The sequence below is a fragment of the Rhinolophus ferrumequinum genome, chromosome 6, assembly GCF_004115265.2.
Source record: "Rhinolophus ferrumequinum isolate MPI-CBG mRhiFer1 chromosome 6, mRhiFer1_v1.p, whole genome shotgun sequence".
Classification (NCBI taxonomy): Eukaryota; Metazoa; Chordata; class Mammalia; order Chiroptera; family Rhinolophidae; genus Rhinolophus; species Rhinolophus ferrumequinum.
Window position 1 is genome coordinate 72,419,879 of NC_046289.1, and position 72,089 is coordinate 72,491,967.

The 72,089-nt window shown below is 38.5% G+C and overlaps 2 pseudogenes and 5 gene segments (V, D, J or C); all 7 read left to right on the plus strand.

The window, feature by feature from the left end:
• Positions 1 to 17,744: 17,744 nt before the first annotated feature.
• LOC117023163 (pentatricopeptide repeat domain-containing protein 3, mitochondrial-like) lies at positions 17,745 to 20,141 on the plus strand (annotated as a pseudogene).
• A 1,509-nt stretch (positions 20,142 to 21,650) lies between these two features.
• On the plus strand, positions 21,651 to 22,190 carry LOC117023164 (T cell receptor alpha variable 2-like). The segment is given in 2 exon segments: positions 21,651 to 21,732; positions 21,895 to 22,190. Coding segments are annotated over 2 exon segments (360 nt in total).
• A 4,222-nt stretch (positions 22,191 to 26,412) lies between these two features.
• On the plus strand, positions 26,413 to 27,004 carry LOC117023165 (T cell receptor alpha variable 3-like). The segment is given in 2 exon segments: positions 26,413 to 26,591; positions 26,682 to 27,004. Coding segments are annotated over 2 exon segments (369 nt in total).
• A 2,161-nt stretch (positions 27,005 to 29,165) lies between these two features.
• LOC117024374 (uncharacterized) lies at positions 29,166 to 29,246 on the plus strand (annotated as a pseudogene).
• A 3,879-nt stretch (positions 29,247 to 33,125) lies between these two features.
• LOC117023166 (T cell receptor alpha variable 2-like) lies at positions 33,126 to 33,653 on the plus strand. The segment is given in 2 exon segments: positions 33,126 to 33,195; positions 33,358 to 33,653. Coding segments are annotated over 2 exon segments (366 nt in total).
• Positions 33,654 to 45,601: 11,948 nt separating this feature from the next.
• On the plus strand, positions 45,602 to 46,136 carry LOC117023167 (T cell receptor alpha variable 2-like). The segment is given in 2 exon segments: positions 45,602 to 45,683; positions 45,841 to 46,136. Coding segments are annotated over 2 exon segments (360 nt in total).
• A 4,595-nt stretch (positions 46,137 to 50,731) lies between these two features.
• Positions 50,732 to 51,344, plus strand: LOC117023168 (T cell receptor alpha variable 3-like). The segment is given in 2 exon segments: positions 50,732 to 50,910; positions 50,998 to 51,344. Coding segments are annotated over 2 exon segments (393 nt in total).
• The last annotated feature ends 20,745 nt before the right edge of the window (positions 51,345 to 72,089 follow it).

A 72,089-nucleotide genomic window follows, 5' to 3' on the forward strand; every position in this document is an offset into this window, starting at 1 on the left:
CTGAAGTTACAGATTTTGCAATTGCCATTAAGGGAATGTAATGAGAAAGTAGGACTTCAACATCTAAATCTTTAGATGCTTATGTATGATTAAATGGATTACTATTTAGTGATTGCTTACTATGTGCTAAGTATTAGGTGCTAAGTACTGTGTTTCCCCAAAAATAAGATCTAGCTGGACATCAGCTCTAATGCGTCTTTTGAAGCAAAAATTAATATAAGACCCCATATTATATTATATTATACCCGGTTATATTATATTATATTATATTATATTATATTATATTATATTATATTATATTATATAAGAACCGGTCTTATTTTACTATAAATATTTTATTTTACTATTTATATCTTATTTTACTATTTAATATTTTACTATATTAATTTTTGCTACAAAAGACGCAATAGAGCTGATGGTCTGGCTAGGTCTTATTTTCGGGGAAACACGGTATTGTGTTTTCTTATTTAATCCATATAAAAACTCAGAGATGAGGGAAGAGCAATGGAGTTAAGATTTTAATCAGTTCCCTGCCAGAGAGGTCAAATGTTTGGACCCTAGAGTCAGATTTCCTAAGGGTAAATTCCAATGTCTTAGATATGTAAATTTGGGCAAATTATTTAACCTCTCTGGGCCTCAGTTTTCTCATCCATAAAACATGAATAACAATGGTACAAATTTTTTAGAACTCTTTGCAAACCATGTGATACTTAGTAAATGTATTAACTATATTAATATAAATATGTAATATGCAATTTAAACAAACAAACAAAAAGCTACCACCAACTTCCAGCCAACTTTTTGGCATCACTTATTCATTATTTTGGATAACAATGAAAATTTAGAACTTCTTGCTTGAATTCCCATTATGTTTTCTCTGTTTAGATATATGAGCTTGGTGGTTTAGTTTGGTGAAAGGATTCAAAGGAGAGAGATAAAGATTATACTTTTTAGTTTGAATTTCAAGATTGGATAGATTTGTGGGGTGGTTAGAATATCCTAAACAGATGGTTTGGAACTAGAAGGAAGCATACAGCAGTAGGTCGAAGAGAAGATGGTAATAGAGGGAAAGTGTCAGAAGTTACTAAACATTTTTACTCCCAAGGACTGGCTTAGGCTCCTTTCCCCCAGTGTTCTTGTTGGATTCATTATCACTGATCAGAGGCCAGACTTGACTGTTGAAAAACCTGGAGCTTCCAGAACTTAAGGATATTGTACTTGGCCTATGTGGGGCTTGTGTATTATTGTCATTTTGACAATCAGGGAACACATTAGGAAGAAGAATATGCTGGCCATACTAATTTTATGTACACCTGCAATTGAGAGACTTTATTATAGGTATAAGATACCAAGGGCAATATAGAAAATGATGTTCAACTGATTACAGGGCAATACTATCACCATTGTCATTGGCAAAATGCAAGGTTGAGAAATTAATCTTGACCGCCTTATATTACACTTCCTCTTGGTAAACTCTCGCCCTGCCCCACTACTTTCCTCTGACTGTTCACAGACTGCACTTAGGTGTCCCATTCAAGCTTTTCTTCCCTGGAAGTCCCTCATGCTCCAAAATTGTGTATTCTTACTCCCTCCACAGGATAAATGAGAACAATTGTTTATACTTGCAGAGACTTTAGAGTTTGTAAAGCTCTTTCACACTCACTATTTTATTTGATCTTCATAATACCTTGTGAGGTAAAGAGCATTATAGAAAAATTGGACTTCATGTTTAGTGATTTTCACAGAGTTTACATGTCATGTAAGCACCTGAAGCAGGGCTGGAATTCCGGTCGTCAGCTGCTAAATCCAATACTTATTGTATTATTTCACATGCATGTTGCATTTCATAGAGGAGCAATAATAACGTCAAGGTATGAATGATTGGTTGATCTCACCATCTGTGGAATATGCATGCTTGAAAGAGTTGCTTAATCACTTGTATGCGGAATCTAAAAAAAGAGACAAAATGAGCCCATAGATATAGAGAACAGAGGGGTAGTTGCTGAAGATGGAGAGTAGGTGGTGGGCAGAAGAGCGAAGGTGGACAAAAGGTATAAACTTCTAGTTATCAAATAAATACGTCATGGGGATGTAATGTACAACATGGAAACTAGTTAAAAATACTGTATTGTATATTAGAAAGTTGCTAAAAGAGTAGGTCTTAAAAGTTCTTATCACAAGAAAAAAATTTTAAACTATGTATGGTGATGGACATTAACTAGACTTACAGTGGCTTGCATTTCAAATATATATTAATATTGGATCATTTTTTAATTTCTATTTCATTAATTTATTCTTCTTTTTAATTAAATTTGTTGGGGTGACAATGATTAGTAAAATTACATAGGTTTCCGGGGTACAATTTTATAATACATCATCTACTGGGGGTACCAAAAAAATGTATATAAGTGGACACTTTGGTCAACGTTACTCAAGCAGTAGTTCACCGTAATCAGAAGTGTCTAGATGCTGATGGAACCACTTTGAGCACCTTTTGTAATTGTAGAAGTCAAATGAGACTTGTATTCATCTCTTGTTATTGGCATATATTGGGTATTACAATTTTAATACAGTTTTCCTTTCTTAAAATGTGTATACATTTTTTTTGGTACCCCCCTGTATATATCACATTGTGTGCTCACCACCCAGAATTAGTTCTTAAATCACCATATATTTGGGCCCCTTTACCCTCTTCTACCATCTCCCCTTACCCTCTGGTAACCACTAAACTGTTGTCTGTGTCTATGAGTTTTTGCTTCTTTGTTTGACTTGTTAGTTTGTTGCTTTTGGTTTTAGATCTACATGTGAGTGAAATGTGATTCTTGACTTTTTCTGTCAGATTTATTTCGCTTAGCATAATAATTTCAAGATCCATCCATGTTGTCATAAATGGCAATATTTCATCTTTTCGTATGGCAGGGTAATATTCCATTGTGTATATATACCACATCTTTTTTATCCAATCATCTACTGAAGGAAACTTTGGTGGTTTCCATGTCTTGACCACTGTAAATAAAGCTGCAATGAACATCAGAGAACATACATCTTTATGGATAAATGTTTTCAGATTTTTTGGCTAGATACCCACGAGAGGGATTGCTGGGTCACATGGTAATTCTATACTTAATTTTTTGAGGAACCTCCACACTGCCTTCCATAGAGGCTGCACCAATCTACATTTCCACAAACACTGTATGAGGGTTCCTTTTTCTCCACAGCCTCTCCAACACTTGTTGTTATTTATCTTGTTGATGATAGCCATTCTAACAGTTGTGAGGTGATATCTCATTGTGGTTTGGATTTGCATTTCTCTAGTAGCTAGTGAAGCTAGTGAAAAATATATGAACATTTTTCATATATCTGTTGGCTGTTTATATGTCTTCTTGGGAGAAGTTTCTGTTCATATCCTCTGTCCATTTTTTAAATTGGACTGTTTGTCTTTTTGTTGTTGAGTTGTATGAGTTCCTTATATATTTTGGATATTAGCCCCTAATCGGAGCATTTGCGAATATCTTCTCCCATTTGGTTGGTTGCCTCTTTGTTTTGTTGATGGTTTCTTTCGCTGTGCAGAAGCTTTTTAGTTTGATATAGTCCCATTCGTTTATTTTAGCTTTTACTTCCTTTGCCTTTGAAGTCAAATTGATAAAATCCTCTTTGAACCCAAGGTCCATAAGTTTAATACCTATGCTTTCTTCTGTGCAGTTTATTGTTTCAGGTCTTATGTTTAGGTCTTTGATCCATTTTGAATTAATTTTGGTACATGATGACAGATAGCAGTCTAGTTTCATTCTTTTGCACGTGGCTTTCCAATTCTCCCAGTACAATTTATTGAAGAGGCTGTCTTTTCTCCACTGTATGTTTTTGGCTCCTTTGTTGAAGATTGTCTGCCCATATACATGTGGGTTTATTCCTGGGTTTTCAGTTCTGTTCCATTGGTCTGTGTGTCTGTTTTTCTGCCAATACCATGTTGTTTTGATTATTGTTGCTCTGTAATACAAGCTGAAGTCAAGAAGGGTGATACCTCCAGCGTTATTCTTTTTTCTTAGGATTGCTTTGGCTATTTGGTGTCTTTTGTAATTCTATACAAATCTGATGATTTTATGGGTTCTGTTTCTTTTTAAAAATGCCATTGGTATTTTGATGGGGATTGCATTAAATTGGTATATTGCTTTGGGAAATATGGCCATTTTAACTATGTTCATGTTCCAATCCATGAACATGGAATGTCTTTCCATTTCTTTGTGTCTTCTTCAATTTCTTTAAAAAATGTCTTATAGTACTCAGTGTATAGGTCCTTTATATCCTTTGTTAAGTTTATTCCTAGGTATTTTATTCTTTTTGTTGCAGTTGCAAAAGGAATTGTTTTTTTTTTAAATTATTTTTCCTGAAATTTCATTGTTAGTATATAGGAATGCAATGGATTTTTGTACATTGATTTTGTAGCTAGCTACTTTACTGTATTCATTTATTGTTTCTATAATGGTAGCTTTTTTGTGGAGTCTTTAGGGTTTTTTATATGTAGCATCATGTCATCTGCAAAAAATGACAATTTAAGTTCTTCATTTTCAATTTGGATGCCTTTTATTTGTTTCTCCTGCCTGATTGCTCTGGCGAGTACTTCCACTACTACGTTGAATAACAGTGGTGATGGGGGACAGCCCTGTCTTTTTCCTGAATGTAGAGCAGAAGGCTTCAGTTTTTCACCATTAATTATGATATTAACTTAGGGTTTGTCATATATGGCCTTTATCATGTTAGTGTATTTTCCTTCTATACCCATTTTATTAAATTTTTTAATCATAAATGGATGTTTTATCTTGTCAAATGCTTTTTCTGCATTTATTGATATAATCATAAGAATTTTATCTTTTATTTTGTTTATGTGGTGTATCACATTGATTGATTTGTGTATGTTGAACCATCCTTGTGCCCCTGGAATGAACTCCACTTTGTCGTGTTGTATAATCTTTTTAATGCATTGTTATATTCAATTTGCTAGAATTTTGCGTCTGTATTCTTCAGAGATATTGGTCTGTAATTTTCTTTTTGTGTGTGTGTTATCCTTACCAGGTTTTGGTATAAGGGTAATATTGGCCTTATAAAATTAATTAGGAAGTATTACCTCTTTTTCAAGTTTTTGGAAGAGTTTGAGGAAGACAGGCGTTTAGATCCTTTTTGAATATTTGGTAGAATTCAAACTAGTGAAGCCATCTGGTCCAGGACTTTTGCTTTTGGGAAGGTTTTGGATGACTGATTCAATTTCCTTACTGTTGATTTTCCAGTTCTTCATGATTCAGTCTAAGAAGGCTATATGTTTCTAAGCACTTGTCCGTTTCTTCTAGGTTATTGAATTTGGTAACGTATAGTCCTTCATAGTACTCTTGTATGATACTTTGTATTTCTGTGGTATCCATGGTAACTTCTCCTCTTTCATTTCTAATTTTGTTCATTTGTGTCTTTTCTCTTTTTATCAAATATTGAGTCATATTGTGTACATGAAACTAATACAATATTACATGTCAATTATATGTCAATTAAAAAGTTGCTTTCAGAGATACACAAAGAATTATAAGAAAATACTATAAACAATTATGTGTCAACAAATTGGACATTCAGGAATAAATGGATAAATTCCTAGATTCATAAAACCATCCATGAATGGTTTTCATTGGAACCATTAATGGTTCTTGTTTCTTCTGAGTCAAGAAGAAACAGAATACCTGAACAGATTGATAACTACTAATGAAATTGAATCAGTAATAAAAAAAATTCCCAATAAACAAAAGTCTTAGATTAGATGGTTTCATAGGTAAATTTTACAAAACATTAAAAGAAGAATTAATACCTATCCTTCTCTAAATACCTAATATTTTTTTGAAAATATTCCAAAAAAATTGAAGAAGAGGGAAGCCTCCCAACTTCATTTTATGAAGTCACCATTACCATGATTCCAAACCAGACAAACATTACAAAAAAAGAAAATTATAGGCCAATATCCCTGATGAACATAGATGCAGAAATTCTCAACAATATTTTAGCAAACCAAGTTCAACAATACATTAAAAAATCATACTCCATAATCAAGTGGTATTAATTCCTGGGATGCAAGTCTGGTTCAATATCCACAAATCAATTAATGTGATATACCGTATAAACAAAATTAAGAATAAAAGTCATACAATCATATCAACAGATGCAGGAAAAGCATCTGACAAAACCAAGCATTGATGTATGATAAAAACTCTCAGCAAAGTAGGAATAGAGGGAACATAACATAATAAAAGCCATATATGACCTTTACCCACAGCTAACATACTCAACAGGGAAAAGCTAAAAGGGTTTTCCTTAAGATCAGGAAAAAGACAAGGATGCCAACTTTCACCACTGTTTTTTTAAACATAGTATTGGAAGTCCTAGCCATAGCAATCAGACAAGAAAAAGAGATAAAAGCCATCCAAATAGGAAAAGAAAAAAGTAAATCTGTCATTATTTGCAGATGACACAATACTATATATAGAGAACCCTCAAGGTCTACCAAAAAAATTATTAAAACTGATAAATGAATTCAGTAAAGTAGCAGGATACAAAATTAATATTTAGAAGTCAGTTGCATTTTACACACAAATAACAAACTATCAGAAAGTGAAATTAAGAAAACAATCCCATTTACAATTGGCACCAAAAAAAAAAAATACCTAGGAATAAATTTAATCAGGAAGGTAAAAGACCTGAACTCAGAACATTTTGACATTGAAGAAAGAAATTGAAGAAGACACAAATTAATGAAAGCATATACCAATCTCATGGATAGGAAGAATTAACATCACTAAAGTGTCCATATTACCCAAAGTAATCTATAGATTTAGTGCAATCTCTATCAAAATACCAATGGCATTTTTCACAGAACTAGAACAAATAATCCTAAAATTTATATGGAGCCGCAAAAGGCCCGAATAGCCACAGCACAAAGTTGGTGGTATCACATTACCTGATATAAAACTATACTACAAGGCTATAGTGATCAAAACCATTAGATGTTAGAGGCATAAAAACTGACACATGGATTAATGGAACAAAAGAGAGAGTCCAGAAATATACCCACATCTATATAATCTATTAACCTATGACAAAGGAGGCATGAATATACGATGGGGTAAAGACAGTCTCTTTGATAAATGGTGTTGAGAAACTGGACACATATATGCAAAAAAAAAAAAAAAAAAAGAAAGAAACTAGACCACTTTCTTACATCATGTAGAAGAATAAACTCCAAATGAATTACAGACTTAAATGTAAGACCCCAAACCATAAAACTCCTAGAAGAAAACAGACAGTAAACTATTGACATTGCTCTTAGTAATGTTTTTTCTGATCTATCTCCTCAGGCAAGTTAAACAAAAGAAAGAATAAACAAATGGGACTACATCAACCTAAAAAGTTTTGCACAGCAAAGGGAACCACCAACAAAATGAAAAGAGTGCCTATTGAATGGGAGAAGATATTCACCAATGATACATCTGATAAGGTGTTAATATCCAAAATTTATGAAGAACTCATACAACTCAACACCAAAACCCCCCCCCAAACAATCCAATTTAAAAATGGGCAGAGGACCTGAATAGACATTTCTCCAAAAATGACATACAAATGGCAGATAGACATATGAAAAGATGCTCACTGTCACTAATCATCAGAGAAATACAAATTAAAGCCTCAATGAGATAACACCTCATACCTGTCATAATGTCTATCATCAAAAAATCAACAAACAACAAGTGTTGGTGAGGATGTGCAGAAAAGGGAACCCTTGTGCACTCTTGATGGAATTGCAAATTGGTGCAGCCACTATGGAAAACATTGTGTAGGTTCTTCAAAAAAAATAAAAATAGAACTACCTTATGATCCAGCAATTCCACGTCTGGGTATTTATCCCAAGAAATCCAAACCACTAATTTGAAAATATATATACACTCCTATGTTAATTGCAGCGTTATTTACAATAGCCAAGATTGGTAGCAACCTAAATGCCCATCAGTAGACAACTGGATAAAGAAGAGGTGGTACATATATACAATGGACTATTACTTGGCCATAAAAAGAGTGAAATCTTACCATTTGCGACAACATGTATTATGCTAAGTGAAATAAGTGAGACAGAGAAAGACAAATACCATATGATTTCCCTTATATGTGGAATCTAAACAAACAAAACAGAAACAGACTCATAGATATAGAGAACAAACTGATGGTTGTCAGATGGAAGGGGGCTGGATGAAAAAGGTGAAGGGATTAAAAAGTACAAATTGACAGAAAATAGTCATGGGGTTTTAGAGTACAGCATAGGAAATATAGTCAATAATATTGTAATAACTATGTATAATGCCAGGTCGGTACTATTATTGGGATCATTTCGTAAATTATATAAATGTCTAACCACTATGCTGTACACCTGAAACTAATATAATATTGACTGTCAACTGTAAATTACTATTTCCTTTTTCCTCATTCTATTTTCTCCATTCCAAAAGATCAGAAAGATATGGTCCTCACTTCTAAAAGGTCACTGACTCCCTGTTAAAAGCAATTAATCAGCAGTCAATAACCTAGGGTTTGTACAGTATTATACTTAGTGTAGTAGAGATAAAAAGGTCCATAACAGTAATAATTCTTTCCTATGAAGAATTTACAATATAGTGAGTTAAGATGACTTTTATTTTAGGAAGTTAAGGAAAACGCTTGAAAAAAGCTTTGGAATCATATTGCCAGTAAAAGCAATAAAAATTAACACTGTTATGTGAACTGTCCCAGCCGTCACATTCCTCACAGCAGAAAGGAAGGGAACCAACAGAGTTTGCATGCTTCTAGTAAGACCATCATTCTGCCCCTTAGAACAAACTGCAGAAATCAGACCCCAAGAGAAAGCTACAATTAGATCTTATCACTTACCCATGCCCTTTCAAAAGAAACCAGCCAGTCTAATCTAATCAAGACCTGTCTGCCTGTGCATCTCCGTCTTCACATTTTTTAACCTTTCGTTCATTCCTATGTTCTCTTATCTCCTAAAGGCTTGGTACTTTCTCTAATCAAGCTCTTATTTTTCTTTGACCACGCAAACTCTTTATTATGCCCTCTGGCTAGCATTTTGCAAGTAGAATCCTCAGCTTCATTTCTGCAGATTTCTTTTACATTCCTGCTCTCTGTGACTGTCTCTTGCAGCCCTTTTAAATAGTGCAGGATTTGTCTCCTAAGCCAGAACTCAAGTTTTGCTAGTGTATTTTTTTTTTAACAATTGCTGATTCAGATCATTTTTCTTTTCTGTTTCTTAAAAATATCCTTGTCCTTTGAAGAAAATTCTATCCTACTATTTCACCTGTAACCCTGTCTTGTTGTGTCTTAAACTATCCTCTTGGCCACTCCCCCATGCCTTCGCATATATTTTGACAGTTGTTATCATCGACACTGATAGTTCACACAATACGCGTGTCTCACTTCTTTGACCTCTCCTCCAGTGACCTCTTCCTCCACCTCGCCTCAGCCACTCCCATGGTCACACCCGAGACCTCGTCATTACCAGTGACCACAACCCCTTCATACTCTCAGTTTCAAGTATTCCATTTCTGATTACTAACTTGACTTTCCTGTTCATTTCTTCTAGCACACCCACTCTAACAATTCTTCAAACCCATCAGAAACCCCAATCCATTGATCCTCTCATCTTCTTGCTATCCATTATTCCTCTAATATCTTTACTTTCTTCTTTATTCAACCTAGATTCCAAGGCCAAGTTTTATAGTCATTTTTTTGCATACATCTACTCATGTGTTCCTCTGTCCTTCCAATGGAGGTTTTTTACAGACAAACTCCAATTCTGGTTAAATCCAACTCTATGCTTATTTTGCAGATGAAAGAAAACACAATTGTATAGATGATCTCACCTTAAATTTTTGACCCAAACCTCAAATAGGCAATTCTAGTACATTTTTTATAGTTAATTTACTTTTTACTATCTGTGATGATTATTTCACACTGTCTTTATTCAAATCCTTAGTGACTCCTTCTACTTTGTTAGTCTCAACTAAAGACTTGCTTATTATTTCAGTGAGAAATACAGGTAATCAGAACTTTCACTCCATCCCATTGTTAAATCCACCCACCAATTTGCATCTGAACCTGTAAACACTGCTCACTCTTATAATGGACATGCCGCTCTATTTAAGGCCAACCCCTCCATTTTTATCTTGGATGACATCCTTTCTTGTCTCTCAAGGACTTTGCTTCTCCAATTCTTTGCCTCCTGCATCATCAAATTTCTGTCACTGTTGAATCATTCCCACCAGCACAGAAACATGCAGTAATAATTCCAGTATTGAAAAACCCTTCCTTGACTCCACATTTCTCTCCGACCACCACCTCATTTCTCTGTTCTTTTTCATAGCAAAATTCCTTGAAAGAATAACTTACACTCCATGCCCTTTCCACATATCTTTTCCTATACATCGCTCTCATCTGGCTGTTCCTGCGTTATTTCCTTTTATGATAAACCTGTAATTTAGTAAGTAAAATCTTTCCTGAGTTCTGTGAGATACTCTAACAAATTAATCAAACCCAAGTTAGGAGGGGGTTGTGGGAACCTCTGATTTATAGTCAGTTTGTCAGAAGTACAGGTAACAACCTAGACTTGTGACTAGTACCCAAAGCTCAAGGAAGGGGTTTGTTGGAACTCCCAATCTATAGCCAGTGGGGCAGAAGCACAGGTGATAACTTGTGCTTGGGCTTGTGCTTGTGAATAGTGTCTGAAGTGGCAGAGGTCGGGGGGCAGTCTTGTAGGACAGAACCTTTGACCTATGGAATCTAGCATTATCTTCAAGTAGACAGTGTCCGAATTGAGTTGAATCATAGGACACCCAGTTGGTGTCCTGAGCATTGCTTGTTGGTATGGGGCAACTATCTTATACCCACTGGAATTGGCGATCCGAACACCTGTTTAAGTCCTTTATATACTTTTAAGGAGGATGGAAATTGGTTACCTGAAAGGCAAGAATGGGAGGAAACATCTATATTCATTTATACTTTTAGGGTTTTGAATCACATGAAGATTACCTACATTTTTAAACTATGGATTTTATTTTATCTCTTTTTCAATTCCAAGCTTTTGCATGTAGGTGAGGATGGAGTTGGTGTTAAATGAATGGGTACTTTAAAGGAAGCAGAAAAACAGAAATCTCAGATGGTGCATAAACAAATGAAGGCCAATAATGAGGAGTTGATTTTTTTAATAAAATGACATAGAATTTTATATTTCTCTCACATAAAATAAGTCTACGGAGTAGCCATTCCAGGAATGGAACAATGATTATGAAATGAGGGACCTACCCAAACTCCCTCTAGACCTCTGATTCACCATTTCTAACTGTGGACCTTGTCCATGTTGCCCAAGATGGCTGTTAGAGCTCCAGCCATCACATGCACACTGATGCTGATTTTAAAAACTTGATGTTTAATGTACAATATGGATAATTGAAGAAGTTATATTTTTGTATTACTTTTCTTTCCAATTTAGTTTGTATATGTTCAAATCTTAATGAATATTATTATTGAAAGCTTCATATGTAATTGGAATTTGCCTGACATTGTGTAGAATAATGAGAAGATAAACTATAAATATCATCAGGTGTTATAAAAAAGCAGAACTTCATATCATTTTTGGGTCATGGGATGTTATTGCCTTATTTATAGGTAAGAGGCTAAATCATTCATCTTATCCATTTATGATGAAAATGAGAATTCATTATTTAGAGGCTTCACAAGTTTTAGGTTAATTATACACAGGCTATCCTTCCCATTAATAGGTGTAGTTTTTCTAGCTCTCTTTCCTTATTCTCTTTCTTATTATTTCTCTTACACACACACGTACATGCACACCCCACACACCATACAGCCAATATTACTATAAAAATCTACCAGATTAAATCTGGCTTTTGTTTTCTGTAAAATGCTGTAGGAGAAGAATGAGGAAGAAAAGGAATAGATTGTTGTTGCAACTTTTAACAATATCCTTTGATTTATCCTTTGTGACTAGTTGTAGGGATTCTGTTTTGGTCTAAGCTTTCAAAAAATGGGCTTCAAAAGCAATGCAAACATGCTAAGATATATTCCTGTTTTCTTTCCTTTTTTTTCCTTCACAGCAGTGAAATTATAGAGGGAATAGCTAGCCTCTCTGAGACAAATCGTGACCAATTTCAAAACCACAGGTTCACTACATACTTTAAGAGACCTTTGTGCTAACTATGAAGGAACTGGTTCAATTTGGAATTCTTCTCACCCATTGACAGAGTGAAACAATGAAACTGAAGGAGGGATCATTTCTCTCGTTTTCTAGTATAAATAAAAAAGGCTTGTGTCTCTGTGGAATTATTGTCCCTAGCTGGTTTCCAGTGAGGAAGGAGTCTACCTCACTTCAGAATGAAAGAGATGAGAGCCAGGTTTGGGAAGAGACACTGTGATGGCGCTGCTTTCTGTGGGGGTGTTGGTGCTAAATGAATTCAGTTGTTAGACATTCAGAATTAAACATGCTAAAATTTTCACACATAATTTGGCAATTTTTCAACTCATGAGCATTCTTTTGTATGAACATCACATGCTCATCTTTCCATTCTATAAAATTGTACTTTTCTCCTCCTTTAGTGGTGTGCAGATTTATTATCTTTCAAGTTCCACAGCTCTCCCTGATGATACTTCAGGAAAGGGAAAAAGTTCAGATTTCCTGCAGTCACAGTTCTATCATCTATGACACCATGTTTTAATACCAGCAGTCCAAGGGAAGTTGGGGAACAGGGCTCCATTTTCGGAGGAATTTAATAGATGGACTTGTAGCAGCTGGAATTTTTCTCATCAAAACCAGAATGTCCCCTAAGACATCTAATCTCTCCTAGGAGGGGCAGAATAGAGTCAGAGTGGCACATATTTTTGTGCTGTAACAAATACTAGTATGAGAAATGCTAGTATGAGACCAATGTACATCAAAATCCTTTGCTTCAGCATGTATGGCAAGGTGGAGTGAAGTTAGCAAAGCAGGACTTATATTCAAGAACAATTTGACCAGGTTTTAAATTGAATTTATGATCCAAATGCAGTCTATATCAAAGACTTTAGTAAGATGTTGCTTTAAAGTGAACTTTGTGAAAAGTGGAGATACTTTTGGAAAACATCCCAGAAGCAGAACTGATGTTAAAGACAAATGAGCAAATGCATGTAGATTTCAAAGTTACTAAGAAGACTTTCAGAGACATACCTACTTGTATATCTTGTATACCTTGGGGCCGTGTCCCAAATTCTTTGTTTGGAGGAAGGTTCTGAATTTCTGTGGTAAATACCTTCCATTCTCTCTGGGGATATTACTCCATCATTTACTGCCTCACTCATTGATATCTTCAATTTTATTCTACTGAATCAATTCCCTCAGCCTATAAACATGCTTAGAACTTCCCTATAATTAAAAAATTTCGAATATTGGTCCTTTGTTTTTATTACGCCAACAATTTATTTGCTTCTAATACCTCTCTATCTACTCACTCTTTACTTCTTGTAATTGTCTTTCTATATCAGTATAGTTTGTTTGGGCTGGTATAACAAAAATACCATAGACTGGATGATTTAAACAAGAAACATTTATTTCTTGTAATTCTAAAGGATGGGAAGTCCCAGATAAGGTGCTGGCAGATTTGGTGTCTAATGAGAACTCTCTTCGTAGTTTGCAAACGGTCATCTCCTCATAGTATCTTCACATGGCAGAGAGCAGAGAGCGAGATCCTGTGTCTCTTCCACTTTTTATCAGGGCACTAATCTTATCATGAGGGCCCTACCCTCGTGATCTAATCTAATCCTGATTACCTCCCAAAGGCCTCTCCTCCAAATGCCATCACATGGGGGTTTAAGATTTCATCAGATGAATTTGGGGAAGGGAGCACAAACACTCAGTCCATAACACCTACTATCTATGGAACCTGTTCCCTTGAAGGCCACCAGTGACCTCATAATTGTTAGTTCAGAAAGCCTTTTCTTTTTTTCATAACAGCCTTATTGATTTATAACTACCATATAATAAATCGAACATATTTAAAGTTTACAGTTTGATGAATACTGACATATATATATATATAATATATAGGCAAAAATAACATATACACATTTTAAGAGATGTTATCTACACTCAAGCAGTAGTTTGCCATAATCAGAAGTGTCTGGATGCTGATGGTAACCACTTTGAGCACCTCTTGTAATTGCAAAAGTCAAATGTGACTTGTATTTATCTTTTGTTATCAGTTTATATTGAGTATTACAATTTTAACACAGTTTTCCTTTCTTAAAATGTGTATACATTTTTTTGACACCGTGTGTGTGTGTATACAATTTTAATACAGTTTTCATTTCTATATACACATAGAGGGCACCAAAAAAGTATACACATTTTAAGAAAGGAAAAAACTATATTAAAATTGTAATACTTAATATATACCAATAACAAAAGATGAATACAAGTCTCATTTGACTTCTGCAATTACAAGTGGTGCTCAAAGTGGTTACCATCAGCGTCCAGACACTTCTGATTACGGTGAACTACTGCTTGAGCAACGTTGACCAAAGTATCCACTTGTATACACTTTTTTTGGCACTGTGGTATATATATACATCCATGAAACCGTCACTACAATCAAATGAATGATCATAACCATCATTCCCCCAGTTCTCTAGTGTTTCTTTGTAATTCCCCTTTTTGCTTCTTCCTGCTCCCCATCTTCCTTTCCCAAGCAACCACTGATGTGCTTACTGTCACTGTTGATTAGTGCTCTTTCCAGAATTGCTAGAATTTTATGTAAATGGACAGTATGCACTCTTTTTTCCTCTGACTTCTTTCACTTAGCATAATTATTTTGAGATCTGGATACGTCATTTTTTGTGTGTCAATGGTTTACTCCTTTTTAGTCCTGAGTAATATTTGATTACATACATACACCACAGTTAGTTTTTTCAATTTATATAGATGTGGTTGTCAAAAAGAGATGGAGCATATATAATTAACTGAAAGATGTATGGAAATTTTACAACAAAAAGCCCAGAATTAAATGGTACTATATCTAAGAATCTAACATGTGATTAAAATGGAAAGTGTAAGTCAATGGATCTGATAAATTTAAACAAATTATTTGGAGTCATTGAATAGAAATTTGGAGCAAAAATATAATTAGATCCCCCTTCACTTGATACAGCATGGGTAGTTAAGCAGAACAGACATAAAGGTTATACAGTTTATGTTATTAAATAGATTGGGACATGATCTTCTTTTAGGAAGATTATTTGGCAGCGATAGGCAGGATAGATTAGAAATAGGGCTGACTGGAATATGGAAGCCAAACCAAGAAGCCTATGGCAGCATTAGGAGCATGAGTTAATAAGAGCAATGGCAGTGAGAATGGAAAGGAAATGGAAATTATCTGAGAGATTTAAAAATTCAAAGGAAGAAATAATAGGGCATTATATTATGTTTTCCTAGACAAAATTCAACTAAAGCAATCTCTTAATTTTTTTCCAGACTTGTCTTCAGGTGGCAGAAACTTACAATTTTTGTTAGGAGAACACAGAATAGGAGAATAGGGTTCTAGATTTGGTTCAATCACAAACTTTCTGTCTCATCTTAGACAAGTCATGTAACCTTCTGGAGTTTCTGCTTTCTCTCCTATAAAATGAATGGCTACAACACGTAGACTCTAAGACTTTTTCCAGCTCCGGATTTCTTAGATGATAAGCATTTATTATCTTGAACTTCATCCCTAGTTGGGCCTACAATGACAGACCAATTCAGCTGGAAATAAAAAGAATAAATGACTTGTCTGGACTAACTACCCACACAGGGCCCTAGTGAAGTAGTTAACTATAATCTAGATTTAAAATCCTCTCTTCACACTTTGCTTTCTCTTAATGATGAAGGAAGATTTGCACAAAGGAATTGGGTTATTGGGTAGTAATTTGCTTCTTCTCTGCTGAATCAAATGGCACTCAAGAGGTTAGATGTTTGTAAGTGGAATACACATAAAGTTCAGGGAAGGAAGAAGCCTAGAGTTTCTACCCTAGGCTACTTTTGACAAATTACAGGTCAATAGGGACTGTCTGTTAAGATGACCCAGAGGAAAATTCAATTTTTAAATTAATCTCCTGTGTTACTCTGGCCCATGCCAACATCACAGATAAGACCAGAGGATGCCTCTAGTGATTCATTATAACTCTTGTTCTCACTGATTACTCTCTGGTCTCTAAATATTTCTCTGTGGTAAGAACAGCAGTTAACAAAGGGAGTTGGGTTCCCCAGTGGATCTTATTAAAACTGTTGTGGTTATGAGGTGATTAACTTATGTAAATTAATTAATGTTGGCCAATGAACCACGCTATGCACACAGAACATATCCAGGAGGCAGAGAATCACAAAGTCTAGTCACACTCTGGAGAGCTGTTTAAAGGTGAATTCTGAGATAAAAATGAAAAAAGAATCCTGCGAATTATTGCTTTGATTTCAGAAATACTAAACATGAAATAACAGATGATTAGACGATCATTGTAGAATTTGTAATGTTGCTGTAGAACAGAATTCTGAAGCAAAAGTAAAAATGTCTTGCCATTAAGGGAGGCTGGTCAGCTCAGGAGGCTGTACTCAAGCTACTACTGTATACATCCTATTAGCAGGTGGCAAACATCATTTCTTATATCTCAGGGGCAGATTAATCTTACTCTGCTGCGTAGAACAGATTAGAGGACTGAGTGAGCTAGCCTAAGATTTCTAATCTAGGTGATGGGAACAATCACAGAAATTGAAATTCAGGAAGAGAGGGAGGTTTGGGGTGAAAACGATAAATTAGATTTTGGCTTGTTTAATAATGTATCTTGAGTAGAGAATTGAATTTTTCTGTTAAGAAGTCATGTTTCCTTTGTGGTCCTAATTCACTAGAAATGTGAGTTAGGGTCAATTATGGCAATTTTATGTGAATTACAGTTAGTAGTAACATGGGTGCAATTTACTGAATTTTATATGATAAAGTTGCTGTACTACCATTTGCTGGAAAATTGTGGTGGAGACACAGATCTCCGGGTCTGTGATGTGAGTAGTTCTCTTGGGGTTTGACAGTGCACACTTGGCAAACTATGTGCAGCGCCCTGTCAGGTTAGATAGTTATTTAAAAATAAATACTTCATCTGCTTCCCCAAAGTTTTGTCTTTGAAATGACTATCAGAGATATAGGTACTGCTAAGAGATAAAGAGTGTGGGGACAGAGCGCCAGAAAGCAGTTTCCAGGCTCTCGGTCTCACATAGAAAAGTGCTGGTTCAGGTAGTAAATGGCCATCAACTGTGATTGGATGGCCATCAGCTGTGGCTAGTTGGCCGTCAGCTGTAACCAGTGAGCCATTGGCCACTAATATAACTGCCGTGGCTACGCTAGCAGAAAATGGGGGCTAGCAAGAAGATGGTGGCTGAGCCAGCAAGCGTGGACTGCAGTTAGCACGGCGGAGTGCGGGTTGCGGATTGCAGAGAAGTGGATGGCAGGTTGCTGATAGTGTGGCTTCTGCTTCCTGTGTCTCCAACCCAGCCGCCAGTGAGAATATAGTGATATGACTCCCCTACCTATGGCTCCATGGGTTTCGTTTTGGCCTCACCATGTCCTGCGTTCTTATGTGGGGAGCGGGACCAGAGACCCCGCATGACACTCTGTATGACAACTGTTGTAACAGGGCTTGAAGAACTGGTCATTCCAAAAAAGAAAACTTGGGATAAAGTGTCCATTCTTCAGGCATTTGCATACACAGTAAACGGGGATACCACAGCTGCCCCTTATGCATTTCAAGATGATCCTTATCGCGTACAAACATCCTCTATTGAATCACGTTCATTTTTATTGGCAAAGAAGTCTGGGGAGAATGCAGCAAAGTGTATTATTAATTCACATCCCAAATATTTTCAGAAGGAAATAGCTGAACTTCATATATCGTGTTTAATGCCTGCATACTTTGAACCTCAGATTGAAGACATAAGTGAAGCTGCCTTGAGGGAACAAATTAAACTCAAAAAAGTCAAAGCTTCAGTGGATATGTTTGATCATTTCTTGCAAGCAGGAACCACTGTATCTCTGGAAACAACTAATAGTCTCTTGGATTTATTGTGTTACTCTGGTGACCAAGATCCCTCAGCTGATTATTATTTTCAACAAAGTGAAAAATCAGAAGAGTTGGAAGAAGACACACAAGAAAATAATGAGAAATCTAAGAAGGCTGGTCATCAGTTTGGAGTTATTTGGAGAGCAAAAAACAATGCTGAGAGAATCTTTACTGTAAAGCCAGAGAAAAACACACATTCATACTACACAATGATTCGGAATGGTGAAGCATCGAGCTCCTGGGCAAGCATTAAACTTGTACACCGAGTCGTTAAACTCCATGTTGATGTATACACCTTCAATTCACTGATTGAAGTAACAGCAACGATGAATGACAAATTTGAGAACCAATGGAATGATATATTGGAGCTGCTGAAATAAATGGTTGCACAGAAGGTGAAACCAAATCTACATACCTTTCTGAAATGTCTCCACAGATTTTATGCATTTGGAAAATTGCCAGCCTGACAGAACTTACATGAAAAGAAAGCCATCAGAATAGAACCCTTATTTGCAACATACCACTATGTTATTCAGCTGTTTTATCAACACTAAAGCCCTTCAAAAGGATCATCTCTCATGATCTATAATATCATGAACTAATTAATGGGAAAGAAATTTTCCCCAAAGGACCTGGATAATGATACGTTTTTTCAGTCAGCCATGAGAAACCTAGAACTTGCTTACCAAGTACATGGCCTTTTAAACACTGGAGACAACTGGAAATTCATTGGACCAAATCATCAGCGTAATTTCTATTATTCCAAGTTCTTCAGTTTGCTTTGTTTAATGGAATAAATTGATGTCACCTTGAAGTGGTATAAGGACCTGATGTCCTCAGTCTTCTTTCCCCACTCCCAAATATTGATAGATCTTCTCCAAGCATGGGATGTAGCCAACAGGCTAGAAATAATTGCTCAAATTTGGAAAGACAGTAAAGAATATTGTGGGGACAGAGCCCCAAAAAGCAGTTTTCAGGCTCTCGGCCTCACATAGAAAGGTGCTGGCTCAGGTAGTAAATGGCCATTGACTGATCAAATGGCCATCAGCTGTGGCTAGTTGGCCGTCAGCTGTAACCAGTGAGCCATTAGCCATGAATATAACTGCCGTGGCTAGGCTAGCAAAAAAAAAAAAAGGGGAGCTAACAAGAAGATGGTGGCTGAGCCTGCAAGCGGCACAATGAGGGTTGAGAATTGTGTTGCTCCTGGTCCCTGTGTCTCCAACCCAGCCGCCAGAGAGAATATAGTGGTATGACTCCCCTACTTATGGCTCTGTGGGTGTTCCTTTTTGGCCTCACCATGTCCTGCGTTCTTATGTGGGGAGCGGGAGCAGAGACCCTGCAGGCTGTCTTGTGTGACACTTGGTGTAGTCGGCAGGATCCCCCCCGCGGGCCGCCCCGCATGACACATGGCGCAGCGAGCAGGGTCCCCCACACGACAAATATGGTCACACTTTTCTCAGTGACCTGAAAGAAGAGATTCTGATGCTCACGGCAAGGGATCAGCACCCACTGGAGTTTCGGGTGGTGTTTGCTGACTATGCTGTAGATATCAAATCTACTTTTGAAAGTCAAGATGCCAGATAGACTGCTCCTCATTGGTCAGCAACCCTCTGAACTATATAGCTGTCCTGTTCTTCAGGGCTGGGAGGAACCAGGGAGCCTGGAAAATGTGGGGGCTTTTCAGGAAGCATAATAAGATCCCTAGAAATGAGTTGCTGAATGAGTTTTTGGACAATGCGAAAGCAGCCAACAGTCCTGCCTAGGTCACTGAGATACTGAAGCTGGAGAATTCCTTCCGCTTACCTATTTGTGACAGCCTCACCCAGAGAGTAATAGCTGACTTTGCAATCAGCCAGGAACAAAAGGAAGCCCTGGGAAACCTAACTACATTGACCTGTGACAGCAATAGTGACAGCAGCAGTGACATCAGTGAAGGCAAATAAAAATGGGCCAATCAGGAGCAGCTGTGGCCTAGCAGAGTTGAGATTCCACTTGACAACTGAGAGGTTAATAGTTAACCATCATATGGATGAAACAAGAATATACATTTGGTGAACTTTGAAATACAGTTTATACAACACTGACTTATTTAGGTTAAATTCCTAGATTGATACTTAACTAAACCATCCATTCAAGGTTTACCATCTAAACAAAGCAGCACTAACACTTTCATTTTTTTGGATACACATTTTGAAATATATATGTCTTGATTTCAGCATAAGCTCTGCACACCACTATTTTATTTGGAAGTTTTTGGGGTCATAAATATAAATAAAAAGTCTCTGTTAGACTTAAACAATCACCTTAATTAAAAAATATCCCAGTAAAAAAGAGAAAAGATGAGGGAAAAACTAATTTCTTGTAACTTGGGAGACTATTTAAAAAAAGAAAAGATAAGGAAATGAATCAAGCAACCGTCTTAGTATGAGAAAAAGAAATAAATAACTCAATGGAAGTATGTGTTCAAATAACCACTCCCCTGAATGAAGAACATCTTTCCGTAACCAGAAGGCTTTCCAAGAAGGCAGTTATTTCCACTGGATCGCCTTCACATCCCTGTGGAAACTGAATAAGAAAGAGGAATTTGAACAAAATCAAAGAGCATCAAACCTCTTCAAGCTGTGGGAAACTACGAAGACTGTCTCAGAGGAGGCTGGGGAAATAATTTTGCGTCAGTTCCCATGTGGTTCACTAGGTGGTGCACATACAAGCTCCTTAATGTATAAACTTAGAATTGCCACAAACCTGTTTAATTCTTCTTTTTCAAATAAAATCCCATGAAAACCTGTATAAAGCAATCAAAGCAAGAGGGAGAACTATTAAGCCCTGCATTAATAAAGAGGGGACAGAGTCAGGCTACGAAATGAGGATAGGTACCATCCAAAGAGATCATCTCCAAATACAGGTTTTGGGTCTTCCTTGATCCAATTTCTTTGGTTACAGAAAAGTATAACTGAGATTTTCTTTTTCTACTTGTTCCAGAGAGAACCTTGGATGCTAGGGGTCAAATTTTAATGAATATGTTTACATAGTAATTTTTGTGCCTTAAAAAACTCCTCTAGTGCAGTTACTAAAATTTCATGATTATTATTTTTCACATTATGCTCACATGTGATAAATTCAGCACTCTTTGTGTGTGAATATATCACTTTACTATGAATAATGAAGCAGTCTCCAACAATCACATGACTTCTTCTGACAACGTTAGAGAAGGAAACAAGCTCCTCCAGTGATTAAATTTGCACAAGAGCAGTGACATCAGAAAGGCTACATTCCTTCTCAGAACAAAGGAAAGTTGAAGCCACTATTAAGCAGCCTCACAACTGCAGTCACTTTTCTATAGTCTGCAGATTCTGGCTGATGATGTCATTGACAAAAAAAAAAAAAAAAAAAGCAAAACAGGCCTTAAGTGAGCTTCCTGGTGAGCATCACACTTACAGCTGAGGCCTGAGACCAGCTGTGGTGTGGCTATGGCTTTGCAGAGCACTCTGGAGGCGGTGTGGTTGGGGCTTCTCCTCAGCTCCCTCTGGAAGGGTAAGTAGGCTCTTTCTCGTATTACGAAAGCGTATGCCGTTATCTTACAGTTTGGACTAATTTAAAAAAAGCCAGATTAATTAATAATCACTATACCTAAAAGGTCGTCAACAAGCAAATAGCAGCATGAAACTCACAGCCTTCTTTGCTTGTTTCCTGCAGTTGCAGAGAATAAGGACCAAGTATTTCAGCCTTCCTCCGTGGTGTCTTCAGAGGGAGCTGTGGCGGAAATCTCCTGCAATCACTCCATATCAACTGCTTATAACTTCTTCTGGTACCTTCACTTCCCTGGACTTGCACCAAGACTCCTTGTACAGGGCTCGAGGCCTTCTCAGCAGGGGTGCTACCACATGACATATGAGCGATTCTCCTCTTCACTGCTCATCCTCCAGGTGCAGGTGGCAGATGCTGCCACTTACTACTGTGCTCTGCAGGACACAGAGGCACAGAACCTATGAGGAGCTGAACAGAAACAGGGAGATCACAGCCTTCGAAGGAGGCAGACTAGAGAGGAGTAGTAACTGCTTCTCCCCCTAATTTAGTGTTCCCAAGCTTTTCCACTTGGTACCACTATCAGAAAAATTTTGAGTCCAGACTCTCTATATCATGAAGCTCTCAGTTCATTGGTGATAAGGAGAGGAAAATCCACAGGAGAGTAAAATTTCCCTCACTCTCAAATCCTTGGAGTCCATATGTCTGTAGAGATTCCTGTCTCTAGTGTGCACTTTGAACAGTTCCCATTGGCCTATGTTTCTCTAGAAATATAATTCCTAGAATGTATCAACACACCTGAGATATAGCTTGAGCTCGTACTAAACTACATGGAAACAATGAGAAACCTGATGTGGGTGAGGGAAAGTATTAGACCCTGAGAAACTAAAAAAATATCTTGAGTCCACTGAGTTGAGAGGGCCATTGAGTTATGGTCCCTTTTATTCGGAGTTAGGAGAGCAGAAGGTCAAATCATGGGTTTTCCCCATTTTGTTGAGAATTCCACAATTTATATAAAAAAAAAATGTGGTTTTTTTAGTTGGATTTTATTCTTTGTTAAAGTTTCACAGAAAAAGCACTGATTTTCCTCCTTGCTCCAGCAACTTTATTTTGTGTTGATATTTTCTCCCCTGCATCTAAAATGAATACAATCACATTTCAGAGTCTGATGTTCAGAAAGGGCTTTCTTATTAATTTATATGAGTCATTCCTGTTGTCTTCTGGGAAATCAGTAACATTTACAGAGTTCTGATGTTTATAAATCGTTTCTTGAGAAAGGCAGTAGGCACTCTGGGAGAAATACCTGGAGTCTCAGACTGAGCCCCCTTTGGTATCCTGGTGTTGTAATGTGCATGTCTCAATGGTCATCAAATAAGAAGGAGTGAAGAGAGGTACCTTTTGGAGGCAGGAACCCTGGAGGATGGCAGAGACCTCCACCTGCAGCGTTTGGGGAACGTTCCCCATTAACTCACATGTCTCGCATAAGACAGGTCTCCAAATAGACATCACTACACCTAGCTTACAATGGTTTGGGGAAAGAGTTCATGTCTATTTACTGTGAATTTGAAGGTTCTTTCTATAGAAATTGGAGAGTTGGGCAGAATAGTCAGAATGTGGTCCAGATGGGGAGTAAACTGGTAAATTGATAAGGAAAAACATGACGTTTTCATCAGAGTATGTGCACATAAATCTGTAATGACATAGAAATGAGGAGGAGGCGCTAGAGAAGGTGGATGATCTTTGGGTGTTATCAGTGGTTTTGAAGGAATTATCTAGGGGCTGTTTCAGTTACGTGGAGCATACTTGTGGGATCAGCATTTCCTATACACTCGAGTGACAAGATGACATGTAAAGTTCTGCTTGGCCCATTGAAGTCTATATTATATAATTTTATTATGACAATGGGGGAACTTTCCAATATTGAAAGGTTTTCTAAAAGCAATGATAAAAATTGATATTCTCAGTGTAATTTAGATGAAAGATTACATTTGATGTCAGAAAAGTAGGGGTTAAAACCTGTTTCTATTTCTTTAGGGGTGATGAATAAATAATTTAAATTTCTTAAACTCTAATGTTCTTACATTTAAAATGCGGAATATTAGGAAGAATAAGTATGACAAGGAATGCAAATGGCTTAACATTATACTCCCAGTAGTCAATTGATGAATAATTTCTCATTAATGTCATGAATTAAAGCACTTAAGCAGAATAGCTATTGAGGGTGTGTTGTTCAATTTTGAAAGCTCAATCAAGACCTTAGAAATCCATGGGGTGTGCAGGATATTGTGTGCAGGTCCCTGAATCCTTTCCTACCTATGTAGCAGTTAAGGAGCATTTCCTTAACCGGAAGCTAGTGTGAAGACTAAGGTTTTCTACCTTTCAAGACTGAGAGCGTTAAGGCTTCTCCATCAGTCTTGCCATTGCAAGTGAGTGCCCATGAGTTCTAACTATAAGGTAAATTTGCATAAAACTTCCCTCCTTGTAACACTGAGCACACTTGATTAATAAATACGGTCACTTCCTCCCACAGCACCCCTTGAGGGGAACCACTAAACAATCAGACATATTTCTAATGGAGGAGTAAAGATCTAAGCCTCCTAAAGAGTTGGTTCATTTAAGGCTCCTGGGATTAATTATTAAATGGCTGGAGGCTGACAATATTTGATCCATTTGCACTTCTAGGCATAATTTGTGTGTAGTCTGTACTGTGTCTGTGGTGAATAGAAAAAGTAGAGACTGGACAATTACCTGGAAAATTAAATTAAGGCACTACTAAAGTCTATATTGTTTTATTTGTCTTATTTATCCTTCCACATTGATCAGAATGCAGTGTGGATGTGCCCATACATGTATTTAGGACACACATACATCTTTGCCTGAGTGGCCGAGCTGCTATAAACCCCAGTGTCAGGGTTTTCATGTTCTGTTTTCGTCTCCAGGTCTATTCTCCAGCCTGCTTTATGCCCAGCAGGCTGACTTCTATGCACTGCATCGAGGGTCTTCCTATCCTCTTGCTTCTCATTAGGTTGGGAGGCATCGGAAGGAGAGCGTGGTCAGGATATTTCTCTTCTAAGTTCCTTCCTTTCCTGTATGGAAATCCACAGGTCCTGTCTGGGTCTTCTCCCTGAGTTACAGGTCCTCCAGCTGGGTAAATTCTTCCTCCTCTGTCTCTTCAGGACCAGGACTGCTGAAATCATCTGGCTGTTACTAGCCCCAGGGTGCTTCACCCACTCCTGGTGTTTCCCTGGATTCTGCGGATTCTGCTCACACATCTAAAAATATTCCTCTCGTTAAACTTTTTTCCAATCATCCTCCTGAGGTGATTGCCAGGACCCTCAAAGATACGCTACCGCTCATCTTAGGCTCTAGGTGGAGAGAAGAAATTTATTACATGTTCCCATTGACCACAGGCCTCTTTGGGACTTGAAGGTTATTGTTTAACGGTAATGCACATATTCCATATTAAGACATTTATCATAGGTTGAAGGTTTCAACGATTCACATAAGGGATGTTTAGCAGAGCTTTCAGAAAGAGCTAATTTCCAATTCTTTTTCTAGTTCCAAGCAAAGAGATTTTCTACCCCTTTGTAAAATATTTGGTATATTTGGATATTGTTTAAAGAAAAATAAGGGAAATGAATGAGCAATGTCTTTATACTGAAACCTGTTTCCTTTAAATCGAATCTATTAAATATTTACTGTGCTGAGGTTGTGGTATTTTTTGTACAAATCTTTAGCCTGTCCTCCCCTTAAGTTGAGTCGTTTATTATCGTTATCATAACTTGAGTTTAGTTAACCTTCAGTTTTTGCACCTTATGCATATTATTTGATCTGATCTGTCTTAAGTAGCCTCTCCAAGTGGAAAATCTGTATTTCATAACTCCAGAATAGAGGTTTTTTTTTTTTTCTCCTCTTTATGATCTACTGTTTACTAGGACCAATGTGGCAGGAAGTGTACATAATACCATGCCTTTCTTTTCTTTTTCTAAAAGTGTTTCAAGAGAAGGTTCAAACTTATTTTTATATGAATCTTTAACTAGAGATCATTAAGGAGAGGATCCCCAATAGAGACAAACCTGAGTTATCTTTTGGTCAAAAGGTTTATACAGAAGTTATGTCTGAATTCTTTCTAAAGAGAATAACAAGGTTCTCATTCTGCCTTATCGTTTCTCTTCTCTTGCTTCATTCTTTTTAATATTTTGACTTCCTTATCTTTCTTTTTTATTTTTATTTTCCCTTTCACTCAAAGCTACACTTTCCCTTCTTCTTTCTATTTATTTTTCCACTTTATTAAAATCTTTTTATTTCCCTAATTCTACCTCTATAGTATCTTAAGAGCATAAATCATTTAAAGCTTGATCCACTGAGCATTCATTTTTCCACTTTGATTCACAAACGCTTGTGTCTTCTCCTAGAAGATCCAATTCCCCCTCTGTTCCTTGAGCACAGTGTAAACGTCCAGAGTCTGGTCCTGTGGTAAGACCTGAATGCACAGGACCTGTGGTTACTTGACAGTAGTCAGCCAGTCAGCCAGTGGGTTCTGCGGGCAGGCACTAGGGGGTGCTCCAGTGTGAGGATTCCTCTGGGAGCAAAACGGGGACCAGTCTTGCTCCCCATAGAAGTCTGAGGAGCCTGAACCAAGAGCTTGCTCAAGAGAGAGAAGGTGTAGGTGCCACGAAGGGTCCCTGAAGAAAGGTCATTTCTAAAAACACAGTGCTGACACAGGGTTGCTGGGCCCTGATCGAGAGCCAGTGTCTGGGGTGGGGCCATATGTCCAGCTGAGGTGAGCTGAAAAGGTGCCTCCAGCAGCTGAGCTTAAGCCATGGCCTCTGCATGCATCTCCACACTTTGGATTCTCTTCTCACTGAGTGAGTATATTCCCTTCCCATTTTCCACTTGTACTATCCACTGACCTTCTTCTCAGCTGTTCTACTGATGCAGTGTGGATTACTTTACAGGTGGACTGAGAGCAGAGTCGGTGAGTCAGCTGGATGATCAGGTCACTGTCACCGAAGGGGATCCACTGACTGTGAAATGCACCTATCCGACTTCTGGGGTCCGTTTTCTGTTTTGGTATGTCCAGTATCCCAACCAAGGACTCCAGTTTCTTCTGAAATACTTCCCGGGGGACAACCTGGTCAAAGGCAGCTTTGGGTTTGTGGCTGAATTTAATACAAGCCAAATGTCTTTCCACCTGAAGAAACCGTCTGCCCTTGGGAGTGACTCTGCTGTGTACTTCTGTGCTGGGAGAGACACAGTGGTGGGCTGCTGGGAGAGCTGAACACAAACCCCCAAGTACAGTAAAAACCATTTTCCTGAAGACTTTGTGTCCCTCCACAAGAGGCAGGTGTGGTCCCAAGTTCTGTCACTTATAACTCAATTACAATGTAAAGTCACAGGACTTGTTCATTCAAGAAATATTTATTGAATTCTTAGATGCTAGGTACTGATCATAAAGAGGTGAAAAAAGTTATCCTTGATCCTCATGTACCAGGTGTGATCCCACACATTTATGACCCATCTCATTCTCACAACTATTACCAGGAACTTCACTTTACTGATGAAGGAATGAAGGCACTGGGCATTTAAGTATCTCACTCAAGTCACAAAACTCGTAAAACAGCAAATTGAAATACAAGCTGTCTGCCTCTGGAGTTGGTTGTCACCACCCCACTTCTCTGCTAACCTGTAGGCTCCTTGAAGCTTGAGACTGATTTCAGCAGTTTTGTAGCCATGATTTCCAAATCGGTCACTGTCAAAAAAATTGTTGGTGGTAGGAATAAATAGTAACAAACAGATCAGTTTGGTAAATGCTTGTGTAGAGGTAACTTAGCTGTGAAGGAAGGTGAGGGAGAGTGAAAGAGAGAGAGGGAGGGAGAGCGGGAGGGGAGTTAAAGAGAGAAAGAGAGAAAGAGAGAGAGAGAGAATGAATAATGGGAGCAGAAATCAAATCAAGGGAGGCTTTAAATATTTCCTTTAAACATGTCGGCTCCTTATAGGTCCTAGACTTGCATCTTATGTACACCCATGACCGGGACTGGACTTGATCTCTCTGTCTCTCTCTGTCTTTCCTTCCCTTCTCTCTTCAGTTTAGAATATTCTGGGAGGGGTTCTGGTTGATTCCTGGGAGTCAGTTGCTAACTGGACTAACTGGTGGCTGTGGGAGTCAGCTGGTAGGATTAGCTCTGCTTGGCTTGCACATTTGGCAAGTTAATGGGGATGATTCTACACAAAGTTAGCAGCTCCATTTGGGTTTAAAAAGCATGCCCCCAAAGAAATAAAGTTGTACTTAGGTACCTACATTTGTTTGTTTTTTCGAAACGGAGAGCCAATAGTAGGAAAACCATGTATTGAAAAATGTACTCTTCGCAGATAAGTGCAAGTTGCAGAGAACCTTCTGTGTTGATTGCCACTTCAGAAACTTAACATTTAAATATACTTCCCAAGGTCCAAACATGCAAAAGGGGTGGAAAACAAAAATGTACTCTTGCCCCATAAAATTGAAATACTACATTTATAGTACGATAAATTGCCATATATACCCAGATACATTTTTATGTTTATTTATTTTTCAATTACAGTTGACATTTAATATTATAGAAGTTTCAGGCATATAGCTTAGCGATTAGACATTTATGTGACTTATGAAGTGATCCCCTGATTAATCTAGTACCCTTTTGACACCATACATAGTTATTACAATATTGTTGACTATATTCCCTATGCTGTACTTTACATTGTCGTGACTATTTTGTAACAACCAATGTGTACCTCTTAATCCTTTCACTTTTTTCACTCAGCCCCCTGAGCCCTCTCCCATCTCCAGCTATCAGTTTTTTCTCTACACCTATGAATGTGTTTCTGTTTTGTTTGTGAGTTATTTTGTTTTTTTAGATTCCACATGTAAGTGAAATCATATGGTATTTGTCATTCTCTGTCTGACTTATTTCACTTGGCATAATATCCTCCAGGTTCATTCATGTTGTCATAAACAATAAGATTTCATTCTTTTTATGGTCAAGTGATATTCCATTGTATGTATGTATCACTTCTTCTTTATTCAATTGAACGTTGTTGGGCACTTCAGTTGCTTCCAATCTTGGCTACTGTAAATAACACTGCAATGAACACACGAGTGCATATTTCTTTTCCAATCAGTGTTTTGGATTTCTTGGTATATACACCCAGAAGTGGAATTGCTGGGTCATAAGGTAATTGTATTTTTAATGTTTTGAAAAAACTCTATACTGTTTTCCATACTGGCTGCAACAATTTGCAGTCCCACAATCAGTGCATGAGGGCTCCCTTTCTCCACATCCTCACCAACACTTTTCATTTTTTGATTTATTGATGATAGCCATTCTGACAGATGTGAGGTGATATTTCATTGTGATTTTAATTTGCATTTTTCTGATAATTACTGATGCTGAGCATCTTTTCATGTGCTCGATGCAGCAGCACATGTACTAAAATTAGAATGAGACAGAGAAGATTAGCATGGCCCCTGCGCAAGGGTGACACGCCGCAGTCCATTGGTGGAGGTTAGAGCAAGTGAGTCCATCTGTGGTCAACTCTCCTCATGGGACCTTTAAGAGAGTCCTTTAAGCAGCCCTCCATCTTCCAGGGACAGAAAGCTAGGTGATTTTCACAGCCCGATGTTGTGTGGACATCCTTTCCCAGCTCTCGTGGTCCTGACTAGGAATCTAGTGTGGGGTTAGGACATGCTGCATCCTTACGGGGGACCACAGCATCCAAGATATTCCTCTAGATTCTTAACTGCCACACCTAAGTGGATGACCAGCCCTCCTACCAGTCTTGACATGGCTGCTTCTTGAATTTTGAGATCTAAGAGTTCTGTTCACCTAGTGTTCAGGTGGTTCTCCAGGGTGATTGTTTAACGGAAAGAGGCGAGCACAGCATTGATTTACTCTGTCATCTTGCCCAGAAGTCTGGGGGAGGTCATTCTTTAAGCCTTCGGTACAATTCACCATTGAAGCCATCTGACCCAGACCTTTTATTTCTGAGGTTTTTTTTTAATTACTGATTTGATCTTTTTATTTGTTATAAGTCTATCCATATTTCCTATTTCATCTTGAGTGAGTTATGGTAGTTTCTGTCTTTCTAGGAATTTGTCCATCAGATCTAGGTTGTCCAGTTTGCTGGCATATAATTGTTCATAATAGTCCCTTTGTAATCCTTTCGATTTCTGTAAGGTTGGTAGTAACGCTCCCAGTCCTGACTATAATAATTTTAGTTTTCTCTCTTCTTTTTTTGGCCAGTAGCTAATAGTTGGTCACTTTTGTTGACCTTTTAGAAGAACTGACTTTTCATTTCATTTGCTATTCTGTATTTCTTTATAGTCTCTATTTCATTTATTTCTTGTGCTCTGATCTTTATTTCCTTACATAATCTTGTTTTGAGTTTAGCTTGCTCTCCTTTCCTAGTTTCTTATGGTGAAAAGTCAAATGATTGATTTGAGATTTTTCTCTTTTTATTAGATATGTATTTACAGCTATAAATTTTTTCTATACACTGCATTAGTTGCATCTCATAAGTTGTTTTGTAGGATCTTGCTGTGTTTTTGTTTTCATTCATGTTAAATTATTCTCTATTTTCCCTTGTGATTCCTCTTTGACTCACTGTTTAATTTAGGACTATGTTGTTTAAGTTCCACAAATTTGTGAATGTGTCAAATTTCCTTCTTTAATTGATGACTAGTATCATTCCTTCATGGTAGGAGAAGACTGTTTGTATGGTTTCAATCCATGAAAATGGATTAAGTTTTTGGCTCTTTTGAAATAATTTCATCTTCTTATTGATATTCTCTATTTGGTGTGGCAAAATTCTTACACTAGCCTTTATTTCTTTATACATGGCTTTCTTAGTTCTTTGAACATATTTAAAACACTTGATTTGAAGTCTTTGTCTTGTACGTATAATTTGTAGCTTCTTCAATCTCTTTGTTTTTTTTTTTTTTTTCTTGACTCTCTTTTCCTCTGTATGGAGCATTGCTTCTTGTTTTGTTTCATGTATTATTATTATTATTATTTGGTGGTGTTGTTTCGAAAACTCAATGGTTTAAATAATAAAATATAACAACACTGGCAAGCACATCTCTGTCATTTTGAGGTTGGCTGTTTTTTGTAGTGTTAGCTGTCAGTGTGTTTAGTGACTTTCCTGAATTAATTTTGGAAGCCTGTAGTTTTGTCATGTGGCTACTGGAATTTCTGCTTGATGAGTTCTGTGATCCGCAAGTTATCGGTCAGAAATTTTCTTAGACACCTGGAATCAATAGGCCTCCTACCCATTGTGCCTTGAGTTTTATGTGCACATCTGAACACTCCTTCAATATTTAGCCATGAAGTCTACAACTCTGCCTTAGCCTTCACTCTCATCTCTCACAACTTCCAGGTAACCCGTAAGTGAAGGTGGGGGGCCTTCTTAGGCAGGCAGATCATTTAAATGGAGAATGTTGGAAAAGAAAACATAAGTGGCTCTATTTCACTTATAGTCAGAGTAATACAAATTAAAACGAGACTGCACACTCAGCATATTACTAAAATTTAAGCACTTTCATATTTTTTCTAATACCAAATGTTGAGGATTTGGAGGGAATGGAATGTTCATACAGTACCGGTAGAAGTGTATATGACTGTCGCTACTTTGAATGTTTAATTAAAAATAAAGTATTATATATACTATGAATGGATGATCCTTGGTAAATATATACCGCAAAGAATTGTCAAATAATTAATAAGGGGAAATATAAGAATATGGCCATTGCTGTGTTGGTGGGGTTATGAGTCCACCACTAGGGGACTGAAAGTAAATGTAGAGGAAGCACATGCTAAAATATTTTGCAGTAGTTAGAAACTTTGAACCTGATATACATAACCAGTAATCTAAAACGAGTTTTAAGTTACCTACAGCTATATACCACTTGGCTTCAGAAAGAAGTGGCTTGCACACTTAATCAGCTTATTTGTATTATTGTATTCCATTTGTGATTCCTTTTATGTTTCAGTTGTCAGAAATTTCAGAGCTCAAAATAATCACAGTTACTATATTAGTCCTTCCACTAAAAAAATCTGTACTGATTTGTTTTGATGTTTTCCATCCTAATTTTACCAGCGTGTTGGAAGTTTGTATTTTATTTGGAAGGTTTTGGTGTCACACTTCTAAATAAAAGGTTCCGTTGGATTTAAACAATCATCTTATCATAATTAAAGAATATCCCAGGAAAAAAAGAGAAAAGATGAGGGAAAAAGCTAATTTCTCTTGACCTGTAAGACTATTAAAAAAATGAAAAGATGAGGGAAATGAATCAAGCAATCATCTTAAAATGAGAAAGAGAAATAAATTTAACTCCATGGAAGTATGTGTTCAAATAACCACTGAATGAAGAACATCGTTCCGTAACCAGAAGGCTTTCCAAGAAGGCAGTTATTTCCTCTCGATCGTCTTCACATCCCTATGTGAACTGAATAAGAGAGGAATTTGAACAAAAGCAAAGAGCATCAAACCTCTTCAAGCTGTGGGAAGCTGAAGATGTCTCAGAGGAGGCTGGGGAAATAATTTTGCGTCAGTTCTCATGTGGTCCACTAGGTGGTGCACATACAAGCTCCTTTATGTATAAACTTAGAATTGCCACAAACCTGTTTAGTTCTTTTTCAGATAAAATCCCATGAAAACCTGTATAAAGCAATCAAAGAGAGAGGGAGAACTACTAAGCCCTGCATTAATAAAGAGGGGACAGAGTCAGGCTACGAAATGTTGATAGGTACCATCCAAAGAGATCATCTCCAAATGCAACTTTTGGGTCTTCCTTGACCCAGCTTCTTGTGTTTACAGAAAAGTATAACTGCGATTTTTTTTTTTTTCTGCTTATACCAGAGACAACCTTGGATATAAGGAGTCAAATTTTGATGAATATGTTTACAGAGTAATTTTAGTGCCTTAATGAAACTAAACCATCTCTCTTCTAGTGCAGTTACTAAATTTCATGATCATTATTTCTCACGTTAGCATTTCATTATTATCATATATGATAAATTCAGCATATTTTTGTGTGAATATATCACTTTAATATGAATAATGTAGCAGTCTCCCATCAATTACGTGACTTCTTCTGATGACAGTAGAGATGGAAACTTCTCCAGTGATTAAATTTGCACAAGTGCAGTGACCTCTGAAAGGCTACATCCTTGTAAGACTACTTTCTCAGAACAAAGGACTTGAAGCATTAAGCAGCCTCACAACTGCAGTCATCTTTCTATAGTGCAGATTCTGGCTGATGATGTCATTGACAAAAGGAAAAAAAATAAAAGGAAGCAAAACGGGGCCTTAAGTGAGCTTCCTGGTGAGCATCACACTTACAGCTGAGGCCTGAGACCAGCTGTGGTATGGCTATGGCTTTGCAGAGCAGTCTGGAGGCAGTGTGGTTCGGGCTTCTCCTCAGCTCCCTCTGGAAGGGTAAGTAGGCTCTTTCTTGTATTAAAAAAGCGTATGCCGTTATCTTACAGTTTGGATTAATTTTAAAAAAGCCAGATTAATTAATAATCACTATACCTAAAAGGTCATCAACAAGCAAATAGCAGCATGAAACTCACAGCCTTCTTTGTTTGTTTCCTGCAGTTGCAGAGAATAAGGACCAAGTATTTCAGCCTTCCTCTGTGGTGTCTTCAGAGGAAGCTGTGGCAGAAATCTCCTGTAATCACTCCATATCCAATGCTTATGAGTTCTTCTGGTACCTTCACTTCCCTGGACTTGCACCAAGACTCCTTGTAAGGGGCTCGAGGCCTTCTCAGCAGGGGCGCTACCACATGACATATGAGCGATTCTCCTCTTCACTGCTCATCCTCCAGGTGCAGGTGGCAGATGCTGCCACTTACTACTGTGCTCTGCAGGACACAGAGGCACAGAACCCATGAGGAGCTGAACAGAAACAGGGAGATCACAGCCTTCGCAGGAGGCAGACTAGAGAGGAGTAGTAACTGCTTCTCCCCCTAATTTAGTGTTCCCAAGCTTTTCCACTTGGCTCTAGTGTCAGAAAAATTTGGAGTCAGAATCTATATCATGAACCTCTCAGTTCTTCAGTGACAAGGAGAGGAGAATCTACAGGAGAATCAAATCCCCCTCACTCTCAAGTCTTTGGAGTCTATATTTCTGTAGCGGGTCCCATGTCTAGTGTGCACTTTGAACAGTTCCCATTGTTATGTTTCTCTAGAAATATAATTCCTAGAATGTAACAACACATCTGAGATGGTCTCGTCCTCGTACTAAACTATAAGGAAACAATGAGAAAACTGGGTGTGTGTGAGGGAAGTATTAGACCCTGAGAAACAAAACAATCTCTTCAGTCCACTGAGATAAGAGGGCCATTGATTTATGGTCCCTTTTTTTCAGAGTTAGGAGAGCAGAGGTCAAATCATGGGTTTTCCCCATTTTGTTGAGAATTCCACAATTTATATGAAAAAAACCCTGTTTTTTAGGTGGATCTTATTTTATTTTTTAATTTCATACAAAAAGCACCGATTTTCCTCCTTGCTCTGACAACTTTATTTTGTGTTTATTTTTTTCTCCTGCATCTAAAATAAATGCAATCTACAGTTAGAGTCTGATGTTCAGAAAGGGCTTTCTTAATAGTTTACATGAGTCATTCCTGTTGTCTTCTGGGAAATCAGTAACATTTACAGAGTTCTGATGTTTATAAATGGTGTCTTGAGAAAGGCAGTAGGCACTCTGGGAGAAATACCTGGAGTCTCAGATTGAGCCCCCTTTGGTGCCCTGGTGTTGTGATGTGCATGTCTCAATGGTCGTCAAATAAGAAGAAGTGAAGACAGGAACCCTGGAGGATGGCAGAGACCTCCACCTGCAGCATTTGGGGAACGTTCCCCATTAACTCACATGTCTTGCATAAGACAGGTCTCCAAATAGACATCACTACACCTAGCTTACAATGGTTTGGGGAAAGAGTTCATGTGTATTTACTGTGAACTTCAAGGTTCTTTCTATAGAAATTGGAGATTTGGGCAGAACAGTCAGAATGTGGTCCAGATGGGGAGTAAATTGTTAAATTGATAAGGAAAAACGTGACGTTTTCATCAGAGTATATGCACATAAATCTGTAAGGGCATAGAAATGAGGAGGAGGTGCTAGAGAAGGTGGATGATCATTATGTGTTATCAGTGGTTTTGAAGGAATTATCTAGGCGCTGTTTCAGTTACGTGGCGCATACTTGTGGGGTCAGCATTTCCTATGTACTCGAGTGACAAGATGACCTGTAAAGTTCTGCTTGGCCCATTGAAGTCTATATTATACAATTTTATTATGACAATGGGGGTACTTTCCAATATTGAAAGGTTTTCTAAAAGCAATGATGAAAATTGATATTCTCAGTGTAATTTAGTGGAAAGAATGCCTTTGATTTCAGAAAAATGTGGGTTAAAACCTTTGTTCTATTTCTTTAGGAGTGACTTGAGTAAATTACCTACATTTCTTAAACTTTTAAAATGCGGAATATTAGGAAGAATAAGTATGAGAAGGAATGCAAATGGCTTAACATTATACTCCCAGTAGTCAATTGATGAATAATTCCTCATTAATGTCATGAATCAAAGCACTTAAGCAGAATAGCTATTGAGGATATGTTGTTCAATTTTGAAAGCTCAATCAAGACCTTAGAAATCCATGGGGTGTGCAGGATATTGTGTGCAGGTCCCTGAATCCTTTCCTACCTATGTAGCAGTTAAGGAGCATTTCCTTAACCGGAAGCTGGTGTGAAGACTAAGGTTTTCTACCTTTCAAGACTGGGAGAGTTAAGGATTCTTCATCAGTCCTGCCATTGCAAGTGAGTGCCCATAAGTTCTAAGTATAAGGTAAATTTGCATAGCATAAAACTTCCCTCCTTGTAACACTGAGCACACTTGATTAATAAATACGGTCACTTCCTCCCACAGCACCCTTTGAGGGGAACCACTAAACAATCAGACATATTTCTCATGGAGGAGTAAAGATCTAAGCCTCCTAAAGAGTTGGTTCATTTATGGCTCCTGGGATTAATTATTAAATGGCTGGAGGCTGACAATATTTGATCCACTTACACTTCTAGGCATAATTTGTGTGTAGTCTGTACTGTTTCTGTGGTGAATAGAAGTAGAGACTGGACAATTACCTGGAAAATTAAATTAAGGCACTACTAAAGTCTATATTGTTTTATTTGTCTTATTTATCCTTCCACATTGATTAAAATGCAGTATGGATGTGCCCATACATGTATTTAGGACACACATACATCTTTGCCTGAGTGGCCGGGCTGCTATAAACCCCAGTGTCAGTGTTTTCATGTTCTGTTTTCGTCTCCAGGTCTATTCTCCAGCCTGCTCTATGCCCAGCAGGCTGACTTCTATGCACTGCATCCAGGGTCTTCCTATCCTCTTGCTTCTCGCTGGGTTTGGAGGCATTGGCAGGAGAGCGTGGTCAGGATATTTCTCTTGTAAGTTCCTTCCTTTCCTGTGTGGAAATCCACAGGTCCTGTCTGGGTCTTCTCCCTGAGTTACAGGTCCCCCTGCTGGGTAAATTCTTCCTCCTCTGTCTCTTCAGGCCCAGGACTGCTGAAATCATCTGGCTGTTGCTAGCCCCAGTGTGCTTCACCCACTCCTGGTGTTTCCCTGGATTCTGCTCACACATCTAAAAATATTCCTTTCGTTAAACTTTTTTCCAATCATCCTCCTGAGGTGATTGCCAGGACCCTCAAAGATACTCTAACACTCATCTTAGGCTCTAGGTGGAGAGAAGAAATTTATTACATGTTCCCATTGATCACAGGCCTCTTTGGGACTTGAAGGTTATTGTTTAAAGACAATTTACATATTCCAAGGATTCTGTAAATCTTTGGAATATGTAAATTAGGATTATTTGTTCCAATTCTGTGAAAATGCCATTGGTATTTTGATAGAGATTGCATTGAGTCTGCAGATTTTTTGGGTAGTATGGACATTTTAACAATGTTAATCCTTGCTACCCATAAGCACGGTGTACGCTTCCGTATATTTGTATGTTCTTCCATTTCTTTCTTCAGTGTCTCATAATTTTCCAAGTACAGGTCTTTTTACCTTCTTGGTTAAATTTATTCCTAGGTGGTTTTTTGTTTTGTTTTGTTTTTTTGATGCAATTGTAAATGGGATTGGTTTCTTAATTTCACTTTCTGATAGTTCAGTATTGGTGTATAGGAATGCAACCGACTTCTGAATATTAATTTTGTATCTTGCTACTTTATTGAATACATTGATCAGTTCTAATAGTTTGTTGGTACACTCTTTAAAGTTCTCTATATACAGCATCATGTCATCTGCAAATAACGACACGTTTACTTCTTTCTTTCCAATTTGGATGCCTTTTATTCCTTTTCTTGTCTGGTCGTTGTGGCTAGGACTTCCAATACTAAGTGAAATAAAAGTGGTGAAAGTGGACATTTTTTTCTTGTCCCTAACCTTACGAAAAACACTTTTATCTTTTCCCTGTTACTGTGATGTTAGATGTGGGTTTGTCATATATGGCCTTTATTATTTTGAAATATGTTCTCTCCATTCCTACTTTGCTGAGAGTTTTTATCATAAACAATGCTGGATGTTGTCAAATCCTTTTTCTGCATCTATATGATCATGCATTGATGTGATCCTGTGATTTTTTAAACTTCATTTTGTTTATGTGGTGTATCGCGTTAAGGATATTGAAACAGCTTTGCTTCTCAGGAATAAATCTGATTCGATCATGGTGTTTGACCCTTTTAATGTATTGCTGAATTCCGTTTGCTAGTATTTTGTTGAGGATTTTTGCATCTATGTTCATCGGGGATATTGGCCTATAATTCTTTTTGTAATATCTTTGTCTGGTTTTGGAATTAGATAATGCTGGCCTCATAAAATGAGTTTGGGAGCCTTCCCTCCTCTTCCATTTTTTGGACTAGTTGGAGGAGGATAGGTGTAAATTCTTGGAGTGTTTGGTAAAATTCAACTGTGAAGTCATCTGGTTCAGGACTTTTGTTTCTTGGGAATTTTTGATTATTGATTTGATTTCGTTTCTAGTTATCAGTCTGTTCAGATTTTTTGTTTCTTCTTGATTCAGTCTTTGCAAGATTGTATATTTGTGGGATTTATTTATTTCTTCCAGGTTGTCCAATCTGTTGGCATATAATTGTTCATAGCATATTCTTGTAATCCTTGGTGCCACTTGTCACTTCTCCTCTTTCATTTTTGATTTCATTTATTTGAGTTCTCTCTCTTTGTTTCTTGATGATCCTGGTTAAAGGTTTATCAATTTTATTTTATTTTATTTTTCTCCCCTTTCTTCCGCCTCCCCCCCCACTCCGGTTCAAGCCATTGTTTCTCCGTCTAGTTGTGTAGGACACGGTTCTCTGGCCCGTGCTGGTGTTATTATGAGTTTGTGCTCCATCTCCCCCCTCCCACCCTGGCTGTGGCAGATGGTCGCCAGTCATTGGCTGGCCTCTCACAGCAGCTCACAAAGTTCTTGCCAGCCGCAGGCCAGTCATTCTGGCTGCCGGCCACTCAAGTGGCCTTCCGCCACTCAAGCTGGCCATCGGCCACTCACGCTGGCCATCGGCCGATCCTGGCAGCACACAGCAGCCTGCGACAGTACACAGCAGCCCACGCCAACTTTAAGCAGCTCAGGGCATCCTAACTCCAGGGAGAGCTGTTGTTCACAATCTTAGCTGTAGAGGGTGGAGCTCACTGGCCCATCTGAGAATCGAACCTGCAACCTTGGCGTTAGGACCGTGGTGCTCCAACCACCTGAGCCACTGGGTTGGCACTATTAATTTTATTTATATTTTCAAAGAACCATCTGTTGGTTGCATTAATTTTTTTGTATTGTATTTTTAGAGTCCGTTTTGTTTAATTTCACTCTGATGTTTATTATTTTATTCCTTTTAACACTTAGGTTTTGATTGTTTTTCTTTTCCAGTCCTTTAGTGTAAGTGTAGATTGTATATTTCAAGGTTTTGGTTGTAGAGGTAGGCCTTTATTGCTATGAATTTCCCTCTTAGAACAGCTTTGGCTGTGTCTCACAGGTTTGGGATCTGTGCGTTTTCGTTATCATTTGTCTCTAGGTATCATTTAATTTCTCTCTTGATCTCTTTGCTAACCTGTTCTTTGGTTAGTAGCATGTTATTTAGCCTCCATATGTTAGTGTGTTTTTCACTTTCCTTATTGTAATTGACTTCTTGTTTCATACCATTGTAAAAGGAGAAGATACTTGCTCTCGTTTCAGTCTTTTTAAATTTATTGAGCCTTGTTTTGTGGCCTATGATGTAGTCTATTCTGGGCACTGTTTCATGTGCACTTGGAAAGAATATGTATTCTACTGCTTTGGGGTAAAATGTTCTAAGACTATCAATTAAATACATCTGGTTTACTGTGTCTTTTAAGGCCTCTGTTTCCTTGTTCTTTTTTATTTCCAGATGATGTGTCCATTTATTTCAATGGGGAGTTAATGCCCCCTTGTATTACTGTCAACCTGTCCCTTTATTTTTGTCAATATTAGCTTTATATAGTTAGGTGCTTCTACATTGGGTACTGAAATGTTTATAAGGGTTATATCCTCTTATTGGATAGATCCTTTTATCATTATGCAACGCCCCGCTTTGTCTGCTGATCTACCCTTTTTTTAAAGTCTATTTTGTCTGGTATAAGTGTTGCTGCTCCAGTTTATTTTTTTCATATCCTTTTGCATCTTTTTCCATCCCTTTACTTCCAGTTGTGCGTGTCTTTTGATCTGAAGTCAGTCTTTTGTCCGTAGCTTAGATATAGGTTTTGTTTTCTTATCCATTCAGCCACCCTATATCTTTTGATTGGAGCACTTAATCCATTTTTATTTATAGTAATTATTTATAGGTAAGTAGTTATTACTATTTTATTATTCATATTTTTGATTCCTCTTCTTCTTCTTCTCCTTCTTCTTCTTCTTCTTCTTCTTCTTCTTCTTCTTCTTCTTCTTCTTCTTCTTCTTCTTCTTCTTCTTCTTCTTCTCTGTCTCATTCTTCTTGTTCTCATCCTCTTCCTCCTCCTTCTCATTTCTGTTTTCCTACTACTACTTCTTCTCCTTCTCCAAGAAATCCCTGTGACATTTCTTGTAATACTGGTTTGGTGTTGATGCACTCATTTAGCCTTTTCTTGTCTGGGAAACTCTTTATCTGTTCTTCAATTCTAAATGTGAACCTTGCTGGGTAGAGTAATGGTGGTTGGAGACCACTGCGATTTATCACTTTGAATATTTCATGCCAATCCCTTGTGGCCTGCAAAGTTTCTGTTTAGAAATTAGCTGACAGTCTTGTGGGAGTTCCTTTGTGTAACTAACTGCTTTTCTCTTGCTCCTTTTACAACTCTCTTTGTTTTTAACATTTGACTTTTTAATATGATGTGCCTTGGTGTGGGCTACTTTGGGTTCACCTTGTTTGGGATCTCTGTTCTTCCTGGCCTTGTATGTCTATTTCCTTTGCCAGGTTAGGTAAGTTTTTAGTCATTATATCTTAAAACGAGTTTTCAATTCCTTTCTCTCTCTTTTCTCCTTCTGGTTTCCCACTGATGAGAATGTTAGTAACTTGCTGTTGTCCCATAGTCCCCTTAAACTATCCTCATTTTTTAAAATTCTTTTTTCATTTTTCTGTTCCAATTGGATGTTTTCTGCTGCCTCATCTTCCAAATCACTGGTTCAATACTCAGCTTCATCTAATCTGCTGTTGATTTCGTCTGGTGTATTCTTCATTTCAGTTATTGCATTCTTCATGTCTGGCTGATTCTTGTCTATGGTTCTGTTTTTCTTTATGTTTACTCTCTGTTTGTTGAAGTTCTCACTGAGTTCATCTATTCTTTCCCTAAATTCATTGAGCATCCTTCTGACCAGTGTTTGGAACTCTGTATCTAGTAGATTGTTTGCCTCCCTTTTGCTTAGTTCCTTTTCTGAAATGTTGTTCAGCTCTTTTGTTTGGGACACGTTTCTTTGTCTCCTCATTTTGGATGCCTCCCTGTGTTTGTTTTAATGGTAGATCTGCTATGTGTCCCAATCCTGGCAGAGTGTTCTTAGTTAGTAGGTGTCCTAGGGTGTGAGTGGCACAGTTTCCCTAGTCACCTGATCCAGGTGCTCTAGGCATGTCCCGTGTGTGGATTGTATGTACCCTCCTGTTGCAGTTGAGCATAGATTACTATTGACATGTCAGTGGGTGGGATTGACCCTCAGGCTGACTGGCTTGAGGACTGGCTGTGATTCCAGCAGATGAACTGTTGTATGGGATCTAACTGCATGGAGTGGGATTCACTGTAGCTGGGCTCTAGTGCTTGTTGTGTTCATTTTTGGGGGGTGTCCTTTGTGAAGGTTGTTGGGTGGAGCTCTGGTGTGGTCTGATGATTTTCCTGGGGTGTATTTGTTCCTGAGTCCTTGGGAGGGGCTCTAGTGCAGGCCCAGGAAAGCTGTTTCCTGTTCCTGGCCCGAAGACACCTGATAAGACCTACAAATTGATCTGCAGTTGAGCAACCTGTGCTGAGTGTGCAGGTGACTGGCGGAGTCTATGTTGTGAACAGAGGCTGCCTGCCACTAGTGCCGGACTGAGGCTCACTTATCAAGTGGTATAAGGCATGCCAAGGCCAGTTTCTGCTTCTTTGGGATTTGTAGATTTTTCAGAGATTTTATGGAATTCCACAGTGTGGGTTGAGGTTATCAACTTGTGAGCACAAGCCACTGCAATAGGTCTTGCCTGTGCACACATTGGAGGTGGAGAGGGGGGTTCTCAAGGAATCACTAGGGTAGGATGAGTTTGATGGAGACTCAGATTTGGTGCCCACCTTCATTTGCACGCTGGTTTGGGGAAGGCTTAGCAAAGAAACGATGGTGCCTGCCTGCCAATTCTGTGTGGTGAGAGTCCATTAATAGCAAAATGGTGGATAGAGCTGCCCCTCCAGTCCTCGTCTTGAGGCCAGACAGTGTACATCCTACCTTTGTTTCCCTGGTGATTTTTGAGGTGCAGCCCATTGCTGGAAGTCAGAGCAAGTAAGAGCTTCAGCAAGCACCACTCTCTATGGGAACTTTAAGAGGAATGCCTTTAAGAGAGTCCATGAAACAGCCCTCCATCTCACTGGGACAGAAAATTTGGTGATATTCACAGCCCGATGTTGTGTGGACTTCTTTTTCCCGCTGTTGTGGTCTTAGCTAGGAGCCTAGTGTGCGGTTGGGACCTCACAATCATTTAGTGGGGATCTCTACAGCCAAGATATTCCTCTGGATTTTTAATGGACACACGTTAGTGTGGGACCCACTCCCTACCAGTCTTCATGTAGCTGCTTGTTTAAATATTGAGATATAAAATTCTGTACACCTAGTGTTCAGGTGGTCCTCTGGGGTGATTGTTTAATCATGAAGTTATAATTTTTACATGGTGATGGGAAGAGTCGAGCACAGCATTACTTACTCTGTCATCTTGCCGTGAAGTCTGGGGGAGGTACTTCTTTAAGCCTTCAGTACAATTCACTGGTGAAGCCATCTGGCCCAGAGCTTTTCCTTCTGAGATTTAAAAAAAATATTGATTTGATCTTTTTATTTGTTATAAGTCTATTCATATTTTCTATTTTTTCTTGAGTGAGTTATGGTATTTTATGTCTTTCTAGGAATTTGTCCATTTGATCTAGGTTCTCCAATTTGCTGGCATATAATTGTTCATAGTATTCTCTTTATAATTCTTTCTATTTCTGTAAGGTTGGTTGTAATGCTCCCATTCCTGACTTTAGTAATTTTAGTGTTCTCTCCTCTTTTCTTGGCCAGTAGCTAAAAGTTTGTAACTTTTCTTGACCTTTCAGAAGAACTGGCTTTTCATTTCATTTGTTAGTCTCTATTTCTTTATAGTCTCTATTTCATTTATTTCTTGTACTCTAATCTTTATTTCCTTCCAAAGCTTTCTTTTGAGTTTAGTTTGCTCTCTTCTCCTAGTTTCTTATGGTGGAAAGTCAGATTATTGTTTTGACATTTTTCTCTGTATTAGATAGGTGTTCACAGCTATAAATTTCCTCAACACACTGCATTAGATGCATCACCTAAGTTGTTTGGCAGGATCTTACTGTGTTTTTGTTTTCATTCATCTTAAATTATTCTCTATTTTCCCTTGTGATTTCTTCTTTGACTCATTGCTTAATTTAGGACTGTGTTGTTTAATTTGCACAAATTTGTGAATGTGTCAAATTTCCTTCTTTAATTGGTTACTAATATCATTCCATGACGGTAGGAGAAAATTGTTTGTATGGTTTCGATCCATTGAAATGTATTAGTTTTCTGGCTCTTTTCAAATAATTTCTCCTCTTTATTGATATTCTCTATTTGGTGTGTAGCCTTTATTTCTTTATACTTGGTTTACTTTAGTTCTTTGAACATATTTAAAAAAATTGATTTAAAGTCTTTGTCTAGTAAGTGCAATTGGTAGTCTCGTCAAGCTCTTTGCTCTTTTTCTCTACTCTTTTCTTCTGTGTGGACCGTTTCTTCTTGTTTTGTTGCATATATTATCATTTTTGTGTTGTTTTTGAAAACTCAACATTTAAATAATATAATATGACAACACTGGCAAGAGCATCTACTATCGTTTTGAGGTTGCTGTTTTTGGTTGCGTTAGCTCTCAGTTTGTTTAGTGAGTTTCTTGAATTAATTTCAGAAGTGTGTATTTTTGTCATGTGGCTACTGGACTTTCTGTGATGAGCTCTGTGGTCAGCAAGTAATCGGACAGAAATTTCCTTAAATCCTGGAACTAGTAGGCCTTCTATCCTTTGCCTAATGGGCTTTGTGTACAGGTTTGAACACTCCTTCAGCATTTACCTCAGAAGTTTACAACTGTGCCTATCCTTCACCTCTATCTTTTACAACTTCCAGGCAAGCCCTAGGTGAAGGTTTTGGACCTTTTTAGGTGGACAAATCATTTAAATATTTAGTATTAGAAAAGAAAACATAAGTGGCGCAATTTTACTTATAGTCAGAGTAATACAAATTAAAATGAGACTCTGCACTCAGTATATTACTAACATTTAGACATTTTTATGTTTTTTTCTAATACCAAATGTTGTTGAGGATTTGGAGGGATGGAATGCTCATGCACTGCTGGTAGAAGTTTATGTGACTGTCACCACTTTGAATGTTTAATTAGTAAAATAGAGGATGCATATATACTATGAATGGATGACCCTTGGTGGATATATACCCCAAAGAAATTGTCAAATAATTAATAAGGGGAAATATAAGAATATGGTCACTGCTGTGTTGATAGGGTTAAGAGTCCACCACTAGGAGACTGAAAGTAAATGTGGAGTAAGCCACATGCTAAAATATTTTGCAGTAGTTAGAAACTTTGAACCAGATGTACATAACCTGTAATCTAAAAAGAGTTTTAAGTTACCGATCGCTATATACCACTTGCCTTCAGAAAAAAGTGGCTTGCACACTTAATCAGCTTATTTGTATTATTGTATGCCTTTTGTGATTCCTTTTATGTTTCAGTTGTCTGAAATTTCAGAGCTCAAAATAATCACAGTTACCATATTAGTCCTTTCACTAAAATAAACTGTGCCCATTTGTTTGATTTTATTCCTTCCTAATTTTCTAGCCATGTTGGAATTCTGTATTTTATTTGGAAGCTTTGAGGTCACAAATATAAATAAAATGTCTCTGTTGGACTTAAACAGTCATCTTATCATAATTAAAAATATCCCAGGACACACAGAAAAAAGATGAGGGAAAAACCTAATTTCTTCTGACCTGGAAAACTATTTAAAAAAGAAAAAGATAAGGAAATGATTCAAGTAATCATCTTAAAATGAGAAAGAAATATTTAACTCCTTGGAAGCATGTGTTGAAATAACCAGTCCCAGGAATGAAGAACATCTTTCAGTAACCAATGGCTTTCCAAGAAGGCAGTTATTTCCTCTGGATCGCCTTCGCAGTCTTTGTGAACTGAATAAGAATGAGAAATTTCAACAAAAGCAAAGGGCATGAAGTCTCTTCAACCTGTGGGAGCTGTGAAGACCGCCTGAAGAGGCGACTTGGGGAAATAATTTTGCGTCAGTTCCTGTATGGTCCACCAGGTGGTGCACATACAAGCTCCTTAATGTATAAACTTAGAATTGCCACAAACCTGTTTAATTCTTCTTTTCAAATAAAATCCCATGAAAACCTGTATAAAGCAATCAGAGCAAGAGGGAGAACTATTTAGCCCTGCGTTAATAAAGAGGGGACAGTGTCAGGCTACAAAACGAGGATAGGTACCATCCAAAGAGATCATCTCCAAATGCAGCTTTTGGGTCTTCCTTGACCCAACTTCTTCTGGATACAGAAAAATATAAAGACAACCTTGGATGCAATGGGCCAAATTTTAATGAATATGCTTATATAGTAATTTTAGTGCCTTATAAAAAATAAACGTTCTCCTAGAGCAGTTACTAAAATTTTGTGATTATTATTTTTCACATGTTAGCATTTCATTATGATCACATGTGATAAATGCAGAATATTTTTGTGTGAATATATCACTTTAATATGAATAATGAAGCAGTCTCCAACAATCACAGACTTCTTCTGACAACGATAGAAAAGGAAACAAGCTTCTGCAGTGATTAAATTTGCACAAGTGCAGTGACCTCTGAAAGGCTACATCCTTATAAGACTACTTTCTCAGAACAAAGGACTTGGAGCCACTATTAAGCAGCTTCACAACTGCAGTCATCTTTCTATAGTGCAGATTCTGGCTGATGATGTCATTGACAAAAGAAAAAAAAAAGAAGCAAAACGGGGCCTTAAGTGAGCTTCCTGGTGAGCATCATAGTTACAGCTGAGGCCTGAGACCAGCTGTGGTGTGGCTATGGCTTTGCAGAGCAATCTGGAAGTGGTGTGGTTGGGGCTTCTCCTCAGCTCTCTCTGGAAGGGTAAGTAGGCTCTTTCTGGTATTAGAAAAACATATGTCGTTATCTTAAATTTGGACTAATTAAAGAAAAGCCAGATTAATTAATAGTCACTGTACCTAAAAGGTCATTAACAAGCAAATAGCAGCATGAAATTCACAGCCTTCTTTGTTTCCTGCAGTTGCAGAGAATAAGGACCAAGTATTTCAGCCTTCCTCCGTGGTGTCTTCAGAGGAAGCTGTGGCAGAAATCTCCTGTAATCACTCCATATCCACTGCTTATGAGTTCTTCTGGTACCTTCACTCCCCTGGACGTGCACCAAGACTCCTTGTAAGGGGCTCGAGGCCTTCTCAGCAGGGGCGCTACCACATGACATATGAGCGATTCTCCTCTTCACTGCTCATCCTGCAGGTGCAGGTGGCAGATGCTGCCACTTACTACTGTGCTCTGCAGGACACAGAGGCACAGAACCCATGAGGAGCTGAACAGAAACAGGGAGATCACAGCTTTTGCAGGAGGCAACCTAGAAAGGAGTAACAATTGCTTTCCCCCCTTAATTTATTGTTCCCCAAGCTTTTCCATTGGCTCCACTATCAGAACAATTTTGAGTCCCGACTCTATATCACAAACCTCTCACTTCTTTGGTGAGAAGGAGAGGAAAATCCACAGGAGAGTAAAATTTCCCTCACTCTCCGTCCTTGGAGTCTATATGTCTGTATAGATTCCTGTCTCTAGTGTGCACTTTGAACAGTTCCCATTGGCTTATGTTTCTAGAAATATAATTCCTAGAATGTAACAACACACCTGAGATGTAGCTTGAACTCGTAGTAAACTACAAGAAAACAATTAGAAAACTGGGTGTTCGTGAGTGAAAGTATTAGACCCTGAGAAACTAAAAAAATCTGTTCAGTCCACTGAGATAAGAGAGGGCCATTGATTTATGGTCCCTTTTATTCGGAGTTAGGAGAGCAGAGGTTAAATCATGTATTTCCCCCATTTTGTTTAGAATTTCATAATTTATATGAAACAAATCTGTTTTTTTTTTTTTTTTTTAAAGATTTTTATTGGGGAAGGGGAACAGGACTTTATTGGGGAACAGTGTGTACTTCCAGGCCTTTTTCTCCAAGTCAAGTTGTTTTTCCTTTCAATCTTAGTTGTGGAGGGTGCCGTTCAGCTTCAAGTTGTTGTCCTTTCAATCTTAGTTGTGTCGGGCGCAGCTCAGCTCCAGGTCCAGTTGCCGTTTTCTAGTTGCAGGGGGCACAGCCCACCATCCCTTGCGGGACTCACGGAGTTGAACTGGAAACCTTGTGGTTGAGAGCCCACTGGCCCATGTGGGAATCGAACCGGCAGCCTTTGGAGTTAGGAGCATGGAGCTCTAACCGCCTGAGCCACCGGGCTGGCCCCACAAATCTGTTTTTTAAAGTTGGATTTAATTCTTTGTTAAAGTTCGCAGAAGAAGCACTGATTTTCCTCCTTGTTCCAACAATATTATTTTGTGTTGATTTTTTCTCCTGCGTCTCAAATAAATACAATCTATTTTCAGAGTCTGATGTTCAGAAAGGGCTTTCTTATTAATTTATATGAGTCATTCCTGTTGTCTTCTGGGAAATCAGTAACATTTACAGAGTTCTGATGTTTATAATTAGTTTCTTGAGAAAGGCAGTAGGCACTCTGGGAGAAATACCTGGAGTCTCAGATTGAGGCCCCTTTGGTGCCCTTGTGTTGTAATGTGCATGTCTCAATGGTCATCAAATAAGAAGGAGTGAAGAGAGGTACCTTTTGGAGGCAGGAACCCTGGAGGATGGCAGAGACCTCCACCTGCAGCGTTTGGGGAACGTTCCCCATTAACTCACATGTCTCGCATAAGACAGGTCTCCAAATAGACATCACTACACCTAGCTTACAATGGTTTGGGGAAAGAGTTCATGTGTATTTACTGTGAACTAGAAGGTTCTTTCTATAGAAATTGGAGAGTTGGGCAGAATAGTCAGAATGTGGTCCAGATGGGGAGTAAACTGGTAAATTGATAAGGAAAAACATGACGTTTTCATCAGAGTATGTGCACATAAATCTGTAAGGGCATAGGAATGAGGAGGAGGTGCTGGGGAAGGTGGATGATCTTTGGGTGTTATCAGTGGTTTTGAAGGAATTATCTAGGCGCTGTTTTAGTTAATTGGCACATACTTGTGGGGTCAACGTTTCGTATATACTCGAGTGACAAGATGACCTGTAAAGTTCTGCTTGGCCCATTGAAGTCTATATTATATAATTTTATTATGACAATGGGGGTACTTTCCAATATCGAAAGGTTTTCTAAAAACAGTGATGAAAATTGATATTCTCAGTGTAATTTAGTGGGAAGAATGCTTTTGATTTCAGAAAAGTATGAGTTAAAACTTCTGTTCTATTTCTTTAGGGGTGACTTGAGTAAATTAATTTCTTAAAGTCCAGTGTCCTTACATTTAAAATGTGGAATATTAGGAAGAATATGTGTGGCAAGGAATGTAAATGGCTTAACATTATACTCACAAGTCAATTGATGAATAATTCCTCATTAATGTTGTGAATAAAAGGACATATGCGGAATATCTATCGAAGTCATTTTGTTCAATTTTGAAAGCTCAGTCAAGACCCTAGAAATCCTTGTAGTGACCAGGATATTGTGTGCAGGTCCCTGAATCCTTTCCTACCTATGTAGCAGTTAAGGAGCATTTCCTTAACCGGAAGCTGGTGTGAAGACTAAGGTTTTCTACCTTTCAAGACTGAGAGCGTTAAGCCTTCTTCATCAGTCTTGCCATTGCAAGTGAGTGCCCATGAGTTCTAAGTATAAGGTAAATTTGCATAAAACTTCCCTCCTTGTAACACTGAGCACACTTGATTAATAAATACAGTCACTTCCTCCCACAGCACCCTTTGAGGGGAACCACTAAACAATCAGACATATTTCTAATGGAGGAGTAAAGATCTAAGCCTCCTAAAGAGTTGGTTCATTTAAGGCTCCTGGGATTAATTATTAAATGGCTGGAGGCTGACAATATTTGATCCACTTGCACTTCTAGGCATAATTTGTATGTAGTCTGTACTGTTTCTGTGGTGAATAGAAGTAGAGACTGGAGAAATACCTGGAAAATTAAATCAAGGCACTACTAAAGTCTATATTGTTTTATTTATCTATCCACATTGATCAGAATGCAGTGTGGATGTGCCCATACATGTATTTAGGAGACACATACATCTTTGCCTGAGTGGCCGGGCTGCTATAAATCCCAGCGTCAGGGTTTTCATGTTCTATTTTTGTTTCCAGGTCTATTCTCCAGCCTTCTCAATACCCAGCAGGCTGACTTCTATGCACTGCATCGAGGGTCTTCCTATCCTCTTGCTTCTCATTAGGTTGGGAGGCCTCGGCAGGAGAGTGTGGTCAGGATATTTCTCCTTAAGTTCCTTCCTTTCCTGTATGGAAATCCACAGGTCCTGTCTGGGTCTTCTCCCTGAGTTACAGGACCCCAGGCTGGAGTAAATTCTTCCTCCTCTGTCTCTTCAGGCCCAGGACTGTTGAACCCTTCTGGCTGTTGCTAGCCCCAGGGTGCTTCACCCTTCTTGGAGTTTCCCTGGATTCTGCTCACACATCTAAAAATATTCCTTTCATGAAACTTTTTTCCAATCATCCTCCTGAGGTGATTGCCAGGACCCTCAAAGATACAACAGTAACACTCATCTTAGGCTCTAGGTGGAGAGAAGAAATTTATTACATGTTTCCATTGACTACAGCCCTCTCTGGGACAGGAAGGCTATTATTTAAAGATAATTGAAATATTCCAAATTAAGACAGTTATCATAGGTTGAAGGTTTCAACGATTCACATAAGGGATGTTTAGCAGAGCTTTCAGAAAGAGCTAATTTCCAATTCTTTTTCTAATTCCAAGCAAAGAGATTTTCTATCCCTTTGTAAAATATTTGGTATATTTGGATATCATTTAAAGAAAAAGAAGGAAAATGAATGAACAATGTCTTTATATTGATACCTCTTTCCTTTAAATCAAATCTATTAAATAATCACTGTAGTGATCTTGTGGTATTTTTTGTACAAAACTTTAACCTGTCCTCCCCTTAAATTGAGTCGTTTATTATCATCATCATAACTTGAGCTTAGTTAATCTTCAGTTTTTGCCCCTTATGTATTTTTATTTCATCTGTCTTAAGTAGCCTCTCTATGTGGAAAATCTGTATTTTATAATTCCTGCATAGAGGTTTGTTTGTTTTTTTTCTTTGTAATCTACTGTTTACTAGGACCAATGTGGCAGGAAGAGTACATAACACCATGCCTTTCTTTTTTTTTTTCTTTTTTTCTTTTTTTCTTTTTTTTTTTCTTGAAGTGTTTCAAGAGAAGGTTCAAACTTATTTTTATGTGAATCTTTAACTAGAGATCATTAAGGAGAGGATCCCTAATAGAGACAAACCTGAGTTATCTTTCGGTCAAAAAGGTTTATACAGAAGTCATATCTGAATTCTTTCAAAAGAAAATAACAAGGTTCTCATTCTTCCGTATCATTTCTCTTCTCTTGCCTCATTCTTTTTTACTATTTTGCCTTCCTTATCTTGCTTTTTTCTTTTTCTTCTGCTCTTCACCCAAAGCTACACTTTCCCTTTTTCTTTTTATGTATTTCCCCATTTTATTGAAAGTTTTTTATTTCCCTAATTCTACCTCTACAGTATCTTAAGAGCATAAACCTTTTAAAGCTTGATCCCCTGAGCATTCATTTTTCCACTTTGATTCACAAACTCCTGTTATTTCTCCTATAATATCCAATTCCCCCTCAATTCCTCGTGCACAGTGTAAATGTCCAGAGTCTGGTCCTATGGTAAGACCTGGATGCACAGGACCTGTGGCTACTTGACAGTAGTCAGCCAGTCAGCCAGTGAGTTCTGCGGGCAGGCACTAGGGGGTGCTCCAGTGTGAGGATTCCTCTGGGTGCAAGACGGGGACCAGTCTTGCTCCCCATAGAAGTCTGAGGAGCTTGAACCAAGAGCTTGCTCAAGAGAGAGAAGGTGTAGGTGCCACGAAGGGTCCCTGAAGAAAGGTCATTTCTAAAAACACAGTGCTGACACAGGGTTGCTGGGCCCTGATCGAGAGCCAGTGTCTGGGGTGGGGCCATATGTCCAGCTGAGGTGAGCTGAAAAGGTGCCTCCAGCAGCTGAGCTTAAGCCATGGCCTCTGCATGCATCTCCACACTTTGGATTCTCTTCTCACTGAGTGAGTATATTCCCTTCCCATTTTCCACTTGTACTATCCACTGACCTTCTCAGCTGTTGTACTGATGCAGTGTGGATTACTTTACAGGTGGACTGAGAGCAGAGTCGGTGAGTCAGCTGGATGATCAGGTCACTGTCACCGAAGGGGATCCTCTGACTGTGAAATGCACCTATTCATTTTCTGGGACGCCTTACCTGTTTTGGTATGTCCAGTATCCCAACCAAGGACTCCAGTTCCTTCTGAAATACATTGCAGGGGACAACCTGGTCAAAGGCAGCTTTGGGTTTATGGCTGAATTTAATAAGAGCCAAATGTCTTTCCACCTGAAGAAACCGTCTGCCCTTGGGAGTGACTCTGCTGTGTACTTCTGTGCTGGGAGAGACACAGTGGTGGGGCTGCTGGGAGAGCTGAACACAAACCCCCAAGTACAGTAAAAACCATTTTCCTGAAGCCTTTGTGTCCCTCCACAAGAGGGTGGTGTGGTCCCAACTTCTGTCACTTATTGTAACTCAATTACAATGTAAAGCCACAGGATTTGTTCATTCGAGACATATTTCTCGAATCCTTACATGCTAGGTACTGATCATAAAGAGGTGAAAAAAGTTATCCTTGATCCTCATGTACCAGGTGTGATCCCACCCATTTATGACCCATTTCATTCTCACAACTATTACCAGGAGCTTCACTTTACTGATGAAGGGACGAAGGCACAAAACTCTTAAAACAGCAAATTGAAATAGAAGTAGTCTGCCTGTGGGGTGCATGGTGTCACCACCCTACTGCTCTGCTAGCCTGTAGGCTCCTTTAGCCATGAGATTGATTTTAGCGGTGGATTTGTGTTTTTGATCTCTCTATTCCAGTAGTTCTGGGCTGAATTGTGCTGCTTCAAGGAACATCATCCTGCAGCCTCTGGTGTCCGTTGTGATCTACTCTTATTTTTCGATATCTGACTGTATCACATACTTTGAGGGGCTTTACATACAAAGGTGTGGATACCTTAACCTACATGTCTACAGTCCTGCAAACAGCCATCCCTTGATCACCCTTTTGGCCTAGGGTTGTGGACACTGTTGGTAGATCTGCATCTGGGAAGATGGTCCTTGGAAGAAGCCCATGCAGACCTTAAAAGTAGATCTGGGGGGATGTGTGTAGAGAATTCTGGAATTCTGGGTATCCAGAGCATTGTCTACAAGAGGTATTTAGAGTCCATAGGGGCCAGGTCCCCTTGGCACTGTGGACTTTTCACAGGTAATAGGGTGAGAGGAGCTGGAGGATGGCCATGCTGGAGTCTTTAAAGTGCAGGACTAGAACGGCGACATTGCTTGTTCATGTCTAACAGTGGTGGTGTTATGTACTATTATTGCCCCAAATTCATTTGTATTCATAAAACCATGGTCCCTATTTTAGATTTAATATGTATGTATGTATTGCCATACTTCTCTCTAGGTAAGCCCTCAGCTCCCATCACTGTTTCGCTCCAAAGAGAGTTCATACCCAGAAGGACATTCTCAGCACACTACGCCATTGACCTGGCTCCGTGGTCTCTTTCTGCCTTGGATACATTTAAGTAGGTTTTATGCAAGTCCTACAAAAGAAGGAAGGATGTTACACAATTACAACTTATTCATTCATTTACCTGTTCATTCAATGCTTATTTGTAGCATTCCTGCTATGTACCAGGCATTGTTCTAGTCATTGGGAATATAATGGTGAATAAAAGGTTCCTATTCACTCATTGCCCAGACTTGAAAATTATTGATACTGTTTCTTTGCCCAAATGGAACTAGTTCTTAGTCAAAGCGCAGAGGAATATTTCCTTCTCAGGAAGACTCTCCAAGGTCAGACTAGCTCTCTTACATTTGTTTTCACCATGTGGTGGTGAGGGGCAGGGAGTCATGTATAGAAATGGGAGTCTATATTTTCTCCAGTTTTTGAGGTAGTCGGGAGTGAGCAACTATGCTTCCTTAGAAGCTCTGTTTTTTACCTTTGGTCCTGGTAATTGGCCTGTTTTACTTTGAGGAGGAAAGTTAGCCTCGTATTCTCTTTTTTCCTATGCTCATTGGAAAATGTTCCTTAAACATAACCAGGTAACTTTTAGGCAAAACTAGCAATTCAATACAATTTGTCTTCATACTATCCTTTTTTTTTTTTTTTAATACACCCTGTTTTCTCACTTAAAGGATTTTGTGGAACAAAGACTAAATTAAGAATTAGGAAGTGTAGGTAGTATTTTCTGATTCTTCTAGGTAACTATTATTGGATAAGCCATTTTTACTCTCCCAATTGAGATAATTGGATGGATTGCTGTACATGTGAAAATATGTCTTAGACCCCAAATAAAAGTGGGTTTTGAGGGAGGCATAGCCATCAGATCTTTAGGTCACTGTTATAGACTGAATCTTGGTGTCCTCCCCCGCTCTCAAATCCGTATGTTGAATCCTCATCCCCAGTGTGATGGTATTTGAAGTGGGGCCTTTGGGAGGTGGTTAGGTCATGAGGTAGAGCTCTCATGAAAGGGATTAGTGTCCTTATAAAACAGACTTCAGAGGTCCTTTTCCCCTTCCTCTCTGTGAGATCACGTTAAGAGAGGGGTCTGTGAACCAGTTTGTTGTTTAAGCCACCCAGTCTATGGTATTTTTGGTATGGCAGTTTGAACGGACTAAGACAGCCACCAATCCTGTGGAACTCCTATGTCTGCCCAGAATTGCTTATATTTGGACTGTAACATGAGAAGGGAATACATTTCTATCTTTGAAAAGTTACTTTGGCCATTGTCATGTCAGTCTGACCTGTATTCTAATACTATCTTCTATACCTGAAAGCCTATCTATCTATTTACATTGTGTTAAATTGCATTTAAGGAACAACTTTTTTTTTTATTATTACTTGAGGAATCGCAGTTTTTGTCCCAGAAATATAATTTTAATCATTTTAGAGAAAGTAGGGATAGAGAAATATTTTGGGGAGCAGAAACAATGTCCTGGTTTTCCTGAGAATACTAGATGTAGATGGCCACCTGCTCCATGCATGAGAGAACTTGCCCTGCCTGGATGCTGGGGGCACCTCTCCCCAAGAGGAACCACCCTCTCTAGAATCATCTATGGTATATTCAGTCCTCCCTCTTTTGATCTTTTTCTGATTGTATAGTGAGTTTCACTGGGTTCTCTGCAAGAATCTAGAAGTAACTCAAATTAAATGGTACAAAGCTTAGCTCTTCTCCACTTCCCCAAACAAAATGAAACGAAACAAGGCAAACTTGCTCCTTTTTCCCCCTCTTTTTTTCTATATCAAACAATGGCACTGCCATCTACCCAAATGCCACCTTCTCTTGCTTCCAGGTTGTCCAGATGTTCCTTCTGCCTTCTTCCTACTTGGTCTAGTCTTTACCAGGTTCGTTCCTTTTCTTCCCTTAGGTTTGAGTTCGAATGTCACTAGTGCTGGGAAGTCCTCCTGGATACCCACAACCAAAGCAGTTTCATTTCTGGTGTGTTTCTATAGAACTCTGTACTTTCCCTATAACACCAGGTATCATGAGTACTATCATTGCTTTTAAATTCTCTTCCTTTGCACTAGACTACTGGGTCTTTCTCATTGGATGTCTAGTGTCTAGCTCAGTACACGGAGAAACTGAAGTGAGGTTATCTTGCCTGATGTGCAAACAGCCAATTGTACTGACACCTGCTCCATGCATGAGAGAACTTGCCCCTGCCTGGAAGCAGTGAAAGAAAGTAGGTGTTTTTTTCAAAGGCACCAATGAAAGAGGACAGGTAGTTAATGTTGAAAGACCCGGACTCCTCAATGATTTACAATCAGGGTCTTTTAAAGGTAAAAATCATGAGTAAGGTGTTTAGGGTCATGGACTGTCTTGATTGGTCAATTTTTGTACAAACTTCAGTGATTTTCTTAATCTGATTTATTTATCCCCTGGCATTATCCTGTCTGGGTCTTCGTTACTGGGGTGGAGAGGTCTTCTTTCTTGCAAACAAGCCAAAGTTCTGAAACACATCTTGCGGATTGTGAGTCAGTGATGTTACTTAAGAGCAGAAAAACAGATTTATGCATCTTGTGCATAACAGACTACATTCCTCTATTATCTCAAGCGATATATTTCCTAAAATCTGCTTTACAGGCAGGTCTTCATGTTCCTGGACCTGGATACATTGTTTTCCTAATCTTTCACTAGAAATAATGACAGCCAACTGTGGGGGCTAAAAAATATTTTTCCACCTGCATTTTAAGTTTTTCTAGCTGGGCTAAAAATCAAATTGACAGAGACAGATTAATAGGAGAAAATGGCCAAAGTTTATTATATGAATGTCCATTGAGGGGTGCCATAGACTAGAGAACCAAAGAAGTATTGGGCAGTTAAGTTTTATATGCCATTCTGAAGCCAAGGAACAAAAGGTGTTCTGGTTTGGGACTTCAAAGGGCAGGAAGGCCATTCACATAGAGATGGAAAAGCAAGTGTTTGGTAAATAAATGTTCAGCTGGGCCACCTGTAACAATGAGATACTGAGAGGACTTTGAACAAATTGGCCTTGCTAGGTTTCTATCACACACTAGTTTATATTCAACTGTAGTTATCTGTGATGATAGCTCCCTTCCTGGAGAAGGTCCTCCATCTAAATTCTTTTCAGGCAGATAAGGGAGGGAAGGGAAAGGCTTTTCCTGAGTATTTTGTTCCTTAATAGTCAGCTTAAATCAATATCCCAAAAGGCATATCTTGCCATGGCACACTGCTTCCCTTCACAGGGGAACTAGGACTCTTAAGAGGGCTAATTTAACAAGTTTGACTAAAGCTAAATTTGAGTATAGTTGGTCTTTTAACGAAATTCATTGAGTATCTAAATCATTACCATACAAGATAAAATCCTGAAACATTGTTTTATTAATCTAAGTGTATCTACTTTTGACTTCTTATTACAGAAAAACTAAAAGATACATCTGAATCTGCTAATAAAAATGTTCCTTACTTTGTTATCATCAGCTTCCCTCTGGTGGGGGGTCTTAGTTCCAGAAAAACACCTGGAGACATGCATTAAGATACTCTCCATAGCTAGTAGGAAGGAAGAACTATGAGTCCTGTGACCCTGCCTCATGTATCAGATGAGTGTTTAACCCACCATTACTTACTGCTTAATTGGTTCCTTTGTTGTATTTCTGCATGTCCCTATTTTTAAATTAGTACCTGCCAAGAGTTGCCTGCCTTAAGGACTCAACTTCTATTGTGGAGGAGCTGGGATGGAGGTGGGAGTAAGTCCCAGAGAGGTGCCTGTTTGGTTTTAACCCAAGTAGGAACTCCATAAATATTGTTTGATTGAGTAAATTAATACTTACTAAGAGTCTTAAAAGATTTTTATTCTTTAATCCTGGAGTCCGCTTTGTAGAGCTAATCTAAAGAAATAATTGGAAGTTTAAGTAAAGATATAATATGTACAAAGGTGTTTATCACAGTATTTTTTTCTAAAATCCAAATATTTAATACTAGGAAAATTGGTAAATAAATTATAGTACATCTCTATCATAGAATATTTTGAGGCTATTATAATTGAAATTTTATGTATTTATTGACAGGCAAAAATATTTGGAAAATAACATAAATAAAAAAACCCTGGGGTACCCAAATGTGTGTGTGCATGTGTGCGCGTGCACGTGCATACACTTGCAATCTAATATCATTAAAATTATTTATTTATAGATGACGGACTGAAAAGAAATACCCAAAAGAAAGAGCTGTCTAGACAGAGGGGTTAGAGAGATACTGGCAAACGGAGCTGTGCCAGGGTAGAGCCTGATAGGGTCAGCTGCACCAATGAGAAAGAGTGCTGGGGTATTATACTTTTCCATGCAGGATGTAGGATGTCAGCTTGCAGGGGGTCTGCCGTTACAATTGTCTTCTCCTAGGAACTGTCCTGTTCCCATCTATGATGGATGTCAGCTTGCAAGGGGTTGCTGTTGCAATTGGGAACAGTTCTGTTCCCATCCGTGATGGGTGTTTGTTAGTTTGCAGGGAGTTGCCATTGCGATTGGGAGCTGTTCTGTTCCTACATATGATGGATGTAAGGTGCTTGTCAGCTTGCAGGTGCAGTGCTAGCCAGGGGAGTCAGAGCCAAGCGGTTAATGTTTAGTTCTTTCCTGCTAACTCAGAAGCCCACTCCTGTTAACTCTTTACTTTTCTCATTATATATAATATATAACATAATTATTAGCAGCATGTATTTATTTTCTAGGGCTGTCATAACAAAGTACTACAAACTCTATGGCTTAAACAACAAATTTATTGTCTCAGTTCTGGAGGCTCAAAGTCCAAGCTCAAGGTGTCAGCAGGGCTGGTTCCTTCTGAGGGCTGTGAAGGAAGGATCTGTTTCGGGAAGGATCTGTTCCAGGCCTCTCTCTTTGGCTTATAGATGGATGGCCATCTGCTCTCTGCCTGTTTAAACATTGTTTCCCTTTTATTCATATCTGTTTCTGTGTCAAAGTTTCCCCTTTTTGTAAGGACAGTAGTCTTCTTGGTTTAGAGTCCACCCAAATAACCTCATTTTAACTTGATTACTTCTGTAAAGAGCTATCTCTAAGTAAGGTCACATTTTGAGGTACAAACAATACGGGCCAAGTGAGTAGTTCCCCCCGCCCCCCGAAAAACTTTAAGTTTTCTTTCCTATAGCGATTTTAAGTTTCCTTTTCCCCAGTTTCTTAGCTCCTAACCCCCTGCTTCTTAACTATTTTGTAAATCAGTTTTTTCAGTCTTAGGCAACAGATTGTTTTTAGCCTGAATCATAAGAAGTGTTTTTACCCCCTGCTTTAGATAATTATCCGAAACTTGTGATTTATACATGTTGATTATAATCATTGAAGCCTAATGTACTTTACAACCCATCCTGGGCCCAGCTCCTAGACAGTTAACACCATCTGAATGACCACAGGTTGAATGGCCACAGGCTCCATAGAGCTGATGGACTTTCCATCACGTGGCCACCCTGCATCAATAGCTTTGAGCTCTGCTCTTTAAAATAATACTTTAAAATTTATTAATTAAAATCCATTTTTCCTCATTTGGGGGCTTTGGGGATACAGATGATACCCCAACAAGATTACCAGTCGCAACCAAAGTAGCCAACACGGTCTTCCAGGCAGATCTCAAGACCCCTTTCTCTCATCTAAGATCAGATATGGGAAGAGTTACGTGAATCCCCAATAGGGACAGCTCTATGCCCCTGCTGAGCAGAAAGCAGATATAGAAGAAAAAACCTCCTGTCCCTCAACTTCCCATAGAGATTTTATGGAGATCACGTCGCTCAAGGGGAAAACAAGGCAGGCAGTTAGAGAGAGGCTTTGGGTCTCTGTATTGCTCCATGTCCAACACAACCCACAGAATGCGACCACCCAAAAGACCTCCCCTCTCTGCTCAAAACTTCCCCTTCTCACTGTAATTATCTACCCCTATGAGGAAACAAATGGGTACAAAATACCCAACTAGATTAGACCAGTCACTCACACCTGCGCAGTAAAGGCCATAATGACCTTCATTTCACCTGGGTCTCATTATACCATCATTATAATATCATATATATGCCCGGAAGTTCATTAATATCAGTATAACAGACTGAATTCTGGGAAGGAACATGCATAGTCTAAAAAGATGAGGTAATAGCCTCATGTCAATCACAGGTGTCAATCAAATGGTCCCACACCCAGAGAGGAACAGCCCATCCTAGAAAGAAAATAAAGACTACCAAGGCCTCGATAATCGGGGCCCTAGAGCCACTGCCTTCTGCTCAGACCCGCTCCTATCTCTTTGGAGTGTGCTTTTTCTTCTAATAAGCTACTCTTTCACCACTTTATTTCTATGTCTTGTTCAGTTCTTTGCCTGGGATGCCAAGAACCTGGACACCACGCCAAGAAGGGCCTCCTCTCTGGTAACACTAAGGATTAGGACTCCAATTTCTTCTCCTTCTTAGTATTGGAGGGAGAGGAACAACATTCAACCCATAACACACCAGAACCATTAATGATTATTTTCATTCCAAAGGCTGCAACAGAAAAACTTCTAGTGTTTCTTCCTCTAGTTGCTTGATACCCAGTGATATTTTCCCAAGTGAGATGATAGATGGCAACACAGAAATATTAAGTTTGAAACATTGGCCTGGAAAGGTAAGATCATTTTGGTCTTGTGATTAACTGTTTGCTATGTTAAACATATGTAAAACAGTTTGCATTTGTATAGAACACTACAGTTTAGAAAGAACTTTCTTATGCTTATTTAATCCCTATAATCTTTCTTATGGAGATGAAAAATGATTTGCACAAAATTAGCAAATCCAGAGAATTGCTTATAATTAGTTAGACTAACTCCTTGTTCAGTGTTTCTTCCATTGCAAAAAATAGACTCCATAGTCCACCTGATCAAGCCAAGCTACTGCCTACTGCATGTAACAAAGGAATATGATGCTCTATAAGTTGTATGGGTCTAAGATCGACTACTGTGTTTCCTCGAAAATAAAACCTAGCTAGACCATCAGCTCTAATGCGTCTTTTAGAGCAAAAATTAATATAAGACCCGGTATTATATTATATTTTATATTACATTATATTATACCTGGTCTTATATTAAAATAAGTCTTGGTCTTGTATTAATTTTTGCTCCAAAAGATGTATTAGAGCTAATGGTCTGGCTAGGTCTTATTTTCAGGGAAACATGGTACTGACTTTTGTGAAACATTCCTTCTATATACGTATATTTACCACACGGGGTCACTGTTGCAATGAATTGATTCTGAACTGTAACCTGTAATTCTTTTGTTTTATTTTTGTACAAGGTGTCCTAGTGTCTTTAGTTTCCTCATAAATACTTCCTTTCTCCTCCACTTGATACTAAGGGTAAGCTGGTTATTTAGTCCATGCCTTGTGATACCTACTCTGTCAAAATGCTACTAGAAGTCATCAGCACTCACCTTTTGCATGGGAAAATGGAAAAAATGCTCATTCAGAATACATTGGGCAATTCTAGACCTAGAGGAAGCGCCTCCCAAATATTTCCTAGTGCTTTTCCTTTTCCATATTGATGTAGGAATATTTTCATGAGTGAGCTGGGATCATGTCTTGCGAAAGCGAAGAATGGAAGCACGGACCGAGGAGAGGTGAGGAGTTGTAAAAGAGGATAGTTTATTTAAAATAATGAGTCGCCGCTCTCAGAATGAGAGGGGGTCCCGACCAAGTTGCCCAACGTGGAGCAAAGGCTCTGGTTTTTATATCTTCCCTTGCCTGCTTGGAGAAAGGAGTGCCTTCTGATGGAATTCGTCTGTCAGGTTTGTCCTCTTTGCCCACCCTTAAGGGATTAACGAACCCATTCCTAACGTGAAGCTTTAGGATACAGCTGTCTTAGTTTATTTTACCAGGGACCTTCCTGTCTTCCTAACAACATGCTAACTAACCTGTCTCAGTATTATATGAGCAAAGAACTATCTTTTCCATATTAATGTGAGTATCTAACATGTTTCAATTACTGCAATTAGCTGATACTCTTAACATTATGATGTCTTTTGGATTTGACTCTTCTTGAATGGCTGTTCTTAAAAAAATATTTTTGTGTTACTGTTATTGACTATTTCTTACAGAGTGAATATCTATCTATCTATCTATCTATCTATCTATCTATCTATCTATCTATCTATCTATCTATCTATATATGGTCACATATATAATCCTACTGGCCATGGATGGTACTTTGCTTGTCATTCAGATGAAAAGGAAGGGGTTGGAAAGGAACTACAATTTACAGTTGACTATATGCCATACGCTGACTCTGAAGTAGGTATTATTGCCCTTATTTTACAGATGAAGAAACTAAGGTTCAAAGGTGTGAATTGCCCAAGGTCACAAGGTGGCAGAGCGGGGGTTTGGATGTAGGTATGTCTGACTCTGAATTTGTGCCTTTTCTTCTTCACCTCACTTCCTTTCTAGTTAGTTGAATGATCCCACTTCAGATGTCCTACCCCAGCTGGTTAGTAGGGACTAGTGGGGTCTGCTTCCCTGTTCAACATTTGTTAAGTGAGATCTGAAAAGCATGTGTTAAATGGGCACTTAGTGAGATTATAAGAGGAGGTGTCAGGAGATGAAAGGTCCAGTTCAGACTGCCTCAGATGCTCTTTTGTTGAAATTAGGATTCCCTGTTTCATCTGGTTGCACAGGGATCAATGGGAGATTTTTGGGCACAGAGTACCAGGTCAGAGGGGTTATTCTCTGAGCTCTATGAATGTCAGACTAACTACAATAGATGACCACCTTCTGGGACTGTGGAAAAGTGATGGGGAATAATGAGTCCAATGAAATCTACCCTCTGATGTATTTGCTTCATTCGGACCAAACCTATTAGCAAAGATCTAAAAGGAAATCCAGCCTGCTATGCTGTTGTGCTAGAAGGTTTTACCCCCATTCTTCTTCCTGAGTGCTCAGTTGAACCTTGAGGGGGAGCTCATTCTCAGGAGCTGTCACCCTGCTATTGGGGACAGCCCTGGGTGACAGCTACCAGTGTGCTAGTGTGTGCTCTGGCAATTGCTGCTGTGCCTGTTCCCTGATTCGTATCTCAGTCTGGGCTCAGACTCAGCAACAGAGCTTAGACCCTGGGTCGTGGTTTATACTTAGAATATGAGGCAGGTGACAAGAGTGACTGTGCTCCTGATCTTGGGTGAGTTATTTTGGGATTAAGAGGCACTGGGTCTGGACAGGGATCTACAAATTTGCCTGCTACCATTGCTGTTCATTCAAGATGTGGAGGGATGGTTTTGGGGTCCTATTTTTCTCCAGGCAGTTCCTTAGCATTTATGTGAGGGGTGTCTCAGGGCAATAAAGATATTCTGAGTTATTGAGCCCCAGGCCCACCCATGGGACAGAGAAATTAGACCTACCACCTCTGTACATGTTTTCCTGGGAGTCCTCAGAATAGATATTTAAAAATTTACCCTGGGACACAGTGAGAAGTAAATTGTATGTGTCTGTATATGGTGTGAAAATAGGGGTGGGGCTGGACTTTATTGTAAGAGAGAAATCTAGCGGGTGCTGAGTTGGACCTTCAATTTACCTTGTTTTCAGGATAGGAGCTAGTGTTGTGTTTTTACTCCCACAGGTACTTTGAGCCTTGCTGAGACCAACCAACCCAGCTTCATTGAGTCATATGAAGGACAAGAAGTGAACATAGCCTGTAACCACACCAACATTGTTGCAAATGAGTATATCTTCTGGTACCCACAGTTTCCCAACCAGGGACCACAATTTATTATTCAAGGATATAAGACAAACACAACAAATGAAGTGGCATCTCTGTTTATCCCTGCCGATAGGAAGTCTAGCATGCTGAGCATGCCCTACGCTTCCCTGAGAGACACTGCTGTGTACTACTGTATCGTGAGTGCCGCACAGTGAGACAGACAGGACTGCACCTGTACAGTATCCCCCTGTGGCATGGGAGTCAAGCCCAGGAGGAAGCCCCAAAATAATGCTTTCTAAAACTTTTGTTATATTTTATTATTTTCAGAAAGTGTTAGCATATCCATATATTATTTTACTACTTAAAATTGTTTGGTGTTGTGTATTTTTAAAATAGGTATTCCATTTTCATGCTCTGAAATTCAAAAAGTACAAAAAATGTAATGTCTTCATTCTACCACTGTCCCTGAGCTGCTCAATTATACAACATGAGGCAATCTATGATAGCTAAGTTATTGTTGCTTAGCTCACTGGTGCTCCTCAGTTCATGTGTACCCACACGCACACACACACACACACACACACACACACACACACACACTATTCACACACATACTAAACACCCTTACATGTACACTGCACACAAAGTGAACAACTTGCTTCTCAGCTTTTGAGAAATTTAGCTTGTGTCAGATTATCTTTTATTGTCACACAAATTCTGAACAATGGTTTTTGGCCATTTGAGCATCTATGAGAATGGTTTCCAAGTCTCTTCTGAGTTTTGATCTCTCATTCTCTTTGTTGCTCCTCTTTCTCATCTCTTTTGTCCCACTCCCCTTGTTGTGGATGGCATGGCAAGAAGAATGGAGATAACAATAGAGGAGGGGGTGGAGTGGGGAGAAGGTTTTTGTTTCTGATTGGTATGATAGATTTTTTTTTTTTTTTTCCAATGTCTGAAGCAAAAACATAGAGATTTTAGGTGATTGTTGCTTTTCAAAGTTGGGTCTTTTGTAGGGGGCCAAAGGAAGACAGAATAATGGCAAAGTTTCTGGGAATCTTACTAGTAGGCCTGGCTTTATTAGGACTCTGAGAGTATTCTTATTTTTTGGGGGGTGGGAGGCAGTTATCTCTGATTTTGGCAACAGGAAAAGCAATATTTGATGATATTTTCTATTGAGAATAATAGGCCTACCCCATGGGATGGAAGAGTGTTACCATCTAGCTCATCTTAGGGTTTGGTGGGAAGTAATATTATGGAAAAAAAAATAATTATAGAGCATTAGCTCCTATTCTGCCTTCCCTGAATCCTTTATATTTGTGGTGAAAGGCATGTTTTTCTGAACTCAGATGTGTCAGGGTCCAGGGCAGGCTGCCCCAAGATATCCCACAATGTCGTATTGATTATTTTGAACTAAAATCACATGAGAAGCAGCAAGAGCAGGAAGAGCTCTCTGACTCTCTGCTAAAAGCAGGAAATAAATCTCCATGATTGGTTCCCTCCCTGATCCTGAAGGACAGAGAGACAAACTTATCACAAGAGTTATAAAATCCAGAGTTGATAGCATGTATAAACAAACCTTATAACGCTACCCAAGTCCAAACTTTGTTTAGAATCCTCACTAATGAATACCCAAACCTGCTTAAATTCCTTTCTAATGAGCATTAACTTTCTTTGTCCTGTCAATTTCTCATATTTTTATTGTTTCTTTGTCTAAAAAGTATAGAAGATGCCTCGTTTGATCACTTTTTTGAGCCCTGTTTTGTGATCTGAACATCATATTGTGATTCTCCCGTGCACACATATTAAATTGTTTTTTTTCGTCCTGTTAATCTAGTCTTTTGTCAATATTTTATTTTATAAGTAATGCAGCCATAAAAACCAAAGAAAGGTAGAGTGGGGGAATCTTTTTCCCACTTCCCAACAGATGTTACCCTTTAAATAGTTTTCAAAATGTGGTGGATAATAATAATAATAATAATAGTATAAAAACAGTGAAAAAGCAAGGAAAGGACTTGCTTTTTCCTTGAAAAAGAATAAGAAAGAATTTGAATAAAACAGGAGTTCTAAATTAATGGGAGAGAACAGGATTACTTCTCAAATTGTGTTGCATCAATTGTTTAGGTCAGAGATTCCCACACTTTCTCCTGAAGTCTCCCTACAGAGCAGGGAGAATGAACATGACGATTTCCTTCCTGAAATCTGGATGATGAGGGCACAGTAGTCCACAGTAGTTTGCTGTAAGTATAGACAGTCTCATGTTTACTTTAAAAAAATTGAGAAATCCTTTTTATTTTACTGTATAATATTTCCATATTAATTCTGGTGCAACCTAATCTTTTAAATAATTTACCAATTGACCCATTCTATAATTTTTCATTAATAATAGTACTCTCAGATGATACGTTATGTTTCTTTCATAAACATAAAAAATTTTGTCTTGAGGGCACGAGTACTCTAATTTGAGAAGCACAAAGTTGAATATTTGTAAAAAAATAAAAAAGTATTTCAAAATCACTAGACAAACAATGAATATTGGCTGATTAAATAAATGAAGTACCTTACATGATGAAGTAAATCCCAGCAAAATTAAAGTAATTAAATCACAAAGTTAGGAAAAAGTATAAAATGTACATTAATCAAGTAACTGAATGGGGAAGAACTTTTTAAACTTAAAAATAATGGAAGAAGGGCAGCTGAATGGCTCAGTTGGTTAGAGCACTAGCTCTGAACATCAGGGTTGCCGGTTCGATTCCCACATGGACCAGTGAACTGCGTCCTCCACAACTAGATTGAAGACAATGAGCTGCCGCTGAGCTTCTGGAGGGGCAGCCAGATGGCTTAGTTGGTGAGCTCTTAACAACAAGGTCGTTGGTTCAATTCCCACATGGGATGGTGGACTGTGCCCCCTGCAACTAAGACTGAGAACGGGAACTGGACTTGGAGCTGAGCTGCATCCTCTACAACTAGATTGAAGGATAACGACTTGGAACTGATGAGCCCTGGAGAAACACTGTTCCCCAATATTCCCCAATAAAAAATAAATTAATTAATAAAATAAATTAATACATAAAAATAATGGAAGAAATCAAGGGAAAAATAGATTTTATTACATAAATATTACAAGCTCATTTATTTTATGAAAAAAAGACCCAAATTACATTCAAACTGCAGTTTACTGTTAATTTACTGTTCTTTTGACAACAGATTAAGAATTTTTCTAATTTTTATATGCATAAAATAAAAACATTAATATTCAAATTGGTAAATATACAGAAGATATGATTAGGCAATTTACACAAGACAAAAACAACATGGTTCACAAACACATGGAAAATGTTTAAACCTACTGGTATTCATAAAAATGTGAACAACTTTAAAAAACCCGTTAGGGAATTATAGGAATAATTTAATAACAATTTTAAAAAAGAGAACTTGGACAGGATGTAGTGAAATAGAGATACTCTAGTGGGAGAGTAAATTTGTAAGCTATTTTGGAAAGTAATTAAAAAACATGATTTAGTAATCTGAAAACATTAATTTTCTTTCTTGTCATTTTCTCTAGGGAACTTGTCTTCAGGAAAGCTCTCAATGCATAAAAAAATAATTATTTACAAAGATATTCGGTAAGTTATTTACATGAAAACCAAAATGTCTAATCTTAAAGGGAGAGACTTAATAATCCAAATGGAACATTAGATAACAAATTAATAATATTTATAAAGAGAATGTATAATGATTATTTAAAAATAATAATTGAAAAGAATCAAGATATTAACTGGTGTGATTGCGACTTAGTAAAAATATGAACAGTATAAAGGATGGAAAATAATACACCAAGATATTGATAATGGAGGGGAGCAGAATAGGCCACCCCAGAATGTTCTACTTTGTCATGTGGATTATTTCAAGCTGAAGACAATCAGGGCCCAGCAGAATCAGGAAGAGCTTTTTGCCTTACCATTAACTGCCTGAAAGAATTTAGATAGGGGGGTCTGTACCAGGAAGAGAGCTATTGCCAGAGGCAACTTTATCAGAAAGACTTATCTGCCTGGCGTGGGCAATTATTTGTTTACCAAACGTTTTCACTTCTCATCTTCCTTTGAATTATTTTACTCCTTTTTTGAAGCCCCAGATCCCTACCCCCTTCTCCTTAGCTCAGAATGGTATATAATCCTCAATTACCTGATTAGCAGGGAATCTCATATTTTAATGAAGCTTCTGTGTGTATGAAATTTGTTTTTTCTTGTTAATCTGTATTATGTCAATTTAATTATTAGGCCAGTGAAAGAACCTACACAGGAAATGTTTCTGACTCTACAATATTGTATACCTTTGCTTGATAGGATAAGTAGTGATTTTTCTCTTTTGATTCTCTTTTCTATATTTTCCAAAATATGAACCTTGTTTGATTTAAAGTCTCTCTAATCCATTATTTTCTGTAAATTTCTTTTAGCTCTGAAGTTCAGTGATCCTGGTTCAGTCACCTATTATTCACAATGAGAAGGCTGCAATGACCTCCTGACTGGTTGTGCAGTCGGTCTCTATTGTATTCCCTTTCCTATATTAATTGTTCATATTTGTTGAGTCCTTACTGTGTGGAATTTACCTACAAAGCATTTTATATAATTAGTCTATCTATTCCTCTTAAAACATCCTGAGGGTATTACTATTTTACAGACAAGGAAATAGATAATTAAGTAGCTTGCCGAAGCTCATTCAGAGATATTAAATGGAAGAGCTGGGTTTCAAAGTTAGATCAGCTTGAGATTGGAACACGATCTCTTAAAGATTACTCCACAATGCCTACCAACCTACCCCTGCAAATTAGTCTTGTAGACAAACAGCCCAATTAAATGTGTAGAATTCCATTTTCATAATATTATCTGCTCAAAAGCCTCAGTAGTTCTTTGTTAATATGTAACCTACAAAAAAATTCAGGCATTCAAAATATGTTTTAGAAACCCCAAATCTCCTTCCAGCTTTATTTCTCATTATACTCTAGCCCATTCTTTCTTTCTTCCATGCATTCATCTATCTGCCTGCCCATTTTTCTATTTATCCATTCATCTATCGTTTAGGTCACAGAGTGGCCTAAAAGTATTTGAGGAAATGACTATAATATATTTATCTTGGCATTAGCAAAGTAGAAAAGAAAGAAATTCTGATACATGCAATCAGAGAACTGTTATATTTTAAAAACATTGTACAGGGAATCTTAGACAGCATTCTTCATGAAGTGGGAAACTTCACTGATTTGAGTCCTTGCTGTATTTAAACAATATTTACTTATGCTAGCCCAACAAGATCAGGCAGAAAGACCTTTTGAAGTTTAATTTTCCTGCTTGTGGGGAGGCCATTAGAGGTGAAGAGAGGAGGTGCACTGCCTTGGTCTGGGAAAGTTTCCTCGGATTCAGCCAATAGTGCTCCTCTGCTTTACATTATCTAGAGCTCCTGATATCCTCAGGCAACTGTTGTGGGAACAACAAAACAGTTTGACGGGGCATTGGAATGGAGACCTTGGAATACTTGATCACTTGTCCTGTATCAAACTTTATGTACAACTGAGACTCAACAAACATTCCTACACTATTGCTACTTAAAGTGTGATCTGAGAACCAACATCACCAGTCAGATGGTTAGAAATATTGACTATCCAACCCCAGTCCAGGCCCAGTGAAACAGAATCTGCATTTTACCAAAATCCCTAGGTGATTTGGAGCATCTTAAGTCTGATGTTCTACATGGCATGCCACTAGTGCATTATAAAAACCTCTGAACACAAGATGGCAGTGTTTCCTATTCCTTCAGATACTTTCTCAGATTTGATACAAAGTTCACTTTAAAGTTGGATTAGGCCAGTGTGTGTGTGTGTATGTGTGTGTAAAAGGCTGAGCAGGCTTGTCACTGGTTGGCTGGGTAGGGAGCAGATATTTCCTCCCATAGAAGAACCACCCTAGTAACACCCACCAAGTGAAAGAGAATGAATTTTTGATTGAGGGACTTAGTCCATTCGAGTATTTCAGATCTCATTTGGGAAAAAGAATGGAGCTGTCCCTGCGAGTTGTTCTGGTGATTTTGTGGCTTCCAGTGGATTGTGAGTTGGAGATGACGAGGACAAAGAGATCCAGGGACATAGTCCACTGGATAGAGGAGGAAGGGCCAGGATCCATTCTGCTGCATCTTTGGTTATATCTGTGGTTGTGGGAAGAAAATATGAGTGTTAAGAGTGTCAGTGTAGTGACTAAAACTCCTGTTTCTGTCATTGTGTTTCTGCTTAGGGGTGAGCAGCCAAAGGTTGGAACAGAATCCTCAGCACCTGAGCATCCAGGAGGGGAAAGAGGCCGTTCTGACATGTAATTTTACAAATTATTCTCCAGCGTTCTTACAGTGGTACCGACAAGATCTGGGAAGAGGCCTCGTCTCCTTGCTACTAATACGTGAAAATGAGCGCCAGAAACAGACCGGAAGACTGAGGGCCACCTTTGATACCACTATCAAACAGAGCTCATTTCATATCACGGCCTCCCAGCCTGCAGACTCAGCTACCTACCTCTGTGCTGCAGACACACGGCAGGGCCCTGCCACTCACTTCCTGCTCCAAAACCCTGTTAACCATTCAGTCAACAGAACTGCTGGCTGTGCTGTCCCACAGCTCTTGGCAAAATAAAGTGGGGACTATTTGAATGGGGTAAAGGTGTCAGCACTGGATTGACAGGGAGCAGGGATCCATCTTAAAGTCACAGTCCTGCTGTTACTGACTAGATGACTTGGAGCAATTCCAGAGATTTGCAAGTCTCATTTCCTCATCTAAAAATGATGGGCTTAAACGTGTGGTTCTTAAGCTTCTGTCAGCTCTGAAATTCAAACAATATAATTTTTCAAAAACAAAACAAAAACTCCCTGAAGAATGCCTGAGAGCAAGGACAGAGGATTTGCTTTCCTATTATTATTTTTTAAGATAGTTAATTCTGCTCAGTTTTTGTGACTAGGCCAGAACAACATGAGAAATATACAGGATTAAACATGTTCCTCTTGTGGACAGAAAAGAACTGAATGAGATACCGAGGTAAAGTAGTGAAAAAGCAGTTTGTTAGAAGAAAAAGTACACTTCAAAGAGGTAGAAGTGGGCGAGCAGAAAGCAGTGGCTCAAGGCCATTATTAGGAGAAAAAGTGCACTCCAAAGGGTTTGGAATGGGCCCCAAGCAAAGGCAAGGCTCAGGAGGCGCTGACTGGTGAGGACTTGCAGTTTTTACTCCTTTTTTTCTCTAGAATGGGCTGTTCCTTTCCAGGGGTGGGATCACTTGATTGTGACACCTGTGATCGCCAAGAGGCTATTACCTCATCTTTTTAAACTGCGCATGTTCCTTCCCAGAATTCAGTCTGTTATAATGATATTAATGAACTTCTGGGCATATGTGTAATATTATAATGATGGTATAATGAGGCCCAGGTGAAATGAAAGTCGTTGTGGCCTTTACTGCACAGCTGAGTGACTGGTCTAATCTAGCTGGGTATTTAGTACCCATTTGTTTCCTCATAGGGGTAGATAATTACAGTGAGAAGGGGAAGTTTTGAGCAGAGAGGGGAGATCTTTTGGGAGACTGCATTCTGTGGGTTGTGTTGGACATGCAGGAATGCAGAGACCCGATGACTATCTCTAACTACCTGCCTTGTTTTCCCCTTGAGAGACATGATCCCCATAAAATCTCTATGGGAAGTTGAGGGACAGGAGGTCTTTTCTTCTGTATCTGCTTCCTGCTGGGCAGAGACACAGAGCTGTCCCTACCTATTGGGGGATTCACGGAACTCTTCCCCTATCTGATCTTAGATGAGAGGCAGGGGTCTTGATATCTGTCTGGAAGACCGTGTTGGCTTCTTTGGTTGGGACTGGTAATCTTGCTGGGGTATCATTTGTATCCCCAAAGCCCCTAAATGAGAAAAAATAGATTTTGGTTAAACAGAGTTAAAAGTGTTGGCCCAAGAAGCAGGACCCAAAGCCATCGACGCAAAGTGGCTGAGTGATAGAAATTCCGTTTAGCTTCATAGAGCCGGTGGTCTTTTCCTCTAACCCGATTAATCCAGTCATTCAGGTGGCGGTGTTCACCCAGGAGCTGGGCCTGGAATGGCCTGGAGCAGGGGCAGGGGACTTCCTAGGATCAGGTTAGAAACAATCTTCTGAGTAAGATTAAAAAGCTGATTTGAAAGGTGTTTAAAATCAGGAACTAGGAAGCTAAGAAACTGGGGGAAAGGAAACTTAAGGAAAAGGAAACTTAAAATCCCTACAGGAAAGAAAATGTAACAGTTTTTCAGTGAAGGGGCTACTCGTTTTGCCCGTATCAAATTGAACACCAAATGATGATGATGAGGAGGATAAAAAATTGACCTGTTTTTTATTACTCATCTTGAACAGCTGAGCATGCTGTATTGAGCAACAGGCCATAAGTCTTGAACATCGCAAAGACAGATTTAGAGCCTATATTTACTGTGTGTGTGATATCAGTTGACTGTGTCTACATATAATTCTTTTTAAAAGACGGAACTTGCACCTTCTCATGCTAGACATAGGTTCCGAGTTGAGGACTTCTGTATTTTTTTTTTTTTTAAACACAGTGGTGTCATTTCTATTGAAGGGGAGCAGAATATGCCACTCCCAAATATGCCTCTTTGGCATAAGGATTAGTTTGAGCTGATTATTTTTATGAAACAGCAAACACAGTAGAAACTCTGAAAACTGAGTAGAAGTTAACCTTTTGTAAGAGACATTGAATTTATAAGGGAAATCTTCATTTATAAGTGTACCAGGAAGAGGAGGATCATTCTAAATCTCTAGAAACTCATGAATGGAGAAGGCCATGACTTAAATCTGCATAACAGCCATACCCTTGTTTACTGTGCTTTGCCCGAAAACCTCCCATAACTGGCTTCCCTCTGCACAACATCTTTTTTTCCTTTTTGTCTTGAGCTGATGATGGTATTTAAGGTGTTAACTTGGGCCATTTCTTGTGTTACTTGGTTTTCTTGGGTCTCCCCCATGTATACAGGATGTATACATGTTATTAAACTTTTGTTTGTTTTCCTTCTGTTAATTCATCTTTTATTACAGGGGTCTCAGCCAAGAACCTGAAAGGGTAGAGGGAAAATTATTTTCTTTCACCACACTCATTTACCCTGAAATTGATCTCCTGGTGTGATGGTTACTCTTTTAGCTCAACAGAAAATTCTGTTACAGGCCGAAGCAATTTACATCCTGGTTAGAAAATACAAAACTCGAGACCACACAAAGACTCAATACAATAGTTTGCAGCAGTTTCCAGCAGACTCTGCCCTGCTGACCAATCTCTTTAACCAATTTGCTGCCATGGTAGAATATATCCAAACGAATATTTCCATCCACTGACTGCAGATGAAAACTTCCAAAAAGGAAATTTAGGAAAGCAGACATGTATTTTTCTGTATTTTTGTGGTTTTCAAGAATGAATAACAATAGGAAATTTTTATACATAAAAATAACATCATTTATATACAAAGCAGCTCAAATTGTTATTATTAAATGCATAAAATAGTCAAAATGTCAACTTTTTGTTTTTTTGTGGATTTCTGATACACTTTGGAAAAAATACTTGAAATCAATTAATGCAGCGAAAGAGTTAATAAATCTCTTTTCCCTATTTCTACCTGCCTCGAGAATTCCTTAATGACCCACGAGTGAGCAGCCACAACATTCAAGTCTATCAATTGTCTCTTGATGATGTGGAACCCAAAGTTGGGTATAATATTCCAGTCATGTTCTAAGCCAATGCCAATGAGATTTTACTTTTTTATCTGAATTTTATATTATTGTTATTGTTGATCTAAAGCCACTTAATCTTCATAATTTTTCTTGAGTTAGACAAAGGTAATCTTACTTAATTTTCATAGGTGAGGGCTTGCTTGTGTTCTAGTCTGTTATTTTGTACATCTGATCTTATTTTTAATT